The sequence below is a fragment of the Nyctibius grandis genome, chromosome Z (genome assembly GCF_013368605.1).
Source record: "Nyctibius grandis isolate bNycGra1 chromosome Z, bNycGra1.pri, whole genome shotgun sequence".
NCBI classification, from domain to species: domain Eukaryota; kingdom Metazoa; phylum Chordata; class Aves; order Nyctibiiformes; family Nyctibiidae; genus Nyctibius; species Nyctibius grandis.
Window position 1 is genome coordinate 53,048,508 of NC_090695.1, and position 60,948 is coordinate 53,109,455.

Below are 60,948 nucleotides of genomic sequence, written 5' to 3' on the forward strand. Positions count from 1 at the left end.
GGCCCATAAATAGGCCAAAGTCTGCTCTCCAGAAGTCCACCTTCTTACTTCTCCAAGAACTGAAAACTCTGTCATTTCATGATCGCTATGCCCAAGACAGCCTCCAACTGTCACATCAACGAAAAGTCCTCTGTTCACAAACAGGTCCAGTGGGGCACCTTCCCTAGTTGGCTCATTCATGAGCTGTGTCAGGAAGTTATCTCCCACACACTTCAGGAACCTCCTAGACCGTTTCCTCTCTGGTGTATTGTATTTCCAGCAGACATCTGATAAGTTGAAGTCCCCCATGAGAACAATGGCTAGTGATTATGAAGAAGCAGCTTCTCCCAGCTGCTTATACAATAATTCATCTGCCTCTTCATCCTGGTTGGGTGGTCTATAACAGACTACCACCATGATATCTGTCTTGTTGACCTTCCTCTTGATTCTTACCTATAAACACTCAACCTTATTGTCACCATCCTCAAGCTCTACACGATCAAAACACTCCCTAACATCCAGGGCCACCCCACCACCTCTCCTTCCTTGCCTATCCCTTCTGAAGAGTTTATAGCCATCTGTTGCAGCACTGCAGGTTTGCGAGTCATCCCACCACGTTCCCGTCATGGCAACTATATCATAGTTTTCCTGCTGCACAATGGCTTCCAGCTCCTCCTGTTTGTTGCCCATGCTGCGTGCATTGGTGTGGATGTACTTCAGCTGGTCTATTGATCCCGCCACCTTCTTGGAGAGAGAAGCCCTAATTCCTATGTGACCATTCTCAGGCGCTTCCATGGTTTCTAACACATCAATTACCCTTGCGTCTTTGCTGCCACATGGATCTTCATCCCCTCCCTCCACTGAGACAGCAGAATGAAGAACCTCGCTAGCACACCGTCCCACAAACATTGGCGTGCTGCCCCCAGGCTTGTCTCTAGTGATCCTGGTTTTATCCCTTTCCCACTTCAAATCTAGTTTAAAGCTCTTTCGATGAGCCCTGCTAACTCCTGTGCAAAGATCCTTTTCCCCCTTTGAGACAGGTGTACTCTGTCTGTCGTCAGCAGGCCTGGTGTCGTGTAGACTGACCTATGATCAAAAACCCCAAAATTCTACCTGTGACACCAGGCTTGGAGCCAAGTATTGTTCTGCTGGCTCTTCCCGTTTCTTCCCTCCATGCCCTGCAACTGCAGGGACAGAGGAGAACACAACTTGTGCTCCTGATCCCTTAACCATTGTCTCAAGGCCCTGAAGTCTCTTTTTATTTCCCTTGTATTTTTTCTTGCAACTTCATCACTGCCTACCTGAAAATCAATAATGGATAATGAACCATCATTAAGTATATAAATATCCAATATTAAATATATGCCTTTACATTTAATGGTATCAAATCAGGTTTTAATTCCTTGCATCATTATTAAGTGTACAAATTATCCAATAACAATTATCAATTATTAAGTATACAAATACCCGATGTTAAGTATATGTTTTTATATTTAATGGTATTAAAACAGATTTTAGTTCCTTGCACTCAGTTTATCTAATGATGCACACCATTCTGTAGCAGAGACCCCACCTCTCATTTTGAAGAGCATGGCATTTTGAAGAAGGTGGAGCATATGTGAGATAAAGGATAAGATGTTAACAGTGACAAAAAAAATGAAGTGAAATAACAAATTACATTAATGATTAAAAAGGAGAGCAAGAGTCAGAGAGCAAGAGCTAATGTTAGTCTCAGAAAAAGGAGTCTTGGAGACAAATTCACAAAGATGCAGGAGAAGAAGGGAAAAGCAGTTTTTCTTTGGTTTAAAAAGACCTTACTAGATAAGTTACCTGTTCAAAAAAACTGTATTTAGCAGTCATTTATAAGAAATTATTTGAACAACTGGAAAAACAGCTCACAAACAAGTGAGTGAGCACTGGCACTCTTTAAATACAGCCACATCACGGTATAAATGGAAAGTTGGTAGTGAAGATATGCTAACTGACACCAACCCTCCCTGCAGCAAAATCTAGGCAGATTTTTAGGGAAATTGCATGGGGTTTTTGAGACATTTATTCAAATCATAGTGTCGTTGTTGGATTCTACTAGGTGGTGCTGTCTTAATCTGTATCCAGCATATTATGGTACTGTTTTGGAATAATCCATCACACTTCATCTTGAGAAGTTTTCAGATATTTTTTATCCAAGCTGGGAGAGTGCTCTTTGTTGTCTTACCAGCAGTGGTTTATATTGGGAGCAGATGGAGTCACATTGCCTTTACAAGTGCTGTCTCCTGCTGCCAGGTAAGACATTTGCAACTTCCTTTTGTTCCTGGCTTCCTGACTGCAGAAGTGCGTGATGAACCCAGCGGGTAGCTAGCCTGAGAAAGTGACCCCATTGAGACAGATACCCTGCCCAGCTTCTTTTGCATGGAGCCAGAACAGACCACTGTCTGACTTTTCATTTAGAGCTCTATGTTTGACCATCGAGAGCTGACATTTTTTTCTTTTGGCAGTCAGTTTGTAATCCCTGTTAAAGTGGAGTATAATACCTACACAGCAGTGCACAGCTCCTCTTCCCAGTTGCTAACACTGGGATGTGAAAAGCACTCTATACACTTGTAACTGCTAGCTGGCTGACCAAACGGTAAGGCAGTTAGTTTATATATTTAAACAACATATTATTATGAAAATGCCTGCAAATTTTTTTAAAAGCCATGTATAATTTTCCATTTGTTATATAACTCCGCATTTGTTCACACAAAAAAAGGAAGGAGCTGAGAACTACAACATACAACAGCCCTCAGTACAGAGCAGTCAGTCATTTCTGTCTTATCTCAGAATATAGTGGTCCAAAAAACCATTCCTGTTAATTCTGAGACTAATAAACTCACTTGATCACTGACTAGCAATCTCCTTGGAACAACACGTGTCTCCTGAAAAAAAGCATTTTGGAGGAAAAAATAACTTAAACCAAATCATAAGCATATCTAGTTTTTCACTGAAATTTAACATTCTCCGAATCTGACATACTATAATTCATCTAGGTTGCTGCCTAGATAAAGTTCTCTTCTGGCTTGTGCAGTGTTGGCTGTTAACTTATGAAACTCTCCCACTTCAGAAATATTTTGTCTTCTGGTAAGTCATGGTTTGCCGGAAGAGGTAATATCCTGTTTTACATCAAAAATTATAGTTATAAAAAGGCAAGCTTTTAGGTTCTAGCCCTCCTTTGGGTTTGGAAAACAGTAAATGTTTAGTTTCCTTTTTATCTCTTCACTTCCTAGTTGAAATGAGGTGTTCAATGCACATGAGATAGGGACCTTGGAGAAGATGTCTTCCAAGAGTTCTTTTAAGAAGTGCTTATATCAAGTTCTTGAGTGGTTTTTCCAATTAGGTCTTTTCACAGTCCCAATTTGATTTAGATTGACATACTCTTGCAGTAAATTGTAGTTGATTTTCTAAATATCAGTGATCAAGGGACTTGCAATAGTCATACTACTGTTACATACCTACAGTAATACACTACTTGTGCAATTACTTCAGTAATATTATTACCTTGCTTATGTAATTACTTAAGTAATACCTTAATACATAGCACTGAGCAAATAGAAATACTCAGTTTTATGACTTCTGTATTACATGCATATGGTTTGAAATGCTTTCCATCTCTGTGCCTAGGACATGAGCTCAAGAAATTAAGTTTTTGTATTCCAGGAAATTTATGCAAATGAAATCCACCTCTGGGAAAGGAAGCACTCAGTCTATGCTTTGTGTAAGAACTCATTGCGCATATTAAATAAGTTCACGTGCTTGCTCACAGAGCGAAATTTCATGCACACCAAATGCTACTTACACAGACTGCACAATGATCCATTAATGACTGCTCAGATATATAGTTGCTAATTGCTATTCTGTTAAGAAAGTGCACCAAATTATTGCTGTGGGTCATACTGTACTATGCTCCATTTCTTCCTATGTTATGGAGTGCAGAATCAACTGGATTTAATGACAATGAGAAATGATATATATTCCCATGTAGTGGAAATGTAGTACTTTAAGCTTTCAAAAACCAGAGCACTGGATTGGTTTGAGTCACTGTCACGTAGTATCAGGAAATATACTGTGGAATAAATTTTGTTATTCCCTCAAAGGAAACTGTAGATTCAGACTGATTGTTGTAACTCAGAAAAATATTCAGGCTTGATTTTTATGTACTCTCCTTGAGTTCTGGTTTTCAGCTATCAAGTAATCTTGCTAACTACTTCAGTAATGTGATTGTACTTCCTTTTATTTTGTGCATTGCAGACTCTTTCCTTGCTCATTATATACCCTGAATGTACGTCAAGTAATGTTCACGTTAAAGGAAGTGACAGCATATATAATGTGATTATTTTAACAAGCCTGCTAAATCTAGGAATATTCTGATTGAGCTGCAGCAGGAAACAAAGCAAAACTGCCAACAGCATAAAAAGAAGTGCAGGAAATTGCCAGTCAAAGGGAGTATTACAAAATACACTGAAAGAAAACAGCAAATTCAGAACACATTTTTGCTGAGAGACAAATGCGAGACTGACACAGCTCAGAGATGCTTCTAATAGCAGTTTGATTTGGGTCGCTTTCTAAACCATTCGCTGAACATGGTCCTAAAAATGAAATTTAGCTGGGGAATACAGGGTGCATGTAGTCTCTCACAGAGGGAGACTACACGTCAGAGAGACAGCCAGAAGAAACAAATAGAGGAAAAAGCACTTCTTGCCCTACAAATGATTGTACGAAATATTAAAATATGTGTTGTAACTAGGTCTAACACAACTGAAACCTTTTATAACCAAGATGTTTTAAAACTCTTGTGGGAAGACCTAGCTTGAGACATTTCAAAGGGATCTGTGTCCAGAAGACAGACACTCAGCATGCTTTGTAGATTGGGACCCCTTCAGATTTGAAGCTGAAGCATCCAGATGACTTAATCACTGATGAGCTTTTGTGTAGCCATCTGGTTTTGATGAGATTCCTCACAGACTGACACAGGACTTGGGTTGATAGTCTCCATGCTTTGGCTCTCGTACTTCATATTTGGACTTTCCTCTCTGAAGAATTACTTGAATACAATTGCAAGTTGTTTGTAAAGATGAATTAACAGAAGATGATTACTTTTCTACTGAGCTGAAAAGGAAGGAGGTCTATTCCTATCTAATGATTACTCAAGAAAACACTATACAATGACTTTTTAGTTAGGCTTTTTCTTTAAACCATTTTAATTAAACTTTTCAGAACTAAGGCAAGACAGAATTATTGACATAATCTACTTTTATTTCTGGTTGTGAATTCAATCCATTTTTTAATTAATTAGAATTCTGTATGGCAAGACTTCAGAGATGTTTCCATGCTTACCAGCTAGCTTCAAAACTAGGATGTTGTTGCAAAATACCTAAACATTTACAGTAAGTCAGTAAAATAATCAGGTTTGCTTACTTGCTTACCTGTCCCGGAGAGGAAGTCATTTCTCTTAACCAGTGGAATTCTCTCAGCAGGGAATAAATCTTTAAACTGAGTAAATGTATAGACAGGCCCAAAAGCATAAAGAGTGATTTTCCACAGTCTGAAGAGTGAATCTCATGGATACTTCCATATTCAGATTACTTTCAAATTCTTACATCACAAAATTAGTAATGACAAAGAGTGAACAAAGGAGCTCTTCTGATTTTGCTTAAGACCTTGATTTTTCGTAACACATAAACAATAATAGAAATGAGATAAAAATTACTGTCTGCTTTGTGTCAATGATTTGACCTTTTTCCCACCATTCCTTCCAAGTGGCTAAATCTCTCTCTGCCCTAGAAGTGAAACATTGAACCAACAGTTTGTTTTGTTTAAAACGTCTTTCCTAGTAACTGACTGTATGCACATTTTATCCTCTGCTCAATGTAGTTGTGTCTGAGTGAATCGCATTCTAAGGGAAAAAAACATTTCAGTTGTCCTGTAGATTAGAAGACTTTTAGTTGTATGAAATGGGGCCTGTCAAGAGTACTGATTACATTAAAAAAAGTTTAGAGTAACTCAAACCCTCTAAAAAGCAAAGTACTTTATCTTTGCTTATAATACACTGTAAAATATAAACTGTACGAGACTGAAGGTGTTTCTCAAAGTTTGGGCAGTGCTACAAGCAATGATGCTCCTGTCTTACCATGGCTTCTTAATAAAATGTAACATGTCAAAGGCTCTTCTTATTTATTATTATCTCTGTTGCAAATAAATATTAGTAGTAGACTTATATGATAATTAGCATTATAGTATAGAGTACTTGTACTGCATTTCAGAGGTGTTTTATTTTCTTGTATAAGATGTTACTTGTTTTATATTCTGCCTCTCTTTTAATAAAGCCAAGCTTTTGCCTAGTTTTGCGTAGGATTTTAGAAATTTAGTGACTAAATTGGACTGTATATAATCTCCTGATTCCTGTGGAAGAATTACTCATTGTTTCCACCATAAACCCAACTCTCTGACGCCAGTTACATTCGTAAAATTAAAATGCCTGTTAGTCCAACTCAACGCAGCGGCCAAATAATAAAAGTATGAGTCGCATTGTGCATTTTTCAACTTGTTTCGACTTCTGTATAATCATGCATATTTTGTTTTTAAAGTCGGTTTTGTGCTGTTAAATTGATAACTTGGCTACTTTTTCCATTTGAATTGCCCAGTTCTTGTTCAGTTCCATGCTGTTTTCCTTTGAGGCTAATTACTCTTTACACAGTGAAGAGTACAAGAAATACAAACTGTATAGGAAACATGAGGGGTTCTGATAGCATGGAAACTGCTGTCAAGGTGCAGTGTTGGTGTATTCTCATGAAGATCCATTGAGGTACTGCAAGTGGGAAAGGAGAAGTTAAACTTCTAATAGCAGAATTCATTATTGTTATAAGCAAACCTTCCAAGCAGCTTGAGAAGTAAAGCCTTAATGTCATTTTGTGATAGTAAACTAAGGAAAAATTACAACTTTAGCATTTTGAAAGCTTCTCTCTTTTTTGCATATGTTGTCAGAAATTCTTTATGGCACAAGTCATTAAGTTTTCCTGGCAGCCCCTCAGTGAGCTGCTTGTTACTCTAAGTAGTTATTCTGTGTTTTCTGCATATCTGCAGCCATGTCTGTACTCTGATGCCAACATTGTGATCACTCTTGGCCTCACACAAGATGGTGCTTAGGCACCAAGTTGATCTCTGGCCACTGATGTGTCTTGCTGCACCTTTTAATCCTTTATTTTGGGTGTGTTCCTTTTTTTTTTTTTTGTATCCTGATCATCAGCGTCACTTTTACACAGACTCAAACCTCTGTCTTACTCGTATACTCTATGTTCCATCAGTTTAAATGTAAACATATGATCTTTGTTTACATGAACCCCAAAACTTAGTGTGCATCACACTCTGAAGCTAGGCACTACACCTTCCCCTCATCTTTGTTGGCTAGAAACCAAATGCTGATGCCAGTCCTGATTTCTGTTGAGAAGTGTGCTGAACACTCTTATTCCTTCCAGAAGTGGTAGTTTGCTAAAACACGTTGTACAGGCTGCCATAGCCCTTCTGAATTTATAACCTTGCATAAGGTTACCGATTAGATCAGGTGACATGAAAAAAACGGTATGGGCTTTTAAAATACTTTTTGGTATTTTGTAGATTTTGGTATTTATGGGCAAGATGAGAATTCTGGTTCCTCACTGTGCAGCAATGACCGCAGTTTAAACAAAGTCTTAGAGGGAGCTAAGCTGATCGTCACCACATAACATCACATTACACAGAAGAGGGATGTTCAAGAAATAGCTAGGACAGGGCTCTAATGAAGCTTAGGTTTGCAGGTTTGGTTTCATCTTATGCTGAGACATATTGCTAGACCATAGTAACAGAGGGGGGTCAGAGTTACAGAGCTACAGCCAAGGTTTTTCATCAGGTTACAGTTGTGCTGGGAATGAAAGGCGCTAATGGACCCCAATACTGCGAAACTCCTTTCTGACTCATTTGCATTATTACATTCAACTAATGAAGTTTCTGCTAAGCAATAGAGTAAGCCTAAACTTCAAATGAACTCCGCAGCCCACCAGGTACCTATGAACTTTTCTTTTACTGTAGCTTGTAATTTTCATACATCCCTGAGACGCTAAACTCAGTCCTACTTTGAGGTCTAGTTCAGTAATCCCCAAATATAAAAAGCAATCATAAGAAGGGCATAAATTCTGACATCTAGCCTTGGTTTAGTCTGGATGATTTCTTTAACCATTTTAGATAACTGCACTCATTTTCTTTTCCTATTTTTAACCCTAACCATAATGAGATTCCAAACCGTGTCTGAAGCCTATTGCATCAGCATTTGCCCTCCAAGTCTTGGTATCACTTCAGCACAAAATTGGCTCTAGAGTTTGACAAGCTCTAATTCTTATGGCTGTTAGGTCTCAACTGCATGTGTTATGCATCAAAATTATTGTATCACTGACTTAACTCACTTTTTTCCTGTTTGGTTTTGTTTTTTGAAATAACAAGTAGAATGGATAAATATTCCTGTTAAAACAGGTTCTTTAACACAAATGATCAAAGTCTGAAACATTTTCCATTTGAGATATCATAAGATTTTTCACTCTAAGTTACTACATATTTTAGAATAATCAAAAGTAATTTTAGCTAAAACAAAGTTAAAATTTACAATTCCAATATTTCTTTAAATACATATTAGAAAGCACCCAGCACTGGAAATAAGCTGGTTTAAACTCTGCTGAGGAGGTTTAACTAAAATTGTTTTTGAAATGCAGTTTTAACTAAATCTTCATGAACTAGGCTTTTTGAAAATATTAGGGAAATTTTACATATCAGGGGTTTTGGGTGCTCAGCACAGGCTACTCCAAGAAATCTGACTGATAAAAGTTTTTTATATTCTCTACATGGTGGGTACACTAGGATACTGGAAATAATGTACAAAACAGCAGATAATGTTTTACAATGCTTTTGAAAACTTAGACTGTCAGATGTAAGAATGGTAAGACTTACTTTCTGGTAGAAGGTAGTCTGATATACCATTCTTCTGAATCAAGCATTCCAATAGAAATAGATTGGCAGTATTGCAAATCTGTACCTCTAAGTTTTCACTTGCAATGAATTTTAAATGCAAAAATTTGTAATAAAAAATCAAACTTCAGCCTTTTATATTTATCTTAATTGCCTATGGCCACTGCTAGATACAGGAGACATAGCTACATGGATTTTTGATTTAGCATGGTGTGGTCATTTCCAGATTCACGTTATTGTGAATGAAATAGCTAGAGATCTAATTGCTAAATATTATTATTCTAGTACATTGCAGGTATTATTTGTGGAAGGGTCTGAGTTTATGTTTGGCAACAGGGCAAGACCTATAGGCATATACTGGCCATGCAGTTTATCTTTAATGTAATTCAGTTGAAAAGTTCAAGTTCTCTGTGTACATTTTCCTACCTACACTAGTGCAGAAAACTGAGGATTTTTATTCCTTATATATAAGGTCATCAGAAACTTGTATCCCTTTTAAAAGCTTATCAAAATAATCAGAAATCTTATATGGCTATTAGGATTCTACGTTCCCTCTTCATTGCCATTATTTCCTGAGTATGTTGTTCTTAACCTAAGAAGGAAGAGAGTGAAGACAGTCCCTTAAGTTTGTGTAAAATGTTGAAAATAATTTCTGAGCATATTTTTCAATCATTATATCACTTTTTGAAATTTTAAATTCTCCTATCATGCTGCTTTTAATCTGTAAAAAATTTGCAGTGATTGCTGAGTGTGTTTAAGTGTCCTTCATATGCTCAGCAGAGATGTGTGGGGATTTCAGATCAGTTTCTTTAAGGTAGCTGCCTAATTCCTCAGCACTGAAGTGCTGAGCAACACAGAAACAAAACTCCTTTGTGAGTCTCAGCTGTGATCCACTGTAAGGACTAAGCATGACAACTTCCAAACTTTGGATAATTTTCTTTTTAGCACAAGACATAAAACTGAGGCTGGAAGTTTCCTAAAACTGACATGCTTTTAATTTTGTCATAAACCAAAAATTGTTATGGGATTTTGCTTAATGATTCCCACCAAAAAGGTAAAGCACACCCTGCCCAGTCTGAAACCCAACAGATTGCTGTCTTACCATGTAATGACAAACAGTTATATGAAACCAGGTCTTACCCCACAAACAGCTTTACAGTATGGCAGTAGAGAGGAGAACAATATCTGCCACACAAGTGACTTGCCCCACCAATTGACTCATACCATAGAATCATAGAATCATAGAATGTCCTGTGTTGGAGGGGACCCACAAAGATCGTCGAGTCCAACTCCTGTCCCAGCCTAGGACAGCCCCAGAATTCACACCATGTGTCTGAGGGCATTGTCCAAATTCTTCTTGAATGCTGTCAGGCTTGGTGCCGTGACTGCTTCCCTGGGGAGCCAGTTCCAGTGCTCCACCACCCTCTGTGTGAAGAACCTTTTCCTAATATCCAACCTAAACTTCTCCTGGAATATCTTCCTGTCATTCCCTCGAGCTCTGTCATTGGTCACCAGGGTGAAGAGGTCAGCGCCTACTCCTCCACTTCCCCTTGTGAGGAAGTTGTAGACCACAATGAGGTCTCCCCTCAGTCTTCTCTTCTCCAAGCTGAACAGACCCAGTGACTTCAGCCGCTCCTCGTACGTCTTCCCCTCTAAATCCTTCACCATCTTTGTGGCTCTCTTCTGGACACTCTCTAGTATCTTCATATCCTTTTTATACTGTGGCACCCAAAACTGCACACAGTACCCAAGGTGAGGCCGCACCAGTGCAGAGCAGAGCAGGACAATCACCTCCCTTGACCGGCTAGTAATACTTTAAGTTGAACACCATTGTTAGGATAGAATCACAGAATCATAGAATGGTTTTGGTTACAAGGGACCTTAAAGACCATCTAGTTCCAACCCCCATCTAGTTCCAACCCAGACAGAGGGAAAACATAGAAAAGTATAAAGGAATATTCTAAGAAAGCAATAAATGTAATATTGCAGTATTGCATAGCTAGCAGTTCCTTACTGAATGGGATGCAGCTGCAAGAATCATTAATCCTCACTAATTCTTTGCCAATCTTGATGTTACAGAAGCAGTGGGAGTAGAACTAATAGAATATGAGTATGGATATTAATTCTTCTTTTCTAATTTCCTGTTTCATTTGTATTCAGTAGACCACTGTTGCATACAAAAGAGGAAATGAGCCTTCAACAAGATATAAAACAAACAAGGATGTTAAAAAAAGAGATTAAGTAGCTCATAAGAATGAAGAACCACCCAAACTTCAGTCATTTTTTATCTTTATTAGAAATGTCTCAGATGTACATCATTTCATGACAAAGAACTTTCTTTCCTTTACATATGTCCTTGCTGGTTCCCAAAATGCCAGAAAACCATCTACAGAATTTTTCCTCCTTTCTATTCTCCCTACTATTCTCCAATAAGCATAATAACCCTTATCAACACATACTCCAAATCTTCCTTCTCCATCAATTTACAGTTCCCTCTAGGACTCAATAGGCTTATTCTATATTTTCCACTATTTAAAAAGCTACCATGGAATACCTCAAATAGGAATGAGTAGTACTGTGATCTTTCTTGTAAGCTTTTGTCTCTAATGACTACATATTATTATGTTCATATGTTGAATTTAACTTTTTTCCTAGGAGCTAGCTCTGGTCTGAGTACATTTGCCTCATCCAACTAGTAGCTGGAAGTAGACAGTCGGGGGAAGAAGAACGAGCCAAGGGAGCGTCTGATCAGTGATGGCTTCACATTTCCTTTTCTTCTTACAATATCCAGGATCAGACAAACAGAATATATTGGACACAATAATGGGGGTCATCAGGGGACACATGGACTCTGTGGAGGCCTTGAACTGCTAGCAAGCAGAGAGACTGCAGATTTCAGGGACAGGTGCGCAGTTCCAGGAGCTGGAGATGACAGACCAGTAGGGGCACTAGCAGCTACTCTGGGTTTCTCAGCCCCATTCTATTTTTGGTGCTCCTGCTCCCAGATCCCAGTAGTCAGAGCCACACCAGCAAATTGTCCCCTTGGGTGCTGGCCCTTCTTGACAAACTGATCCAGGGCCAGAAATAGGTGGGCTAGAGCTAACTTCCCTGACACTGACACACTAAATCTAGGGTTGCAGCTAAACAAGATAAGTTTTTTCATGTAGATGTATTGGCATTTCAGGATATATGTTGCTGTTACTTAAAAAATACATTTCTGTGATAAAAAATGGGGGCTGAAATAAAAGGAATCGCATGGAGATTTGCAGGTCTTTATGATATCTAACCTCCTACCTGTCTCTTTTCCCAATTTCTGCTAATTAATGGGTGAACAGGCTCTCAATAGGTACAGCAGGCTGTCTGGGGGACCCTAGGCTGGGAATTAAATAGTGTGGGGTGGCAGCAGTGAGGCTGACTCATTGCCAGAGTGAGTTTTAGAGGCCACAATGATGAGCAGCAGTGTGCTTTTAGCCCATGGGCAGGTGACTCAAGGCAGGAGGTAGTGAGTGTTACTTGCCATTCAGATCCCTCTTCGGCTGAGTACCACAGGCAGGAGAAAAGTCCCAGACTGACTTAAATGGCAGAGAATGGAGTTGAAGAAGGCCCTGGTACAGCTAGTGTCATTGCTAATGGTGCCTATGTATCCTCCCCAGTGGCCCCATAGGGCTTGCAGGCCTGCAGAATGGTAGCACTTAGCAGATAAGAGTCACACCATGGGATGAGAATGCCAGCAACTGTCCCTATGCAGCAGAGGAGGTCCTGCTGTACATTCTTGATCAAGGGGATCTCTACCACAGTCAGGCTTTTTCTGGACTTACCTAGCTCATACTGGTTGCCTGGTGAGATCTGGGTATGATATGGCTTCACTGCACAGCAGCACAAACAATGACTCCTTCTCTGGTAAGGGATACTGGAAACTGACATGCTGATCCTTATTATCAAAGGCCATCTCTTTAGGAAGAGTCCTGAGGACTTCCCTCCACTTTAGAAAGTTCACTGTCCCTAGTTGATCATTCAGTATGTCCTGGTCCCAGTAGCGGGAACTGATCCTGTGACTGCAAGATCTCCTCTCCACAATGAGAACACTGGTCAGGGCAGTCATTGTCATCTTTTTATTGAATGGCAACATCAATGACATCATCGCGTTGTCCACAGTTCTCACAGCAGTCTGGTCCGAATTCTGGAGCTCCTGGACCAGCTGCTCGCAATGTGTTTGATGAGGGATGGTCCTATTGCCTGGACATGAGCCAGCAATGTGCACTTGCAGCTGAGAAAACTAACTGTATCCTGAGCTGCATAAAAAGAAATCTGACCAGCAAGTTGAGGGAGGTGATTCTGCCCCTCTACTCCATGCTGGTGAGATCCCATCTGGAGTACTGCATCCAGCTCTGGAGTCCTTAGTACAAGAAAGACATGGACTTGCTGGAGCAGATCCAGAGGAGGGCCACAAAAATGATCAGAGGGATGGAGCACCTCTCCTATAAGGAAAGGCTGAGAGAGTTCGTGTTGTTCAGCCTGGAGAAGAGAAGGCTCCGGGGAGACGTTATTGTGGCCTTTCAATTCTTAAAGGGTGCTTATAAGAAAGATGGGAACAGACTTTTTAGTAGGGCCTGTAGCAATAGGACAAGAGGTAATGGTTTTAAACTAAAAGAGGGTAGATTCAGACTAGACATAAGAAAGACATTTTTACCTTGAGGGTGGTGAAACACTGGAACAGGTTGCCCAGGGAGGTGGTAGATGCCCCATCCCTGGAAACAGTCAAGGTCAGGTTGGACGGGGCTCTGAGCAACATGATCGAGTTGAAGATGTCCCTCCTCACTGCAGGGGGGTTGCACTAGATGACCTTTAATGGTCCCTTCCAACACAAACCGTTCTATAATCCTATGATTCTGTGATTGTACACAAAGTCCTTAGAGCTGTATAGATGTAGCCAGGATTAAGCTGACTTTGGAAGATTCAGAACTTCATCTCAATACAAAAAAATGAACAATTCTGAATGTTTTTGCAAATTTCCAAGGCATTTGCCCTTGCTACTTCCTCTTTTTTTTTCTTTTCCCACCTGCATTTAGAACCTGGTTCCTTTGATGTGAGATTTCCAGGTGAGCTGTGTAGAAAAGACATGCTGGATGTCCTTAGTGGCAGGTTATTCATGCCTCTTATCCATAAAGTTGGCAACTCGCTTCAGTGTGCCCGGTCTCACAGACCCAGTTAAGTAGAAACCTCAACTTGATTCTAAATGCAGAACTCATAGATGCCACTTTTATTTGTAATAATCTTGCTCAATTGTTTTCCCTATTCTTTTTCTAATACACCTCTCCAATATACTTTATACAAATACCAATTATTGCTTTTACTTCACATGATGTGCTCATGCACATCAACTATATTTAAAATCTTCATGGGATATATTTTAGGATTCTTTAAAGTCTTGCTTGTGTCATAGCAAGCCTTCAGATTAAGGTTTTCAACCAGAAAATTGCTGTAAAAAGAACTGGAGGATTTTGGGAATGTCAGCTTAGGGCTGTGGAAGCGGAATACCAGCATAAAAAAGGTGAAATGCATTGTGTCCTGTAAAGCATCATTTCTTTCTCTCTGAGAAAGCAAGTAACAAAAGATGGTTAGACTTGAACACTAAAACAATTTAAAAATGCACTAAACACTGAAATAAAAGAAGAGTTGACACATCTCTCTCTGACAGTTCTATCATATCCTTTAGTTAGAGGTTTTAAATATGCTTTTGTTTGAGAAACAAGCCCAGGGCCATTACTCTACAAGGCATCCCTTTAATTAGATATTATCTGTGTGGGCATAATATACTGTAATGGCTGTGACAAGTGGATCTTTCTCAAATTCACATAAGTAGTAGAGATATTGACAGGTAACAGAGATAAGTAAGAATTAAAGAAGTTTTTACTTTAAATAAACCTGAAGAATTATTTGAAGAATCAGTTGCTTAAGCCCATTTCTTCTCATGTTTTGAAAGTGTTTGATAGAATATAATATTTTATACAATGGGCCCTATATCCTGAACTGGTATCAACGACCAAAAAAAGATTTCTTGATATGTATTTGACTAACAACCAAAAGAAGATATTTACCTTTATTTCATACTAGTTTAAAAAATCGGTAATAAGTTTACTCTTTGTTACATCTGTGTGCACAGTTTCAAGGACTGTATCGACACTATTCCACCAAAACAAATGTTATCAAATTATCAAATGCCAAGATCTTTTTGACCAAGATGTGAAACATTCAGTATAAAATAAAAAATAACACAGTTTAACTTGCTCTCAACGTTCAGCTGAAACATAAACCATCTAATTGTATTTGAAATCCCAAAGGCCTCAAAAACCATTCTCTGTTAAGATTTCTCACACTATTTTGCAGACTCATGAGATCTGAACATTTAATTGTTTTGTCTGCCCTGACTTTTGAATTTTCCCTTTCATTGATCCCTAAAATGCAGCTGTTTGTTTCACCAGATAATTCTACAGAAAGCAGGTAAGTGTGCCTAGGCCCATGCAATCAGTCAGAAAAGTCAGCAGAATGCTACTATGCTAGAAAATGAAGGGATACAAAAAAAACACCAACAAAAACTTTTCCAGCTTGAGACTGCCTTCGAACTAAGAGCACTTACATACATTGTAAAGGCCCTCATCCACAAAAAAAATGAAAGCAAGCTGGATTTAATAGTCTATGAGTGTCAACAGAACAGACAGACTAATTGGACTAAGCAGTGAAGCATTAGAAAGCTGAATGCAAAGTTACAGAAAAAAAATTAATTCTTAATAGTAAGGAGCTTAAATTTGAGCATGTTTAGTAATAGGCATATCTTCAAAAGTTTACATATTGTACATTTTCTGTAATGAAAGAAGTACTCATCTTTATGCAAAGTATTTTGGAAATTGTGGAACAACTTTTCTCTTTCCTTTACCTACTTAGGAATACCAGCCCATGTCAATAACCACTAAACCTTGCCCTCCTCCTCCCACTGCCATCAAGAGCAGCTCAGCAGGATTGTGCATTTTCATAAATGTTCTACTCTCCTTTCTATGAAAGAAAAGGGGAAATAAAGAAACTCTACAATTATTTTGTACCACCTGTAGCAACGCTGAAAATCTTTACAATCTAAAGCACTTTGTTCCATGTGTGAAAACGGTTAATAGCGACTCCCTGTAGCTAACAGCAGCAGTCTAAGCATTGGAGCAGAATACTAAACAGTGGTGTCTCTTTGTGGAATATGAAGCTCTTTCTTCAGTCCACAAAGCTGTCACTACTGTACCTGTCACCAGCTGTCTCCCATACACAGCATCTGAAACTGTAAGCATATGCACAGGTGTCAAAATGGACTTGCAGTTACAAACGGTGATTTATTTTTCTCTTAATGAAGAAAAGAACAAAATATCTCTTACAGAAGCCCAAGCTGGGGAGCACAAAAAGGAAACCCTGAGTTACCCTACGTTGTACATGAGCTGTGTTTTTCCATGATTGCACTCCACCTACTGCAGGGAAGCACCGTGCGGTGCCAGTATCCATGTTCCTTCGGAGGAGTCAGTGCTAGGGCTGGGAAATGTGTTGACTTCTTCTGCATCCTGGTATTTTCTAGGTTGTTCTAAGAAAGCAAGTCTTCACCACTGTCTGGACAGATGATAAACCAACTAACATAAAGACAACATGTTGATCATTTTTTCCTCTTTTTTCTTATTGATCACCTCTTGACTACTCTCTGTGGAAAGGAAGGTGAGGTGGTAAAGGCACCAAGTAAGTTAAAGTCAGTTTTAAAGACCTCTTGCCATCATGCTATGCAGGTAGAAGTATCAGACTTGGTAAATTTCTGGAACACCTACAACTACTTGTCAGCCAGGTGTCCCATTAGATCACCCTCTGAGTAACTGAGAGGCAAAAGTGGCATCCAGGAAAATGGTGAAAATACCCCTATGTTATACCCCAAATGAAGACTGGCTGAGTCAGGCTTCAGAGTCTGTCCTGTTATGGAAGGGAACAGCCAGCTGTGGCTCCTGAAATGCCTTTGAAATGTTTAATGAGCAGATTTAATCTAATGACAGGCGGTGTATACAAAGACAAAGTGTGATACTACTACCTTTGTTACTGCATGTGAAGATGTGACCTGTTTCACAATGGCCACAGTCAATGACTTGCAATGCTGCTTTGGAGCTTGCTTTGGTTTTGCTTCAAGCATGAATCTGATTGCCAAACTTACAAGTGTCACTAAGAAGAACTTCTTGCTATGAAAGCTAAGCTAAAAGGCATCAGAGCATCATCTACGTTTATCAGAAGAAATGATTATCGATAGTTTCTTTTCTTCTGTGAACTCAGCAAGAAAAGTGAAGGTTAATATAAAAAACTGCAGCGTTACCATTTTCTAGGAAGCAGAAAGAAGCATTGTGTATAACATGATAGAGAACAAAGTAAATAATTTCATTGTTGTTATTGAATTTAAAGGCGGAGTTAATTGCTTTACTGAGACAGTCAAACAAATCATAATGAGCAATATATTCATCTATTATATGTCATGTATTGTTCATGAATTATTTGGAAGGAGATTCTGAAATTCAACAATGCTGTTTTTTCTAAATAATTGACATGATAAATTTACCATAACTTCTTTTCCCATGATTTAGTATGAGCATTTTGTTACAGTGCAGAGTGAGACTTCATTACAATGCTGAATGTTCTTTAACAGTCTGGAATTTTTTTTTCCCTTGGTGAAATTTTTGACCAATTTTTTTTCATGATTTTGTTGCTTTCTTCCACCTAGGAGTAGAGATTAATTTTTCTCAGACAAAACTGACATGGCTCCAAGGAATAATATTACAAAGGAATATCAAAGATTGGGAGGGCATTTAAGAAGTGAGAAAAACTTATCTCTTATCATTAAAATAAATTATATTAAATGGATAGCCTATTGTTGCTAGGAGGCTGGAGATTATCCGTAGGGACAGGTAGGCTTGGACGTTATCAGTAGGGTCAGATATATCAAGTGAAAGATATCAGAAGGGAAGAATGCATCAACATGGCTGACAAAGAGGTCCAGGTGATGTGTTACGGCACTGGGTGCTGTGATTGTCCACAAAATTTCATTGTTAGTTCACTCCCTGGATCTGTCTTGAGCTGCTCAAATGGGGTCCCCCAAAGATAAATCTGTTCCAGGGGTGGCAAACACTAAAGCAGTGCCAACTGCAGCTTTAGCACTACCTGCAACTTGGCTTCAGCAAGTGGTCAGTGCTGATCAGTGGTTGTCCCTCTTTTATTTATCCGTATAGACATGAGACATAGAGCTGCCAAAGGTAAGCAGTCAGTGATCTTGATTTTCACTTAACCTTGGTGTTAGCCTTGATGTACAACCTTGCTCCTGCACCTTTTTCATAATGATTAGATGAAATGTAATTAGATGAAATGCTTTTAGATGTATGGGTGCGAAGTGCTGCGTAAGTGCTAAATGTTGATTGATTACTATTATTACAAACATTGCAAGGTTGGCTTGCTTGGGCTGTTCAGTGTGAGGACCCTAATCACAAGTAATGCGACATCAGTGGAAATGACATTGGTTCCTGTGGAGTGCCGTACTGCTGACCAGAAAATGCTTTATTTTTCCCCTCCTAAAAAAACTAATTGCTTTGTGCTATTGTTTAACATCCTGTAATTGCAGTAGGTGCAAAGAAGAAAAAATAAGTTGTTCTTTTTGGATTGGTTTGTAAGTGTGCATTTAGAAAGTGCCTAATGTGAAATTGTGATGACAGAAGAAAGTAGATGGAAACCCAAGGGTGGCTTATTCCCTTCTTAGAGAGCCTGAGCTTCCTATGTGTAAATTAGCACCATTAACAATAATAGAAGTTACACGTGCCTATACTGTGATGAGGCTAGCATCCCAACTACAGAATACTACAATGCAGATGCAATTAATGACTCTGCAGTGTGACATGTCAATACATTCCCATGTATTGAACTGGAATTGAATCCCAAATGGCAAACAAGAAGAAAGTTTAAGGTATGTCTTTGTATTTTACAAAGTTGCAATTCTAACATCATCTGGAGAAAGATGCAAAATAGAAGAGAGGCTTACAGGTGAAGCAGTTATATACGCATACAAATAGTTTGTTACAGAATCTTTTAATAAAACACGGAATTGTTCTAAATGTATTTATCGCGACTGTTTTTCCTGCTTTCCCTTTGCCTGCAGTCAGTTTTCTTATACATTGGTCTGATGGGGAACTGTTTTGCTTCAGATAATATCTAGACTGCCAGCGCCACAGCTGAAGGTGAGACCTTGCAGAAATTAGGATAATTAGCACTGCCGGTCTGTGTCAACATATCCTACAACATGATAATCTGTTGATGAAGAGCTCTCAGTACTAAATTTTGTCTAAAAGCATGAACATATTACAGAAAAAAAGTATATTTTAAAAGCTCCATTTTGAGTTTGAAAAGGCTAAGTGAAGAAATGCATATATGTAAGCACTCAGACAAAAGCACTACCAAGAAAACTCTTAAGGCTCATAACATACACCAAAAATACAACAAAATAAAGTATAATAGCACCTGATGATGTTAAAGAAAAAATTCTTTCCCTAGAGCAAAGTAGGCACAGATTATTTTTTTGTGCCAACTGAAAAAAAAATCTCTGAACTTATCTTTTGTTACTGTGCTCACTTCCCTGTAATTTTACATATTGAATTTAATGTTGTTAGACCTTGTATACTTGGCATAGAGAAGTCAAATAATGAATTAATGGGCATGCCTGTATGCATTTTGCAGGGGAGCATGTATGGAAATTCACAAATATGCATTCTCATTACCTCCAGTATTGCATGTTTGTAGGAAACTTTGTCTAACATCCCCGTCAAAAACAACCTGCATATTCTATTCCATATCCAATACTGCTTAAGAATGGCATCAGTGAAGCACTAGTTCTCAAAAGTTGTAAACTTTTATTAAAAAATATTTCTATCTTCAGAAGTGGGTGTTAGTGTCACTGGGAACTTTTACATGTAGAAAAAGACTGTAGAGACAGAACAACAAACTCAGGCTGATTTGTCATCCTGACAGCTGCTGTCAATTCATGAGAATCATGGTGTGCCTCCCACGTTCACGGAGAGCAGTGGTGTCCCCAGGACTAAACCTGTCCCCCTCTGACCTTGTCACACAGGTAGTCCATCACTTTCTGCGGTGGAGCAGGGAACTTGCTTAAAATGCCAAGCAGAAGGGAAATATCGTCCAAAAGCTGCTCTTTTTTTCTGTTTGTATTTTTTTTTTACCTTGAAAGACAGTTTATGGATAGCAGATGAGGGCTAAACCACAGGCTATAGTACAGCCTTACCTAGTACAGTAACTTACTTTTCCCAGATAATAGTGATCCCAATGCATCACAAAAGGGAAACACAGAAGTTTGTCTTACATCTGGGACACCCCAAAATAAAATTTAACAGTACTTGCTGCATAAGTAGGCAAATTGAAATGCTTTTAATGTTTGTTGATAGCTTTGAGTAGGAGAAGAAGACACTGGACATTATCCACTGGGCCTTTTGATTTCAGTAGCAATGCTCCTGTATTATGAATGAAAGGTGACAGGAGGTTCCATACAGGTGTCTGTAGGGACATATTAGAGATAAGTCAGTCTAACTTTCTCTTCTTTTACTGTGTTTCCTTTCGTTTCAAGTTTATTTGGTGGGAGGCTGGAGAGGTAGGAAGGGGGTTTGGTTAAGGAGACAAGAAGAAACCACATTTTTAGACCAATACAAATCTTCATCAAAAGAAATCATTACACAGTTGCTGCAACTGGAGTTTTCACCCCAGTTATATGGACTAACTTCTGTTATCCCAGACTTCTCTGCCCTGCAAATTGTGTTGCTTCTCCCAAGACTCTAGACATTATGACAATCCCATACTGAAACTACCAACTCATATGTTTCATTTTAGCTCCCTTTTTTCTTTGATAAGAAAATGAAACCTTTCACAAATGTGACGTACAGTTTTCATTTGATATTTGTGGTTCTTTCCCCAGTGTTTTTTTGTCATTGGACTGCTTCTACTGTGTTGTGCTGCCAGTTTCAATCTTCCTTACATCCTGGTTTATTCTTCTTAATCGTGGTCCATAGAGTGTTTTTTTCTGACTGGATTTCTGTCATCAGTATATCATCACTACAGGCTGCTATGATCATGTGTTTTGATTACAGAACTGCTTGCTGTTTGCCATGTGGCTGCTCTGAACATGGTTTCACGATACTATTTCACTTCAGAAATTAACATTTACTTGACGTGCACCCCATTTTCTTGTGTTATAAAGGGAGCTTCTTATACAATAGATGATTTACTCAGTGCTTCACTTTACACATTTCTGTTGGATTGTCCCCTTGTTAAACTTGTGGAGCCATCCCGCTATTGCTTAAATAGGTTTTTTTTTATTACAGGTAATTGATGCTTGTAGTGTCATGCTGATGCATAGTGTTGAAACATAATTTTAGCTGTGGCTTCTTAGAATTCTCATAAGGAATAAAAGAATTAATATTTATGATACTAAGAAACCAATTCTGAACAGTGAATTCAGAAATTTAATTCGGCCCAGTCTGTTTACTAGGGAATGGCCTGGGGCTACAGAGTTATTATCTGAAAATTTAATTTGGAGACATTGATAACAGTATGTTTAATCTCTGTGTAACTGCAAAGCTTTCTCACATAAAAATTGCTTTGATTTTATTAGGCAGATCATGACAATAGCTGAGGTCAGCAGAGGTAGCAACTGGATGTCTACAGCAAGAGAGTGTGATCTAATTCCTTCTCCAAGGAACAGTGGAAATACAGTCTGCAGGCAAATCATCTTGATTGGTGCGTGCACTCTTCTGAGCACAAGATGAATTTTGAAATATTAGGGGCTAGAGGCAAGGAGGCAGATGATTAGAAGATAAATGGTCTTTGCATGAGGTCAGGCAATTTTTCTGTAGGGGCCTTGTGTTCCTCTGGACGTGTTGAATTGATTTCATCCTGAAATGATACTGAACCCAGGTAAGTAGATGAAATGTGTTATGCAAACTCTTCCTTTTACTTTGCTCCTATTGACTCTCTAAGACATTTTGTCTATGGATGAAACAGCATAATATAGATGCAATAGGCCATCTAAATGCAGAGTCCTCTCCCTTGTATAGAAGTCAAGTTAAAACTCTGCTTATGGCTCAAAACCACAATAATTGCTTCCATTAGAAGGCAAAAGTACCAAAACAAAAGGGCTACTCAAAGCAAAGTTCTTGCAGACAGATAGCTTAGGAAGGAGATGCTATAGAACTCAAAGGAATTCAACTATGAGCCGAGGAAGTGTATGCTATTATCTAAAAGCTGAACACCACTGCACCTTTTCCTGGCTGCATTTGAAATGAAAAAATGGTGTGACCTGCTCATTCCTTTAAAAGCCTCTGTCCTCTTGGGAAGTGTGTATACAGCAGATCTGAAATGGATGGAGGTACCCAAGCTCCTGAGGGGGATGGAAGGCCAGCCCAATACCAGTTAGTGAGCACTTTCCGTTGCTTATCTATGGGAGACTCCTCGTATGTGGTCATTTTACCTTTCTCACTCTTAGTCAGACAGACTTGGACTGATGAGGGAACTTAGCCAGTCTGGATGTGGAAGTAATAAGAAGATCTGAGAGCTGCCCAGGATTAGACTTATGCATACAGAATCACAGAATCACAGAATCACAGAATCACAGAATGTTAGGGATTGGAAGGGACCTCGAAAGGTCATCTAGTCCAATCCCCCTGCCGGGGCAGGATTGCCTAGACCATATCACACAGGAACGCGTCCAGGCGGGTTTTGAATGTCTCCAGAGAAGGAGACTCCACAACTTCTCTGGGCAGCCTGTTCCAGTGTTTGGTCACCCTCACCGTAAAGAAGTTTTTCCTCAAATTTAAGTGGAACCTCCTGTGTTCCAGCTTGCACCCATTGCCCCTTGTCCTGTCAAGGGACGTCACTGAGAAGAGCCTGGCTCCATCCTCTTGACACTTGCCCTTTACATATTTATAAACATTAATGAGGTCACCCCTCAGTCTCCTCTTCTCTAAGCTAAAGAGACCCAGCTCCCTCAGCCTCTCCTCATAAGGGAGATGTTCCACTCCCTTAATCATCTTCGTGGCTCTGCGCTGGACTCTCTCTAGCAGTTCCCTGTCCTTCTTGAACTGAGGGGCCCAGAACTGGACACAATACTCCAGATGCGGCCTCACCAGGGCAGAGTAGAGGGGGAGGAGAACCTCTCTCGACCTGCTAACCACACCCCTTCTAATACAGCCCAGGATGCCATTGGCCTTCTTGGCCACAAGGGCACATTGCTGGCTCATGGTCATCCTGCTGTTCACTAGGACCCCCAGGTCCCTTTCCCCTACGCTGCTCTCCAACAGGTCTGCCCCCAACTTGTACTGGTACATGGGGTTGTTCTTGCCCAGATGCAGGACTCTACACTTGCCCTTGTTATATTTCATTAAATTTCTCCCCGCCCAACTCTCCAGCCTGTCCAGGTCTCTCTGAATGGCTGCGCAGCCTTCCGTTGTGTCAGCCACTCCTCCCAGTTTTGTGTCATCAGCGAACTTGCTGACAGTGCACTCTAATCCCTCATCCAAGTCATTAATGAATATGTTGAATAGAACTGGTCCCAGAACCGACCCTTGAGGGACTCCGCTAGACACAGACCTCCAACTGGACTCTGTCCCACTGACCACTACTCTCTGGCTTCTTTCCTTCAGCCAGTTCACAATCCACCTCACTACCCGATCATCCAGACCACACTTCCCCAGTTTAGCTGCGAGGATGCTGTGGGAGACCGTGTCAAATGCTTTACTGAAATCGAGATAGACCACATCCACAGCTTTACCATCATCTATCCACCAGGTAACATCCTCATAAAAGGCTATCAAGTTGGTTGAGCATGACTTCCCCTTGGTGAAGCCATGCTGAGTGCCCCTAATGATCCCCCTATCCTTGATGTGCCTAGAGACAGCACCAAGAACAAGTTGTTCCATCACTTTTCCGGGGATGGAGGTGAGGCTGACCGGTCTATAGTTACCCGGGTCCTCCTTCTTGCCCTTTTTGAAGACTGGAGTGACATTCGCTTTCCTCCAGTCCTCAGGCACCTCTCCCGTTGCCCACGACTTAGCAAAGATGATGGAGAGTGGCCTAGCAATGACTTCCGCCAGCTCCCTCAGCACCCGCGGGTGCATCCCATCAGGGCCCATGGATTTATGGATGTCCAGGTTGCTTAATTGGTCCCTGACCCAGCCCTCATCTACCAAGACAGATTCCTCCTCTATCCTGACTTCTTCTGGGGCCTCAGGGGTCCGGGGCTCCTCAGTACAGCCTCCAGCAGTATAGACAGAGGCAAAGAAGGCATTCAGTAACTCCACCTTCTTTTTATCCTCTGTCTCCAGGAACCCCACCTCATTCATCAGCGGGCCTACATTGCCTCTAGTGTTGGCTTTACCTGCAATGTATTTGAAGAAGCCCTTTCTGTTGTCCTCGACCTCCCTTGTAAGGTTTAATTCCAAGGAGGCCTTAGCTTTCCTAGTTGCCTCCCTACATCCTCTGACAACAGACTTATATCCCTCCCAAGTGGCCAGACCCTCCTTCCACGATTTGTACACCCTCTTCTTCCACTTGAGTTTGCCCAGCAGTTCCCTGTTCAACCATGCAGGTCTCCTGGTACCCTTCCTTGACTTCCTACCTGTTGGGATGCTCTGATCTTGAGCACGGAAGAAGCAGTCCTTGAATGCTAACCAACTATCTTGGGCCCCCTTACCTTCTAGTACCCTATCCCATGGGATTTCCCCTAGCAATTGCTTGAAAAGGCCAAAGTTGGCCCTCCTGAAGTTCAGGGTTGCGATTCTGCTAGCTATTCTGTTCCTGCCACATGAGATCCTGAACTCTACCATCTCATGGTCACTACAACCAATACGGCGGAGAAATGGCTAGTCTGAAGCCACAGCCAAAGCAGAAAGGTAGAGGAGCAGCCCACAGGCATGTGTGATAGTAGATTCCAACTGCTGTCAGCCCGATGCATGCGCAGCCTGGTTTGGAAGCTAGGTCGCTAGGCTTGCTGTGATACAGTGTGTCATGGTCACAGTATGTTAGCATAGATTCAGTCATTAACGTAGTTACACAGCTTCTGCACAAGAACTGGCTTCAACCTGGCCAGCCTGAGTGCAGGTGGAATAGAAGTTTCTCTGCCTGCACTTACTGTTACTAGACCTATTCCTAAACAGCTACATACAAGTGGAAGACAAAGGAATCTGAAAGGAGGGCAGGGAAGCAATGAAAATAACAGTAAGTATAAATAGCTTGTAAAATGGAAGAAGTAACCATAGCTCTCTAGTTATTTAATTTCCATTGTCTTTTGCTAGAGGTTACCTTTAACTTTTTTCTAAAATGATTAGCATACAAACTCTAAATGGCTGGGCTATTCCCATCTGGTGACTTCCATGAGAAATGCAGCTTGATTCATTATGAAGTTACCTGGTGAAAATATTTTGCCTTGGAAATTAACTATTTCCCTTCAGAACCCAGAAGAGTCTTTGACAATGGCAATATGAAAATAATGGTTCTTATAACTTTTGAAAGAAGAAAGTGAGGGATAAATGTTTCTTGAGCCTTGGATATGCATGTGGTTCTCAGACAGGGTCTAACCCGCCACATAAAGTGCAATCACTCAGAATTGGTACTACTGGCAAAAAGAAGTTTTGTACAATTAAATTTCTACTATCACAAAGCAGTTGGAAAGCAGCCAGGTTTGATCACTGATCATTTGGTAAAAGTTCTTTTATTATTCACCGTCTTTCTCCTGCATCTCTGTAGCTGAATGTGCTGACATGCAGTTGGCAGATCTGTACTGTTTTACCACATCACTTCTTAGTCTTAGACTTGATTTCCATATGTCACAGCACAATCCAGCAATTATTCATTGTTATTTATATGTTAAGATGTTGCATTACTTGCTAACACCCACATATTGGAAATAAATATACCTCTCTGTACAGTTTAGAGTATGCTGTTAATGGCAACCCACATTTTCATTCGGAAGTTTAAGAATCTGGGGATTTCAGAAGTAATTTTCTTGATTCCCTAGCTTCTTTATAACACTCTATATTTTTCCCATCATCAGACCTACACATCTGTCATCAGGCCCTTCTTTAAATAAATTCTTAAAAATGATATAGCTGCAGAGACCATTAGAGTAGACCTCCTCATTTAAAGCTAAGTGGATATCTTCCAAAGTTGTTTGATGTTTCTACCATGCACATCATGATAGGTATCTTAACTGCATGAATTGGATTTATGAAGCAGCAGTAGCAGCCTGTGTTAAATATTACTCTCTGCTTCCAGTGGAATGGCAAAAGAGTCCATAAGTTCACAAAAACAGTAGATTTACCCTGATGTGACCCAAATACCATCAACATAACAATAGCTCTAGAGATCCTTATAATTAGACTTACTGAAGCAAAACACTGAAGTCTAACATTGCCTAGGCTACTTAATTGCCCAAATTATGTTTCTGGTCTTCTTTCCTTCAGTGGAATAAACTTAGTATGACACCTAGCATAGGACTTCCCCAGATTTCTCATGACATCTCCATGGTGTTTTGCTTTGTTATATTCAGTTTCTGACTTTACAAAGTTCAGGTGCTGCCTACTTGTCTTTCTATAAAAAGGCCCAAGGAATTTAATTAACTTATTTAAATATGCTTGTAATCTAGATTGAGAAAGGTCTCCTTATTGTTGGCAATACTAGGTAATCAATAAGGCTTTACCCTCCATGTTGTCATGCTGTGGCCGGGCACCCTACAACTGCAGAAATCAGCAGCTTTCATAAAGACTTCAGTCAGAATAATTCATGCATGCCATATGCTGTCTTTGCTCAGAAGTGCAATTTTTGGCACTGGGTACTTTGTTTTCTTTCTTTAATGTCAGCTTCCCCTCCCCATACACATCCAAATCCCAGGATGTCTGAAGGCATCCATGCCTGTGTGACATTTAGAGGAAAAAATGGAAGAACTATAACATGTGACTGATTCACAGAATATTGTAATATTTTAAATACGTATGTGCTTATTCCATGTGTGTGATAGTTACTTACACTTCTTGAGCTGAATAAAATTCTCAGCTGAATAAAATTCTGTCTTTCATGTATTCTTTAATTTAGAAAGTTATTCAGACTATAACCAAATAGTTATGCAACAGCCCTGCAACAACCATTATAAAAACATTACTTATGAATATATACTAATTTTTTAGTAACTAAATAAACAATTATTTAGTTTCAGACTGTTGCTTATTACAGCAACTCTTTTAATTTGCGTGCAGTGATGATAGAATAATCTCACAAAAGTCTAGATCTAGTCACAAAAATGTACTGTCCTGCTCAGCTACCTGCATAATTCATTTACTGCTGTTTCCTTCCTACAGAACATGTTTGTGCTGGCTGGAAACTGGAGACATGAGCTCCAGAAACACCTGTTTCCTTTCACTATCTCCATTTACTTAAAATGAGTCAGGGTCTAGTCTCCTCTCCCCTGGATATATTTTGTCACAAAATCCTGCTCACTGGAGGCCTCTGCAAAATTCCACCGGTGTGATATATGTGCAAGGGGAGACACAGGCTGAGATTTCACAATCCATATGAGTCAGTCTAAGAAATGGTCCATCTGTCTGTCCCCACCTCAACTCCAAAGCTAAGATCTTGCTCCTGGGTGCTGTCTTCTGCTCAGAAGGCTGGAAATATTACAAGCCTGATGGGTGCCCTGATGAAATTTGATGACTATATTGCAGCCAATGGGATCAGATGTCAGCCCTGATCATAGAATATGATTGTTGGTGTTAGGTTCATAAATGTTTTAAGTACCTTCACCATATTAACCTGGAATTTTGCCAGTTTTTTTTCTTAAGCCTTCCTCACTGAAAAGGGAATCAGAGGGTAAATCATCTCGAGAGGGAAAGAAAGGAAATTTGTTTTTTTCTGGTGCAAATAAACCCAAAAGGTTACAATTATGTGCAATTAAGAATATTAAGCTGTACATAGTATGTGTAAAAGTTATAAAGTAAGGGATTTATGTTGCCATACAGAGGAAAACCCACAAGAATAAATTAGCTGACAAGGGTACGTGATACACGTTTTCCTCTATTCTCCCACATCACCTTGTCTTAGGTTGTATTTTCTGAGGGAAGCATGTACAGAGTGGATGATTGTATTTTGCATTAAATAATTGCTTTAAAGTAATTTGCACACTGTAGAGTTGGTTAACATATTTTAAAAAACCCTCCACCAACCAACAGGAGTTAATAATGAAATAGCGATACAAACCATACTTTGGAAATTAAGAAAGCAGCTCCATCAGGACATTTGTCATAGTCAGAGTCTGAAAGAGAAGGAAAAAATTAAACATCAAAAAGGTTCTAAAATTCAAGTGCTTTTTGGTGTAACATAAAACCCCTCCCACAAACTCACAGCAAGAAAAGTATCACAATTTCTGCCAACCTCACCTCTTTATTTTCTCCTTGCTTGGAAGGCATCTATTCATACTGAGTATTATAACCCACTGAATGCTTGGATCACACTTTCTAAATGTTTTGTAATAGCTTGAAGCCACCATCAGATGAAGGGCAGTGTATAATATTTCGGGGTAATGTTAGGCAGCTAACCTTCCTCGCATGCAAGCAGTAGAGATAGATTATGGACAGATCTGACTTCTTTTATTTAGAGCAGCATACGACCTGCAGAAAGATTTCTGAACATGCTAATCATTATTTCTGACAAAATGGTTTTCAGCTACATTAAACAATGTTAGAAACTACCATTCCCCCAACAACCCTCTTCGAATTCACTGCCTGCTTAGAAAACACAGATGAGGGTTTCACAAAACCATCTAAGAAATAAAACTTTTGTTTACAGAAATTGTTTGGTTGCCCTGGACACTCAGTATTCTGCACTCCCAAGAAAGATACACGTTCACATCTTATACCCATCCACCACCACCCATAAAATATGGGCCTATGCACAACATGATCACTGATTTCTTACACTCTGAACACAATAGTCCCTTGCTAGGTGATCAATATTAATTTCTTCTAAATAAAATCCTCTGTCTTTTGTGTTCTCCTGAAAAAAAATTGTGAGAAACTTCCTTCTGTATGGCCCTAAGCTTTGAAGCATCCTACTCAGAATGTGAAATGGGTTGTTAACAGGAGTTTCTTTCAAAATCAGAAGTTAGGACACAGGCATGAGGAAGTTGTTTATCTTACAGTTCTAATTTGGTGTTAATAATGGTGCACAAACAAGCCTGAAACATTATCAAAATGAGTGCAGCTAGCCTTGTGAAAAACTGAAAATGTCATTGCTTGAGCATACCTGATCGAAAAGCTCCTGGTAAATACCCAAGCATGGCATTAACAGGAGATCTTCTTCTGATCCTTAAGTGAGAGATCTGGCACAAATAAAGTAAATTTTGATCCTATTTTTCCTAAAGTTGGCATCTGCAGTATCGGTGAAAGGGTTATGTTCTTTTTTCTATTTTACTTTAGCTTCCTGTTGGTGAAAGTGTGACCAAAAAAGAACATTTTGCTTTTGAGTTCTTCTGTCACAGATTTCTGCCAATGATAGTCCCTCTGCCCTTGCTGATCTTTGTAAGATGTCTGGCCTACTGAGACAATACAGCAAGAGCAGTTGTGCTGGACCTGTCTCATGTCAAAGCTTTTAAATCCCAAACCTTTTGCCACAGTGACCACTGATGAGTAAGGATTCCTTGTGAAAATTGTTCTGATGAAGTCCTTTTTCCAACGGCAGAGAAAAAATATGCATAGGGTATGGATTTAATCTCAGAGAATTTAATTTGGTCCCATAACTGGATGAGGAAGAAAAGACCAAAAACATCCTTCATCAAAAAACGTGCTGACAGATCTGTGGTTAATGTGCTTAAATCTATAATGCAACTTGAGTTTTGATTTCTGTTTTTTTTCTGTACTATGATTATTTTGCATGGTTGGACAGTAAGTCTAATAACCTCAATTTTTAAACCTTAGCATTAGCCACCATCTTTAATGGGAATATCAGCATGAATGACAAATAAGGAAGACTTATTTTACTTTGAAAGGATCCTATAAATGTTCATTTATAGTTTATATTCCAAATTAAAGGTAAACAAAGAATGGTTTATGGGGCAAAGGAATGGCAAAATAAATCGTAGAAACTGGTAAAAATATTCAAAGTACCTATAAGAATTTAAAATTTAAAGTAGACCAAGATTTTACCTCACATTTTTTATCTAAAATCAAAAGAAAATAGTATTCCATGGTATTTTATATGCCTTTTGGAGAACAGAAGATACCTATTGTCAAACCCTTTTCTCCTTGCAAACTCCCTTGAAAAATTGTGTACTTTACATATTTCATAACTCATATTGATCATAAACATTCCTGCATACCTGGGAAACAAGACATGTATTTTTCATTTTAATATATGAACAGGTTTTATTTTGATTTGAGGAAAGCCAACAAAGAATAATTCTCTGGTTTCCATGAAAGAGAACATACTCTTTATTCTACCAAACATACTTCAGCAGCCTGTCTCTGAAACTAGATCCTCTGTATATAAAGGAGCCATTTTCAAGAAATAGATGGGCATTTTCTTTTGGTTATACGACTATTTCAATAGCCGTACAAAATGCCTCCAATTTCAGGAGCCAAAGTGAAGATACAATTTCTGAAATAGACTTTGAAAAAGACACAACAGGGGTTATACCATACTCACAGAAGTTACTAGTAAATATTTAACTAGGGAAAAATCTGGTTCTATTCCCTGCCTTGTATTAAACGTCCTTATGCTAACAAAGGTACCAAGCTAATTCTGAGTAAACAGCAATAGAGAAAATTTCCAAAGCAGTAAGAAAGATATTAGCAGGTTGATATGATTTTTTTCTCTTACATGGTATGTCCACCAGCATATCTCAAAACTGGCTTTGTAAAAGCAGCTTCCTCGATGAGCAAGCTGTGGCAAATTGACCGTGCCCAGAGAGGCCACCAAAGCCCTGTGAAGCTGGAAATGGTACATGGGCCTGTGGCATCCCCAGACAACACCCTGATTACTAAGCAGCCCTGTTTGCTTAATCAGCTATTAGTGAAATAGAACACTATCGAGTATGTCGTACACCCTTTGAAATTTTCTTGAGAATCCAATGAAATATGTAGAAGTAACTTAAACCAATGTTTGTATCATAGTGCTTTACAAGTGTGAGACCTGAAACAAAACTTTCACTGGGAGTTATGGGTACAATGTTAGTTGCTACCGACTTATTTTACCAGATGAAGCCTTAGGCAACAGTTGCAAATCTTGTGGAGGCTGAACAGCAACAGCAAGCATGTCACAACACAGAGTAGCCTCTCTAGTAGGATGTGAGACTGGGCCCGTCTCTCAGTGACATTCATAAGAATAGATATAGACTGGACTAATGCTTAAAAATTATAACATAAACATTGCTGTCCTTATTTCTACCTGTTTTTCAGATCATCTCGAAGCTGTACAATCTGGCCAATGCTTTGAATCAAAAACCATGATAAAGTCTTGCTAAAGAACTCTTTATAAAGAGCCAAACCAAAGTCTGGCACCTATACATTACTAATATTTAGGTTGTTACATGCCAGATTTTTCAGCTTAAGCTCATTTCTATTTTTAATGCAATCTAATGACCTCATGCTCACTGTAGTTCCATTTCTTGTATAATAAATATTACATCTGCTAATACTAATAAATATTGTATTCTGTTACAACAATAAATGCATCTAAGTTGGCTAATTTTCTCTCTATTGGGGTATTTCCAAATCGATGATTCTTACTAACGTTAATAAAATTGATAGATGTCAATGTCAATGGAGGCCTTGGCAAAAATGACAGCCTGTAGTAGCATGCCACTCCATCATATATGTATGTAGTTAAATTTAAAAATGCAGCTTGAAGAGCTAACTAAATTAATTATGGCATCTGCAAAAGTAAAAAGTTTTACAAGCCTCTTGACTTCTTTTCAACACAGTCATCACACAAAACTCGTCTTTGTAGTTTTTCTTTGTTCATCATGTTTTCACATTATAAACGTTATGAAATTAATCTGCCTCTAGTTGCTGAAGACAAATTTTAGCAATTGTGAAACACACAAAATAGTCTTTTGTATAGAGATAATGCATAACAACTATATATGTAGGCATTAAGGCATGAGATTTCCTAGAGAATTATATTTAAGTTACTTTGCAATAAAATTTTTTCCTGTACATTGTGTTGTTCATTTTTTTAAAAATTTCTCAGTCTTCTGTTGTCCAAATCTGGCACATAAACTCTGTAGATGTCACCACAGAACTGCACTCAGACCAGCAGAAATTGCGACCTGTGCAAGGTAGGTGTTCCTGTGGGTCTAAACATCTCCTTTTAATCATTCTTTGCTTCTGTATCTCCATCTGTAATTTACAGAAGTTCTTAACCCTCACAGACAGGTCTGGGAGCAGCAGTACTTTAGCTTTTGCTGAATTTTTGGATGCCTTCAGTTGTAGAAAATGAAGAGTTTAAAAAGGTACTTGTATCTATTGTATAAAATGAATATGGAAATATCTTCAGAGTCATGACAAAGATAATATATATATACTAATGACCTAATAGTCATATTCCTGCTTTTTTTCAGCAGTAAACAAGGACAGGCTTTAATTTCTAAATACCTTTTAAAGATGTTTATAATCTGAGGTTCATAACTAAACAGAACTACCTGGTGAAAGGTTTTGATCTAAGAATCCTTGTTCTCTTTCATTTTACTTCCCTGAGAACTACTATCTGACAGACCCAAGAAATGATCATGCCCTGACATTTGAGTACAGTCTCAGAGCATCAAGCTATGTCTCTGAAATCCTTAGCTTTATTTAAGCAATGTGTTAGTTGTATGACTTGTCACTATACATAGTTTAGAGCCTCTTCTTCTATATGTCGTTGTTTAGTTGTAGGGTGAGTCATATTTAAGCATTTATAATTTCACTACAATGTTGATATCTTTCTTTTGGAAAGAGTCCACAGAAGCCCCACAGTCTGAATGCGTGTAATTGCACCACTTTGAATTTACTGGCTAATGTGCACTGCCTATTTTTGCTGATGAACAGAAATGTATTAAAATAAAAAAAATCAGAGACTCCAGAGATGGAAATGACCTACAATATTAGAGTACCCCTTTTGCCTCTGAACCTGTGCCGTACCTGACTCTGCACAGAGTTTTGTTTAGTTTTGAAGTTCTACCATTTTCCTTGGGACCATGACAATGAATTGTCATGAACTATCCCTTGTATGTCTCATACTCTTTTCCCCATTTCAGCTGAGCTAATATCTTGTAAATACATTCCTCCGTACTGTTCTAACTTCATGTCCTTTTTCACAGCCTAAGCAATTCTCAGACGAGTAGATCTGGGGAATAACTGTCAAGTTTGCCCATCAGAATAGTGAAAAAAAAAGCTTATCTTTTGAATTCTTTGAGGTAGAGTTTCCTTTTACATGTGCAGTTTACAGTGGCAAGCATGGTAGGATGTAGTTCACCACTAAGTTCCTATACAATGCTGGAGTGCTGTCCTGGTTTGGCCCAAACCAGGCCAATTAGTCTTAGAGAAACCAAGGTCACTGCTAAATTCCTCACTGCTTACGAGTGAAGAGCCGAAGGGGGTCGTACCTGCAGGCAGGAGCAGTCAGGGCAGGTGGCCCAGAATTGACCAACAAGATATTCCATCCCATACATGTCATTCTCACTTTCCTATTTATCACTAACCCACTGCCTCCTGGAGGTGGGGCCCAGGAGGGAGGGGCCCTCCTGTCTCCCACTGATTGGTACCAGCTTTGCCAATTTTCCAGTTAAAAGCCTGCAGGTGTGATGGCAGGGAGAGCTATTGCATTTTGCCTTCTGCCTGTGCTGGGTGGAGCTATTGCATTTTCCCCTCTGCTTGTGCTGGGTGGAGCTACTGCATTTTCCCCTCTGCTTGTGCTGGGGGGAGCAACTCTGCCTGAGGAGGATTTCCAAGCTCTCGATCTTGGTTTTGTATATATTTGTATATATTTGATTATTTCTATTATTGTTATTATACTCTTTTTTCATTACTATAGTTTATTAAAACTGTTTTAACTTTCCAACCCATAAGTCTCTCTCCCTTTTCCCTTTCCCTTAGCGGGGGGGAGAGGGTTAACAGTGAGCATCTGCCACCTGGTTAATAGCTGGCCCAGCTTTAAACCGTGACAAGTGCAAATGACAATTACTTAATAAAAGTGGCAGTGGGTAAGGACAAATTTCAAGGTGGATAGGTGTGTTATGTAAGGTAGGAATTTTCCACCAAATTTTTTTTACATTTCTCCAAGGAAGTTTGATGTTAGCGAGTGGTACTTAATCCTACAGTATGCATAGCAGGATTATAGCAGAGGGTTTGTATGTTTTAATGTTATTATCCTGAGCATTCAGCTGCAGTGCACAAAAGCCTACTCAGTGGTGTTCGATTGCTGAAGAAAAAAAATGGTCATAGAGAATTACCAAAGTTCTAACCTCTTAATTATAAAACCTTGAAAATTTTATGTTAAACCAAACCTCTTACCCAGTTCTTTGATAATGCCTATAAATTACTTATAAATATAAATTCACTATTTTCATGTTCTTTTATAAAACTGTAATAGTTTTAACCATAAGTGATTGTCCTAGATATGACCTGCTTGAATACTTTTGTATTGTTACAGTTAATAGTTATGCTTTGACACAGCAATGACTCAACTAAATTATTCCTTTGAAGTAACAATGAACCGACATATCAGGCACGTTTAATGTGCTATTCTTTATGATACTGTTCTATTTAAAAAGAGATAACTATATCCTGTGGATAAATGTATTGCATTCTATCATTTCTGGATAAGATGAAATATTATTCCTATTTGATCCCTGAGAAAATTACAGAGCATTATTCTTTTTCTGATTTTTTTTTTTCACAATTCATATGCAGAAAAGCATATAGTTATGGTAGTATCTAGCTATTCATATTGCAAAGCTTGATTTACTGCAAAATTTGTACAGTAAATGCACTGCAACCAGGGTTGGACAGAATCAAACAGTGAATTGATCTTAAAGGTCTTTTCCAACCAAAATGATTCTATGATTCTATGATTATAAGATAAAACATATGGGTAATATATCCCTTTATGTATCTTCTTAGGATCTTCTACAGGAACTATTAAAATAATATCTGAGCACTTGCAAAAAAGTACAGTATCATAATACAGCAATGGAAGTGCACCAGACTCAGCCAGACTCAGGAGGAGACAACATGACTCCAGGCATGATTACCTAATCATATAAAGAGGTTCCATTCACTGTCATATCTGTCCCTTATAGTCACAATGTGCCTGAGACCAAAAGCAGTCAGGCACCAGAAGCCCCTTCCACAATACTCCCCTAAGAAAAAGGCTAACTGGTGAAAGAAGCAGAAAGGTCAAATCCTCTGACAGTGCAGACCAACATTGCTCTACAGGTAACAACAGCCTAATGTTGACTTGTGCCACCTGACAACCCAGCCTATTAGACACGCAAATAACATGATTTGCTGTGAGTGTAGCAGTTACAGGCAAAGGGAATCCCTTCCTTTTAGGAGAAGCAAAGTGGTTTGTATCTTTGTCAAGTTTTGCACTTGATTTAATAGGATTGCAGGTGTGGTTTTCATACCTTGCACAGTGCAAAACACCGATGTTACATCGCCTTTTCAGCCCAGGTCTGGCTTGCTGTGGCTACTGCTGCTCTCTGACTTTCTGAATCCTATCACCCCATCTTCGCAGCACGGCCTGCATCAGCAGCCTGGGAATCCCACTGATGCCAGCAGTGGGTTTGAGTGTCCCCTACAAAGGAAGGCTTAGCTTTTGGGTTGATGATGCCTGAAGGGCCTGAGGGGAGGAAGATGGGCTTGTTTTGTAACAGAAAGGAGTTATTAGGGTCTCTGAGATGAGAGAGAGAGAGAGAGAGAGAAAGTGCAAAAAAGATGCAAGTCAGATAGATGTCTCATATCACGGAGAAAAGGAGGCTCAGGGGAAACTTATTGCTCTCTACAACTACCTGAGAGGAGGCCGTAGTGAGGTGGCTGTCGGTCTCTCTTCCCAGGTAACAAGCGATAGGACGAGAGGAAATGGGCTCAGATTGCACCAGGAGGGGTTTAGATTGCGTATTAGGAAAAATTTCTTCAACGAAAGCGTTGTCAAGCATTGGAACAGGCTGCACGAGGAAGTGGTGGAGTCACCATCCCTGGAGGTATTTAAAAGACGTGTAGACATGGTGCTTAGGGACATGGTTTAGTGGCAGACTTGGCTGTGTTAGGTTTATGGTTGGACTCGATCTTAAAGGTCTTTTCCAACCTAAATGATTCTATGATTCTATAGTCACTGCATGTAGAATAATTCACTGTCCTTGACGTGAAAAACAGTGATGTGAGACTTATGGTATCCAAAGTCCAAGTGAAACATCAACGAACAAGTGAAACACTGTGAACCGTATCTCCCTCAAAGAAATTGTCCACATTTGGAAGCCTGGCCTTTTTAACCTCCCTCAGCTGACAATTTTTGAAAATGAATGACCAGTGGTTCTGTGAAGAACAGTGGGGTATGTCCCATGTCAGAAGTATAACCTTTAAAATATGATTCACTTGTGAAATACCTTGAAGTCTTTCTCCTTTGGGAACAATTAGAGCAAAAACAGAGCAAAATGTCCTGCAGATGCTGGCTGTCTGATAGAAACCATTCAGTAACATCAGCAAGGACAGTATTGCATGGTCCGCAGACTTTTTCTCACATCTCGTTCAGCCAAAGGAGAATGCTACACGCTCACGCTGCAGCGTGTCACCAGCAAGGCAGCAGCAGAGTGGAGCACCATATCTCTCTGCTACCAGCTATGACTTGGCAGAATACAAGCATACATTAAAGCACTTCCTCTCATCAAGTGCATAGCTAAGGTGAAATTGTATTTTTGAATAATATAAAAATAAAATCTTTGCAAAGCAAGATTTTGTGAATATCTGGCTCATCCTTTATTTCTTCTCCCCTCTCAATGATAAATGAAGGTGGCAGTATTTTTCTGCCTTAAATATTTTCTTAACATTCAGGTGATTTTTAAAGAAAGCTTTTATTATGAAAATAGCAATTTGGACAATCATTCATTTTCTTTAAAACTGAATTTAACTTCGTGACTATCATCCACAATATTGCTTTTTAAATTTGCTGAACAGGCAGTAATAGGATTATTCTCAAGACCTTTTTTTAATCACAATGAATTATTGGTTAAAAGGAGTACAAAATGTGCAGTTTGATTTCATTTTATGCACGTACAGTACAATCTTAGATTTTACTTCAGTATCAGATCAGTGACTGCTTTTCAGTGAATTCAGATATAAAGTTCGTATCAGCTTCTACATGGACACTTGTACACTTTGCATACCTATAATATTACCAGAAATATATGTATCACCTGCTGTACTCTGCTCTGATGAACAAGGTGCCAAGAAATTCTCCCAGTTTATCATATATAAATATCTATATATGTAAAGAACACAAAAGATATCTCCCTCTCACAGACGTTGTCTTAATGGTATGTTCCTTGGCAAAAGGGATGACAGTTAAGCCTCTATGTAATCTAGTAATCTTTCGCAACCAGAAGAGGCTGGAAGGGCCAAGATACAACTGCGTATGAGTGAAAACAATGCTGAGAGTGCTCTAATTAATCATAGAAACTAGACTTTGCTTTAGTCCTCATCCCATTCTCCTTTCCATATCTATGAGGCAAAATCAGGGGCAAATGAAAGGATTAGTCTGTGACAGCAATTCTCAGCAATGCATGAATATCTAGAATTCTATGAAAGTACAAACACACTTCTGTTTCAGTGAATGGCTAAAAATTATAATTAATGCCCTTTATTTTACCATTATAAGTGCAAAGCATATTTTTACAGCTAGAGATATAAAATTGTTTGGCACAGCTGTATCACAATAGAGTCTTCTGGACAAAGAACCGGCCTCATACACTTCTGTTATTTTACTTCTGGGTCCCTATTATGATGCTGTTCAAAAAAGGAGACATTCTTGCTTTCTTATGGAAAGGATGTAAATTTGAGCTCCAGAAGCTTACCTGGGTTATGCCTATTTAAAATAATTCTTAACTTCTAGCTGCTGTGGTTAATTGATGTACTCAATACTACAGCCACCTGGTTAAACATGATTACCCTCCACAGTTTTCAGCTTTTCAGTCTCTGAGTTAGACACTTCTGAAGCGTTCAGGAAGATTTTGTTCTTTTTCTCAGGTGGGTGAAAGCAATTTATTCTGAGTCTAAAATAGCTATATAATACTGTTCTCTTGATATATTGAATTACTGTTTGTAAAATAAGCAGCAAAATTCTGACAGATGGGATCTTGATTTACAGTCATAATTCCTGAAAGCAAAGCAGTAGAGAAACAGATGACTTTTATTTTCCTGTTGCTTTGAATTTAGGAGATGGAAAATACCTAATTTATTAATCTGTTGTCTGAGTAGGAGGTTATGGTTTACTCCATAAATACAAGTGTTAGTGAAGATTTTTGAAAAACATATTTCTCTGACCTAACAGAGAACAGAATAAAGAATTTGTGCTTTGTCCTAGTTACTAACTCTTATTTATAGGATAATAAAAATATTATGTGTTGTAAGGACAGGAGACATTTAATGCCTGCCTGCACAAAAAATTCTATTAAGAGAATGTTTAATAATTGAGGTTTCTCGATATTCCCACATCCCTCCCTGAAAGTTTGCTATGAGAAGTCTGCATGACTTCTTAAGTGGAGAAACTCTGGTTTTAAAGTGACTGTTTCTCTTCAGTAAGGAGTCTTTTAAAAAAATTCTCCTTTTCCTTTCATTTATTTCAGTCTAGACCTTCCTGAACTTTATGTTTAGATTGTCTATTTACTGGTTCTTGTTCCCTTCCAACGTGTAATATAAAAAGTATGAATTAGTAAACACAAGATGTTATAAACACAAAACTATTCCTTCACTGCTGTTCAGTAGTCATGCAACAAAAATTACCATTTTGGAGATAAAACTTTCTGAACTTATGCCTGATTTGTTTTTTCAACTGTTTAGTCTTTTTAATGTTTGTCCACTTTATTATAGCTATTTGAGCACTAAGATCTTTAAGTATTTTAAAATGGTATCTAGACTTCTTGCAAAAAGTTTAGACAAAAAAAGAAGATTAATTTCCATCCTAATTCTGTGCAGAGGCTAGCAATGCAAACTGGCTAGGAATCAAAGAATGCCTGAGGTTGGAAGGATCCCTTGGATGTTACCTGGTCCAAATCCCTGCTTAAGCAGGGCCACCTAGAGACAGTTTCCCAGGACCATGTCCAGGATGGCTTTTGAACATCTCCAAGAATGGAGACTTCCCAACCTCCCTGGGCAACCTGTGCCAGTGCTCGGTCACCCTCAGAGTAAAAAAGTATTTCGTGATGTTCAAAGGGAACCTCCTGTGTTTCAGGGTGTGCCCATGGCCTCTGGTCCTGTCACTGGGCACCACTGAAAAGAACCTGTCTCTGTTTTCTTTGCACCCTCCCTTCAGGTATTCATATACATTGGTGAGATCCCCCTGAGCATTCTCTTCTGCAGGCTGAACTGTCCCAGCTCTCTCAGCCTTTTCTCCTAGGAGAGATGCTCCAGGCCCTTCATCATCTTTATGGCCCTCCGTTGAACTCTCTCCAATACGTTCATGTCTTTGTCATACAAGGGAGCCCAGCACTGGACCCAGCACTCCAGGTGTGGCCTCACCAATGCTGAGCAGAGGGAAAGGATCACCTCCCTTGGCCTGCTGGCAAACACTCCTCCTAATGCAGCCTAGGATACCGTTCCCCTTCTCTGCAGCAAGGGGACGTCGCTGGCCCATGTTCAACTTGGTGTCCACCAGGAGCCCCAGGGCCTTTTCTGCCAAGCTGCTTTCCAGCTGGGTGGCCCCCAGTATGTACTGGTGCCTGGGGCTGTTCCTCCCCAGCTGTAGGACTTTGCACTTCTACTTGTTGAACTGCATGAGGTTCCTGTCAGCCCATTTCTCTAGCCTGTTGAGGTCTCAAATCTTACTTCTTCTGCTAAGGGGTCAGGTCTTGCTTGTCAAGGTTTGTTTGGATTCTTCTTCAGAGGATCTAAATCCTGGCTGCTGACACCCTGTTAAAGTCATTCACATTGGCTACATTTTAGTGGCTCTTTAAGGGAGAATTAAAAATACAAATGAACTGAATTGTCAATTTAAATATAGTGGTTTTATGTGAAGAGTGTTGAACTTGATTTGAAAGGAGCAATACAACTACTCAGTGAAGTGCATGGCTGCCCAGTGTTTTAAATAAAGATTCAAAAGCCTGCTCTTCCTTCTCTATTCCTTCCTCTGTTCAGCACATATTTAAACTTCTCTTTCCTATGTGAGTGTCCATTTGACATTGTAATGAATTAAGTTAAACTGGTATCTTTTGACTACATAAAGCTTGTGGTATTCTTTCTAGCATTTAGAAATCTATGACTCGTTGTTTACAACAGTTATCTTGTATAATCTCTGTACGAGATGGAGGTCTGTGGCTTTCTCGTTCGTGTGCAGAGAATACTGGATCAGTCCCTCTGTAGATAGTCATCTGAAAATCTTGAGGCACTGTGACTGCAGGCCTGGGCCCTGCAGTCCAAGTGCCACGTATCGCTGTGCAGTACAGCAGTGAGTTCCCACATCAGCCTGTGCCACGCAGCCTGCTGAGATAATGAAGCTCACTACAGCAGACAGAGCACAGCTGGTGGGTGGCAGAGTTCTTGATTTCCTTTAAGTAACAAGTAATATGCCAGTAACTATGGCTGTGTACTGGAAATTGTTCTTAAATGTAGTAAATATAAGATCTTGGGTTTTTCTTTCCAAAAATAGTTATAGATGCGATGTAGTCTTGAAGGAAGAGAAAATGAAGAAGCTACGCTGTGAACTGCTATTAAGTACAAAGATAAGCATTAATGGCAGATTGCTAAAATGCTCTTAACCGGCACAGAGGTTTCCAGTAAGAAGGTGACATAGTTGTTTTCCCAGTAAAAAAAACCTCAGAAACATAATGCTGAGAAGTTCTTAACAGCAGTTAGGCTGCTGTGGAAAATGCATGTACAATATAACTATAGACTGGTCAGCCTCACCTCCATCCCTGGAAAGGTAATGGAATAACTTGTCCTTGGTGCTGTCTCTAGGCATATGAAGGATAAGAGGATCATTAGGGGCAGTCAACATGGCTTCACCAAGGGGAAGTCATGATTAACCAACCTGATAGCCTTTTATGAGGACATAACCTGGTGGATAGATAATGGTAAAGCAGTGGATGTGGTCTATTTTGATTTCAGTAAAGCATTTGGCACAGTCTCCCACAGCATCCTTGCAGCTAAACTGGGGAAGTGTGGTCTGGATGATCGGGTAGTGAGGTGGATTGTGAACTGGCTGAAGGAAAGAAGCCAGAGAGTGGTGGTCAATGGGACTGAGTCCAGTTGGAGGCCTGTATCTAGTGGAGTCCCTCAAGGGTCAGTACTGTGACCAGTACTATTCAATATATTCATTAATGACTTGGATGAGGGATTAGAGTGCACTGTCAGCAAGTTCGCTGATGACACAAAACTGGGAGCAGTGGCTGACGCACCAGAAGGCTGTGCTGCCATTCAGAGAGACCTAGACAGGCTGGAGAGTTGGGCGGGGAGAAACTTAATGAAATATAACAAGGGCAAGTGTAGAGTCCTGCATCTGGGCAAGAACAACCCCATGTACCAATACAAGTTGGGGACAGACCTGTTGGAGAGCAACGTAGAGGAAAGGGACCTGGGGGTCTTAGTGGACAGCAGGATGACCATGAGCCAGCAATGTGCCCTTGTGGCCAAGAAGGCCAATGGCATCCTGGGCTGTATTAGAAGGGGTGTGGTTAGTAGGTCAAGAGAGGTTCTCCTCCCCCTCTACTCTGCCCTGGTGAGGCCGCATCTGGAATATTGTGTCCAGTTCTGGGCCCCTCAGTTCAGGACAGGGAACTGCTAGAGAGAGTCCAGCGCAGAGCCACGAAGATGATTAAGGGAGTGGAACATCTCCCTTATGAGGAGAAGCTAAGGGAGCTGGGTCTCTTTAGCTTAGAGAAGAGGAGACTGAGGGGCGACCTCATTAATGTTTATAAATATGTAAAGGGCAAGTGTCATGAGGATGGAGCCAGGCTCTTCTCAGTGACATCCATTGACAGGACAAGGGGCAATGGGTGCAAGCTGGAACACAGGAGGTTCCACATAAATATGAGGAAAAACATCTTTACAGGGAGGGTAACTGAACACTGGAACAGGCTGCCCAGAGAGGTTGTGGAGTCTCCTTCTCTGGAGACATTCAAAACCCACCTGGATGCGTTCCCGTGTGACGTGATCTAGGTAATCCTGCTCCGGCAGGGGGATTGGACTAGATGATCTTTCGAGGTCCCCTCCAATCCCTAACATTCTGTGAATAAGTGAATATTTATTTTAGTGCCAGGCTTGCTAGGCAAATCTTGCTGGATGTCCAAGAGGGTGAAAGTTTGGTCTTGCTGAGACTGGTGCTAGCTCACTCATTGACTCCTAGGATAACTATCCCTTTCAGTCTTCCCTTTAAAACTGTTGAGGGTATGACTCTCATAAACTATTTATTCCCTTTCTATCATACAAAGCTAAAGCTTCAAATTCACTTATTTTCTTCAGGATGTTAGTTTTTAATAAAATTATTGGTCCTCTGGCTATTTTGTCATGAAACTTAGAACATAAAAGATAATGACCTTCGGATTTTCCTCTAATGACTTCCTCCTACATTAAGAATTTCTTTGAATTCCCTGGTGACATGAAGCACATCAAAACAGCAACAGGATACTGGTTATGTAGTAATAGGTTTGCTAAGCCTATTCAATTTTGTTTCCAGTTTGTTATATAACCTGTTGAGCACACCAAGGAATAGGTCCTTGAAAAAAGATCAAAAGATCCAGCAACCTCAGAAGAAAGATTTTAGGGGTAATTTAGTTTATTACCCTGGCAGTACAAAGGTTTTTTTTGTAGTGTATAAGTACCGCACTGTACAATCTGATTTTAAATTCCCAAGCACAGGATCCCACATTCCTGTTTTATTGCTGTATGACTTGTGATATTCACTTCTTCTCTTGTCACTCCTGTGGTCCAATGCTTCATTGTACAAAGAATAATAATAAACAAGAGAAACTTTTTTCTCTCCCAAAGACGCCTGGAATCATGCTAATTTTTACATAGAACACATTATGCTAGAAGTCAGCTTTGGTCTAATCAGCTTCTCAAAATTAGTAAGAGTAACAAGGTGTGTCCTGAGGAAGAGCCACAGTAGTGGGTGTTGTGGGCTGTGGTTTAGGCCATCCTTTCAGAGACGCTGAACTTTGCAGCAGCACAGAACCTGGCTCCATCCTGAATCTTGGAGCCTCTCTGCAGCTTTCAGACCTCCCTTGAGGTATCTGTATGTGCATTTCCACAGGTTCCCTACTCCAAGCAGATGGATGCTCATCTTGCTCCTCAGCTCCATCCTAGTTCATCCCAGACCTGAGCTCTACCTGGCTGCTGCCACTGGAGGGGCTCGGTCTGTTAGCTGTGTCACCTTGCACACAACTGGCATGAAGGGACAGGGAGAAGCAGGCTGTTCTGTGGACAGTTTGAGCATTTGTAGCAAACAAGGGGAGCATGAGAAGGAGATGGAAGGTGTTAGCCAAGTATGGATGTTTGATACATAGCACTCTACCTGCAATGTGAGACGAAGTGGGAAGAAAATCGAAATGCTGAGGAAGATGCTGATAGCAACTAGATTTAAGAGAAGAAGCAGTCTGCACAAATAAGAGAGGATATGGAGGAGGAGAGCACAGAGGAACAGATGACTCAGGCCTGGACATGTGACTTAACCTGAAGGACAACAGAGACAAACCTTGTGTGTTTCCTCCTTTCTGCCTCCCTGTCTGAGTGCTGTGCTCTTCACCACAGCACCTGCCATGGAAATGATAGCGGAGAACTGAAACCTGGGGTGTTTCTCAGTTTTGTTGCAATAAGACTTCTTAGAGGAGAGTGGAAAGAAAGTGTTAGAGGAATGTGCTTTTTCAGTAGTATGCCTGATTCCGCACTCCCCCCCTGCCCCGGCCCTGGCCCTCCCTTTATATCTATGTTATCAGACATACATATTTCTGGACTAGCAATTCTTTCTTATATTTCTGTTAGACCAATTTTCCTTAAAGTTCTTGTTAAACCTGTGCTTTTAAGTCACTGATTTTGTTTCTGCATAGGCAGTGTAGTTTTCTTTCTTAATTGCTCCAGTTTGCCTCTATTTTCCTATAAGGGAACATTCTAGAGATAAATGCTTTATTTCACATACAACCACAGCAAAGCTGCTTAGCTGTTTCCTCTGTATGAAACCAAAACTGTGCAACTCCTTTTATAATACCCTGCGGCCTTACACACGCATACATTTGCAATTCACCATTGCTGCCACAATAAATCTTACAGCTGCTTTACTGCCTCACTTTTTCAACATCATCTTCCTTGAGCCTTGTTGAGAAAAGAATTCTTGTTATGGGTAGCAAGAAAAACAATTTCATGCCTGTACTCTTTTCAATTTACAGCATTCCTTCTTTTCTTACATTGGCTTCAGCTTGTTAAGTCTTCCAGAAATAGCCAAGTAGCATTACTATTTTAAAATGCATAATTTTCTGCCTTCCCAGCTTCTACGGGTATGTGATTTGACCAATAAATTTTAAAAAATTCAGATAATCATCTAAACATTTTCTTCATTGATCACCTGTCTCTAGAACTTCCAGTAGTCTTTATGTGAGGATGAACACCCTATTGTTTAAAAAAAAAAAAAGCAGCTTTGTGATGTCACACCTGCCTTTGTACTCATGGTTTCTATATGGTGAAGACCTCCTAGCTCAGTAATTTTTGTGCGTTTCCCTTTTCTTAGATGTTTGTATGCTCTTAGAGTTTCATCTGCTTTTTGTGTAACCAAAGGCAAGTATACTGAAGATCTTCAGGGATACTCACGAGCATTTCCTATTGCTTATGGATTTAAGAAAAGCCTCAAAGAAATCTCCTCCCACAGTAACACCAAAAATTTGAATTTTTTGTTGCATCTGTGATCTGTTTCTCTACAGTGTTGTCCGACACATCGCTCAAGAAAAGACACAGAGTCTTTATCAATCCAGCTCCACAGTTCCAGGTAGAAAGAAAATAACACAAGTTATTTATAGCAAAACTATGAGATATGATTAGGAATAAGATCAGGATTTGAGCTGATGTCTAAAGGGACAAGGTAAGTGTTACAGAGTTCTGCAATGGGACCTTGTGATGGTTTTGGGGTCTGGAATCATGTTCATAGCAAGATGAATGAGCAAAGGAAATACTGGCTTACTAGGGGAACTATGCACCATGACTGAGGTCACCAGTTCAGCCTATTTACAGCCCTCAAAGTGAAATTCTGAATCATATTACTGAGAAAGGTTGAAATCTTTACACCTGAGGAAAAATACTACAAGAGCTGTGATAGCCCCCAGTCCTGCTAGAATCTAGGTCTTGCAATTTTGAATTGCAAGATAACTTTTTCCTCAGATTTGTGAAATCCATGCTGCAGAGCTGTGGCATGAATGGGGTGGGAAGAATCATGTATGAATAAAAGTAGGTGCAGATATGGAAGTATGGCCTTAATGTAATCACTTCAACGAGATGACGTATCGGATCAGGGAAAAAACATTTTTCATCACACGTGCCCTTCTGAAACAGCAACTTTAAAGTGAAGTAAAATTTAAGTTACTCTGTTATTCAGCTAGACAATGTCAGGGATAGGAGTTTGTTGGTGCATGGGGCAGAAGAGAAGGTCAGCAAAGAAAAAAGTTACTTACAATCAGCTGCAGCTTGAGGAACTGTCATCTCCAGCTGGCTGCAGCTTGTGGCCAATATGAGTCCCATCAGGCAAGTGTCCAATTCAAAAGGACGGCCAAGGCCCAGAAGGAACACATGGGAGTAGTTTTCAAGACCTTAACTCATGGATGGAGAGTCAGCTTGCACAAGGGAAGATCTGAATGAGAGATGAAGACCCTGAAGCTTACGAGAGTAGGTGTTCAGAAGGCACCAGTATAACTATTGAATAAATGACCTGGTCTATGGGATAATGTAGCTCCTTTTGTACTTCCCTTGTACCTTTGAAGATGTAAATGTAAAAAGGATTTTATTTTGGTCTTGGGTGCTGGCATATTTCTGATATATTTGTTTTATTGTTACTGGCAAATGTCACGACGCCGTTTCTCAGATCTTCCTACAATCCTTGTATGACTGTTGAGCCATAAAGTGAGGATGAACTATGCAATTGTAGCACTTAAGTGCTGGGCCTTAAATTTCAGTGTTGCGGTTTCTTATCTCTTCTGTATCTCTATGGTGAACTTAAAAGAACTTCATCTCCCATGTGGATTAAAATAATATTGTGGTACAAGCCAAATAAAAGAAAAAGGAAGAATGTCTTTTGCTCTGGAGAGTTCTCCTGCATCATCCATCTAGCCTCCCTCTAGAAGAGAATCACAGAATCACAGAATCAATCAGGTTGGAAGAGACCTCTGGGATCATCAAGTCCAACCGTTGCCCTGACACCACCATGTCAACTAGACCACGGCACTAAGTGCCATGTCCAGTCTTTTCTTAAACACATCCAGAGATGGTGACTCCACCACCTCCCTGGGCAGCCCATTCCAATGTCTAATGACCCTTTCTGAAAAGAAATTCTTCCTAATGTCTAACCTGAACCTTCCCTGGCGAAGCTTGAGGCTATGTCCTCTTGTCCTATCACTAGTTGCCTGGGAGAAGAGGCCAACTCCCACTTCACTACAACCTCCCTTCAGGTAGTTGTAGACTGCAATAAGGTCACCTCGGAGCCTCCTCTTCTCCAGGCTAAACAACCCCAGCTCCCTCAGCTGTTCCTCGTAGGTCAGACCCTCCAGACCCTTCACCAGCTTGGTCACCCTCCTCTGGACTCGCTCCAACACCTCAACATCTTTCTTGAAGTGTGGGGCCCACAACTGGACACAGGATTCAAGGTGCGGCCTCACCAGTGCCAAGTACAGAGGGACGATCACTTCCCTAGACCGGCTGGCTACACTATTCCTAAGAGAGGCCAGGATGCCGCTGGCCTTCTTGGCCACCTGGGCACACTGCTGGCTCATGTTTAGCTGGCTGTTGATCAGCACCCTCAGGTCTCTTTCCACCGGGCCGCTTTCTAACCACTCTTCCCCCAGCCTGTAGCGCTGCCTGAGGTTGTTGTGGCCGAAGTGTAAGACCCGGCAGTTGTTCTTGTTGAACCTCATGCCATTGGTCTCGGCCCATCTGTCTAACCTGTCCAGATCCCTCTGTAGGGCCTTCCTACCTTCCAGCAGATCGACACTCCTACCCAGCTTGGTGTCATCTGCAAATTTACTGCGGGTGCACTCAATCCCTACGTCTAGATCATCTATAAAGATATTGAACAGCACCGGCCCCAGAACTGAGCCCTGGGGAACACCGCTAGTGACCGGCCGCCAGTTGGACTTTGCCCCATTCACCACCACTCTCTGGTCTTGGCCATCCAGCCAGTTTTTAACCCATTGAAGAGTCCACCCATCCAAGCCCCAGGCAGCAAGCAAAGATAATTCTCTTCACTCCATGTCCATTACAGTATCAAAATGCTACTGTATCATAGCCATTTCTCACAAAATAATGCACTGTATAGATACACAATAATTTTAATAACTTAATGAATAAACAAAAAGTAAAAGCTGGCTCATAGCAGAGTTCAAGAGAAGAATTTACATAATTGACTTGTTCACTGTGATGTAAAGCAGGATAGAAGTCATAGAGCTGTAATCAATTCTATGCTGAATTCTTTTGGAAAAGCTGGTCAGTATAATGGTCTGCAGCTCTTAGCTCTTTCTTTAAGTACTGACTAGTACTGTGGCTACTGAGTACGCAAAGTCCAACTGGCGGCCGGTCACTAGCGGTGTTCCCCAGGGCTCAGTTCTGGGGCCGGTGCTGTTCAATATCTTTGTAGATTATCTAGACGTAAGGATTGAGTGCACCCTCAGCAAATTTGCAGATGACACCAAGCTGGGTGGCAGTGTCGATCTGCTGGAGGGTAGGAAGGCCCTACAGAGGGATCTGGACAGGTTAGATAGATGAGCCGAGACCAATGGCATGAGGTTCAACAAGAACAAGTGCTGGGTCTTACACTTCGGCCACAACAACCCCATGCAGCTCTACAGGCTGGGGGAAGAGTGGTTAGAAAGCGGCCTGGTGGAAAGAGACCTGGGGGTGCTGATCGACAGCTGGCTAAACATGAGCGAGCAGTGTGCCCAGGTGGCCAAGAAGGCCAGCGGCATCCTGGCCTCTCTTAGGAATAGTGTAGCCAGCCGGTCTAGGGAAGTGATCGTCCCTCTGTACTTGGCACTGGTGAGGCCGCATCTTGAGTACTGTGTTCAGTTCTGGACCCCACACTTCAAGAAAGATGTTGAGGTGTTGGAGCGAGTCCAGAGGAGGGTGACCAAGCTGGTGAAGGGTCTGGAGGGTCTGACCTACGAGGAACAGCTGAGGGAGCTGGGGTTGTTTAGCCTGGAGAAGAGGAGGCTCCGAGGTGACCTTATTGCAGTCTACACCTACCTGAAGGGAGGTTGTAGTGAAGTGGGAGTTGGCCTCTTCTCCCAGGCAACTAGTGATAGGACAAGAGGACATAGCCTCAAGCTTCGCCAGGGGAAGTTCAGGTTAGACATTAGGAAGAATTTCTTTACAGAAAGGGTCATTAGACATTGGAATGGGCTGCCCAGGGAGGTGGTGGAGTCACCATCTCTGGATGTGTTTAAGAAAAGACTGGACATGGCACTTAGTGCCGTGGTCTAGTTGACAGGGTGGTGTCAGGGCAACGGTTGGACTCGATGATCCCTGAGGTCTCTTCCAACCTGGTTGATTCTGTTATTCTGTGATTCTGTGATACTCTAGAGGACAAGACCAATGGTAGTGGTGAATTGGTTGCCATGGAATGAGCAGTAACCCTGTAACAGATGATGATGAAACATTAGAAAACAATGAAAAAATATTTAAGCGTTGTGAGAAAATTACTAGAAGCACTAAGTAAAACTTATAACCGAAGAGACCTACCTAATGCTCAAAATATGCTGTGGGATTTGAATGGTGCTTGTTGCCAGGCTGTAACATTGGAAAAACAGAGACATTTCAGATTCTTGAGATTAATATTTGTCTTCATGATATCTGAATTTAAGATATGCTAAGAGTCATAACATCCAAAGGCAAATTGTCATCAGTGAAGCTAAAAACTGTCATAAATCATTCTGTGTGGTGCAGAAAAAATCCAGGAACCCAGTGTCCAATATGAACAAAATTGACTGGGAGGCACCTGGTTTTGCTTGTCTCTGGATGACTGTCAGTGTTCAGTTAGACGGGGAAAAGTTTTCGTGCAAATGTATTTTGTTACTTTATGTCCCTAACTAGAAAAACCTAACTTGACAAAGTCTACTACTACTGTTTTAAGTAGTGCAAAATGCTAATTTACTGAGAACTACAAATAAAAAAAGACAACCTCCCCTAAGACTCCTGGAAAGTAGATTAGAAAGGGCAACAGAAGAACACAATCTAAAAGCTGAAAATAGCTAAAATAAAACCAGAAGCACTGGTTAACTCTGGGGTAGAAAAGGAGATTGACAAGTCTAAGATATTGTCAGGGAGCAAACACACTGCAAGAGCTGGGAGCAAGACCTGAGGGTGGTAGGGAGGCTGGCAGGACTATGCCTGCATCTGCTCGGATATGGTCGCACTGCACCCCAACAAGGAGAGCAGTGCAGGGCTGGGACAGTGACCAGGAGCGGCCAAGGGATCTGCAGCCACCACACCAGCCCCACTGACGAGGCAGGTCCAGGGTCAGCCAGAAAGCCAAGTCAGCAGGTCAGAGACAGCAAGGGGCAAGGGTCTGAGTTGCCATGCAGCTTCCAAGCCAGGGAGCAAGAGGCACTCAGTGAGTCATCTCACAGCTTCTTCTCACAACACAGCGGCTTTCGCAGCAGTTTCATCCAAAGCTGTACCTTGGCAGAGCTGACCTTGAACGCAGGCAGCTGGACACTTGTGGCACAGGGGGAAGCCATTTGAGCCTGTTGGTGCACTGAATGCCTGACAGATACTGACTTTGAAAATGTCAGGGAATGGAGCTGTTGTCAGTTTCCTGTAAGTATAAATAATACAGTCTTGTGTTAGCTAACGTTAATGCAGAAGACCCAAGAGAAAAGAACCGTAGAGTTACAAAGAAAAAACCCCATAGAGATACTTAATGAAGATGATGAAATTGTTCATGTCTCAGTACCTTTTAACTTGCTACACATGGAACAGCATTTATTCAGAAGTGTAAGGTTTGTTGTCTTCTAAACCTCTTTACTGTTTTTGGCTGCTGCTTCCACAATCACAAAACTGGATCAACACAGTACCAAGTCACTCAGTGATAAAAATCTGAGCTGAAGGAGGCACGGCATATGATGACACTTCTGTAGAACTTGCCAAAGGATGTGGTAAAGAAAACAGATACGACAAAATCTTGTCTGTCTTTCATTAGCCAGCACAAAACTAGCCTGAAGCCTGCTTATGCAAAATTGATAAAACCAACCCAAGTTGGTTTATACCACAGCAGGGCTGTGCACTACATGGCTGCAGCATCTTCTGATCCACCACTGGAACTCCAAGAACTCAAGACACTGTGCTCCTAGCAGTGCAGCATTAACCCCTTTGTTAACAATGGATTTGATGCCACTAGAATCACATCTAGATCTTCTCAGTCAAGCCTGACGTTTACCCACATACTTTACTCTGCCTTGAAAGAGATAAAGCAGTTACTCTTGTGCGAATGTGAAATGTATTTAGAACAGTGGTCAAAGTTTGTTCTTTCATGGGGTTAGAAAGTGAACTGCCTCTAGTTCATTAGTGTGAATATGTTTTTTAAAGAATGTGTTCCTTTCATTCATATCTTTTTCGGTTTGTTTTTTTTTTTTTAATTTTCTCTGAGTTAAGTGTAAGATTTCCAACTTTTTGTGAACCATTAATCTAAAAGGATGATGGAGGATGATTTCATGCTGGAAACCTTGAACCTAACATATCATGTGTGGTCTCCAGAATGATGAATGCATCCCAGTGTAAAAAACACCTTCTATTTGAACTATTCTTACATTTTATGTAGGCTGCAAGCTATGTAGTATGCTATAGTGAAGACATTGTTCAGAGTGTGGTGGAAAGCTGTACTCATAAAATAAGTAGCCTTCAAGCACAGCAGAAGTCCAGGCCCAGAAAAGGCCTGTTAATGTTCATACTTCTGAAGGCGTGGAGCAGGAAATATCCTGAAATGCTGAGTTCTCCTATATTGGCATTTATATTTCAGACCTTAGTTCTGGAGGTATGCAGGCTAGTATGGGAAAATACAAAGGTTTCAAGTTCAAGGCACCTCAGTTTTAACATCTGGGAGGGCTATAAGCAATTCTAAACAATTTTTCAGCACAGACTAGAAACTGAACTGGGAAAAGATCTGTGCTAATCTCTGCAAAGAGTGAATTCATACAAGACAGTGCATTCCAAGAAGCTGTTTATATAGAGGTGGATGATAATAACCCAAGACCTGGGGTTGTTTCCTGCTGAGTTGATGAAACTCAGCACAGGGGTTGCTATTACCAAGTGTTAAGGAAGAATTGCCTCCTTGAGGCATAAGCCTGTGCATCTCTGCAAAAAGCAGAAAACTGAAAAGAACTCTACATGCATACACAGACTTAGTCTTTGGGCTTCTGTGCTGGCTTTCCATCACTGGTTTGCTATTGTATCAAATTCAGCGTACATATGCTACTTTTATCTTTTACTGGTGTCAGGTGTTGAAGTACAGAGGCAGATTTGTTGTTGCACAGCAAGGTAATTGGAAGTGAACACAAACAGAAATTAAATCAGTCTTACGTGCTAGTGAGTAGGAAGAAAGTAAGTAGGTCCTTACTATCAAAGTTCCAAAGAAAACTGCCTTGGTTGAAATTTCTCAGAGGTAGAGTAAGGAAGTTGCTTAAACAATATCAAATCATTGCATGCTTTCCTTGTACAATGGGATAAAGGGGGTTGCCTGTACCTTCCCACTCTGTTGGGTGCCTTGCTTGTAACTTCCATGGAGGACTGCAGACATATGGATCACAAAAAATGTCAGGCGAAAATCATCAGCTAATTGTTACTTTCCCTCAGTTATTGTCTGAGCCTCTCCCAGTCTCCCTTCTTATATCTGTCTCTCTTTTCATTTTGGTAATGCTGAAAGGAGATGAAACACCCTAGTAGCTTAACCAAATCAGGAAATGAATGTGGAGTCCTACTGATGTGCCTCAGACTTCTGGCACCTTCAGAATTGCGTTATCTTTATTCATTTCAACTCACAGCTTTTATAATCAAATGTTCCCTTCTCCAACAATAAATGTTAAGGGCAGAAAAAATGTATTTATTATCTGTTGGAATTAGAGAGAGAATGGAGACAAGTAGTGCCTGAGTAAGTTACTGTTGCAGGTATTTTCATCTCCTGAAAAATAAAACCAACCTTCCATTGTTAGCGTTAAAGTTTGTGACCATATCAGATAATTGCTCTTCCATTTTCTCATTCCCTGTCTCCTTGGGAATTCTGTTCTCAAGAGGCAATAGTAGCTTCTGATGGAAATTTCTGATAGTACAGTATGAGTACAGAAGAGAAGAGTAGCGAATATCTCAAACAACTAGTAGAAACTATATAGCTCTGGAGAAAAGTGCTCCTGAGTTTTTTGTTTTGTTTGTTTTTCTGTTGGGGAAGAAGTTTGATGGTGACAGATCTCAAAGTTAAAGGATATGTCTTAAAGAAACAGTTTTGCTAAAGAATAGATGTCCTCCTAATTTGCAGGCAGAAATCCATTCCTGACTCTAAGCTTCCAGGTGCCTGACTTTTTCTGGCATGTATCCCACAGGGCGTCTGACTAGGAAAGCAGACTCTCAGTGGTTCTGAGGCTCTGCATAATCCAGAGTAACTCATGAAACTTCTGAAAAAAATGCCCCACTGCTGCCCCGAGCAGTAGTTTGCTCTCTGCAACCACATTCTGCATGCAGTACTTGACCAAAAAAAAAAATTCCTTGGCTCTGATTTGCCTCCTTTTTTTTTTTTTTTTTTAAGCATAGGGTGAGGCATGGGAGAGAAGAGTCTTAAATGCTTGTTTATTTCCTTCAGACCTTTCATGCTGTATTCAACTCTGCTTTATTTGTGTGTTGAATAAACTTTTTCAGCAGTTTTAATTCCACTTATGTTATTTATTTTGCCTTACTATGAAAGCTTTTGGGCTAATTAAAGTGAGAAAAGGCATGCCTCAATGTAATAAAGGGATAATATATGGTTGAGTTCTGCAGGCACTCAGTTGACCTTAGATTGCAATAAAGATTTTCAGAATGGGTTTGAGAAGACTATGTAATAACAGTGCTCAGCAATATTAACGAACATGAGAATTTGCTGGCGTTGTTGTCTTGGATTTTCAGGAAGGAGGGCTGTTAGATCTGATCTTATCTATACGAATTTGTATGAGGCTGAACTATGCAGTCCTGCAAAGTCCTCACAGTGACTTGGACGCTCATTCAGGAAGATAATTTTTTATCTACAAAGGTTTGGGGCAGGACCAATGCTCTGTAATCACTGTGGTGATTTCAAAAAACCTGGAGAATAACTCCTGCTTAGCCTGCTAGGTAACCTGACAAAGAAAAACATAACTAGTATCCAGTCTGTGGTCAATACAGCATGTGGAAAAGTTGATGGCAGTGGTGAGGAAAGTCACTTTTGTGTGTTTTCTGCAGCTTTTCCGGGCTTAATTTTTCTCAGTCATGCTCAAAGCTGCAATTGTTCATATATATTCATAGGTTGCACCTCTGTTCCAGGAGAAAGATAGATTCGAGCTCTCCAGATCAGCAAACTGCAAACATTATCAGAAACTCTCTTTATGTGAGAAAGATCACACAAAATAGAATCAGGTAAGCAATAAATATGAAGTACATAAATGAACTTGAGAAGGGTCATCCTCTGTCTGCTCTTCCAAAAGCAGCAAGGGACCACTCTTTCACCTAGGAAGCAAGCCAAGCATATGGGGAACAATGTCTGGTCACGTATGTCAAGACATACAAAGCACAAGCCACTTCCGTGTACTTCATACGAGTGTTGCATTACCTTCTGAAGTCCTTAATGCCTTATAGTAATGTCTAGAGCCTGTGCTGCACTGTGTCAAATGTAACGGACTTTCACCAAATGAGCATAGACAAGTCCTGATAATAGAAAACTTGTGTTCTACTGGAAAAAAAGGTGGGAAGTCTTTCTTAAAACAGGGAAAAAAAATGACATGCTTCTGTGGTTTACTGTGATCCTTTCCGAACACAGAGAGTATTCCTCTGGCAGTTACAGGCCACAGTATGTGGTGTGTGTAGAGAGATGTCAATAAGTACAGAGCAATGGCTTTTTTGCAGTGTAGTTGATGTCATAAGTATGCAAAGGAAGTCAAGAGATGCAATGGAATAACTGCAATAAGGCAGAGACTTCTACGGAAGCACAGCTGTTCTCAGGTGTAGAAAACAATATTTGGAAGATGTTGAAAAGCTCTGGAAGTATATTCCCCTCCCTTCTGCACCATCTGGTGGGTACTTTCTAAAGTAATTTGCTGAGAATGAAGGTCAGCTGGGACAGAGTACAAGAGCAGACGAGGTGATTTTGTTAATGAAAATTGATGTGATGGGGTGGGGAAGAGTAAAGAGACCACCAGACTAAGAACTCCATTTAGTAACACCAAGTGACTTCTAGATAAGGAGCAGTAGCAACAGGCCTTAGGGTCCAGTGCTGCTGCCAGGTGGGCTCCTGTAAATGTACAGCAGTTGTTGCTGAAAACAGAATCTTGCCCAAAACATGTGAAAAAGTTTATATATATGACAGAAGAGGACTGTAATGTGTGTGCTATTAAACTAGTATAATCCTACCAGTTGGATGGCTAAATCATCTTAAACTGTTTTCATTTGGAAAGCAAGTGTGAGTGGAGTGTGGGCAACTCAATGCTTATACATAAACAACTTTTTATTGTTTTAAAATTCAGTGTTGCATGGTAAATATTTCTGTTCCTGAATGAAATTTGATTAAACAATAAGGTTGAATTTGAGAGATGAGATAGCTCAGAGTAGAAGTATTTATATGTCAGCAATTTGCAGAAGTTTCTGTGATTATGGAATAGGGTGCTGCATTTTTAAAAAGCAAAAAACTGCATGCGTACCATAGCAACCTTTTTGCTACAGAGTTCACATACTAAAAAAATACATGGCAACTTGTGCAAGAAACTCCCACACATGCCTTGGCAATGTGACATTACATTTTTGTAAAGATTTTGTGGAACTTTTTTAAAGAAACAATTCCCAGAATCTAAATACAGCTGCTAGGTGAGAGAAGACGAAGGAGAGTGTTTTCTATCCTTTCTGTTCAGCAAAAAATTGTTTCTTAGGATGACAAAAAATGCAAAGATTTGGTGACCTGGATAGCATTTGATATTTCTGTTGTGCTGTATGAAAGTGAATAGCAAAGTAGTAAGTGCCTGCTCTACTGGAGTTGATCAAAACCAACAGCACTTTGAAAGTGCTCTAGATAAAACTAACTCTTCTGCATAGAAAATCCTCACAAGTTAAAGAAATGAAAGTCCCCTAATGGGCACTTAATTCACTGGAATGATTGCAACCAGTTGTCAGCGAGTGTCTTCAGAGATTTCTGACACATTCTGAGAACAGAACCAAAATTACTAGTTGATTTGATGCCTAGGGGCTGCAGTGCAGTAGAGCTCAATATGTGAGAGGGAATATCCTGTCCCTGAAGCAGATATAATTTGAGAATTCATCCTGATTTCTGTTTTTGAAAACTCCTGGGATCCCACACAGGCTGCACAGGGTGATTGGCATGTGGTTTTACGGGGAGGGTGAGAAGAAAGATCTGCTCTTCATGGGTTTCCCCACCTGTCGCCCCCCACTTAAACATGAACAAATTGTGAAGGAATCCACCAGGCTGTCCTGCTTTCTGCCCCTGGCAGGCTGGCTGCTTGTAGCCTTGCGAAAGAATGTAGGCAGGGGAGGGCAGGACAGCAGCTGCTCAGAACATTTCAGGGAGGGCATCCCTGAAAGAAGGTGCAAAAGCCACTGTGGAAGTGGTAGCCTGGTGCATCCTCCAGATAAGCTTGTGATGCTGATACATGATATGTCTGTCTCTGGTTCAAAAGTTGTTTTTGTTTTTAAGATACCCTTTGTCAGGGACCAGATGCTCCACAAGTGCTGGGAGCCAAGGGTGACGGAGAGGCAGGCCGAGCCATGCCTTCGCTGAAAAGGACACAGGACCACAGCACCCCAACAAGGAGAGCTGCACAGGGCTGGGACAGTGAGGAGGGACAGCCAGGGGACCTGTGGCCACCATACCAGCCCCACCAATGAGGCTAGTAGGAGGTCAAGCCAGGAAGCCAAGTCAGCGGACCAGGGTCAGCAAGGTGCAATGCCAAGATGCGCATATCTGCAAGATGGCTCAGGCAAGGATCAAGGAGCCTGAGATTAAATGCAATTACTGAGCCAAGGAGGAAGAGGTGCTCCACGAGGCATATCACAGCTCTTTCTCACAACATATCTATTTTCACAGGAGTTTCATTCAAGGCTGCATGGATGCACCACAGCAAAGCCAAGCTTGAACAAAGGCAGCTAAACCCTGAGGAGCAGAGTGGAAATATGCAGTCTCCCCTCCTCACACAGGGCCTTGACAACCTGCATCATTTTTAAGACCTTCTTCTCACTTAATTTTTAAATTTAAACACCTCCAGCCTCATGGTAATATGATATTTCATGGGTTCTCTGTTATACTCACCTTTCAATCCATTGCACTACAGATTATGAACTTGGAAAACATGCTGCAAATAGCAACATAACAGGCATGCTAATAAAGTTGATTTCCTCCAAATGCTCAGTTGCCAATAAGCAGAATAAACATGCATTATGAAGTTAGATTCTTCTGACTTGCTCCTCTCAATAGGGAATTGCAACTGCAGAAATTATTAGAAATGGAAAATTCTTAGCCATGTCTTGTCTGACTGCCTTACCTTCAGCACAATGTGCTGCCAATGGAGATCTGTGATTCCCTGCTCCCACTCCTGCTGAGTCTGCTCTCCAGTGTCAAGACTGAACATGGCTGAAGAAAAGGGGGAGTCGAGCGCGCGGCTCTTGGGTGCTGGGCGACGGTCCCAGAGTAACGACACAATCCCAATATGAGTATGGAAGTTCTCCGTTTACTGATTATACGTACAGGATATATATACACTCTAAGCAGAGAGCATGCTGATCACGCACCAAAGCCCGCGTTTCCATTGGTAAAGCCTTGCTGTCCACGCGTACTAGTAGCATACACGATTGGTCTATAATTTTAGATACACGGAGCGATGAGCACCCCCTCCCCTGTTTCTGTTCCTCTTATCTGTTTACAACAGCTGCCACGTTCTTGTTTCTGTTCCTCTTTTGCAGCGTTCAAGGAGAGTCCAAGGTGACTCGCTCTGGGCCTAACTCTTGCTCAGAGCCTGGATTGCTCAGACTGCTCAGAAGCATGTAATCATGCCCCCTCTCACTTAACCAAGCCTCCACACATGGCAGCCTCCTCTGAACTTTTCCCTTCCAAACCTCCTTCTGGCACTACTTCTTCTAGCAAACCAAGTGGCAGAAAGGGATATGACAGAGCAGCCACAGTGATGGGGATGGAGGCCTTCTGCAGGCATGTGAAGGAGGCAAGGCTTTGCTCAGCCTTGATCCTAATGCTGTGTTATCGTGTTAACTCTGTTTGTCACCATGTGAGCTTGAGATGCCCACGTTGGCAGATACGTGCAATGTTTTGAGAACTGAGCGTGAAATGCTGCGAAGTGTTCAAATGGAACATGTTATAAATGGGGAAATCATCACTTAAGTTATGGGGGGCAAGGACTACTTATACTTAAATGAGCTTCACAGTTCCCAAGGATGAACTCCCATCTTTCCGTTTCCCCTCTCGTCCTCTCTCCTTTTGACCTGATATAGTACTGAGATGACCAAGGAAGTAGACAGGTCAGATTTGGGAGCACACTACACCAACAGCTCTGTATTTGTGAAGATAAAATAAGATTTGGTTTGAATTGGTCAGGAAAAAATCTCTCATTTTACTTTGTAAATGTGCCACCTATTATTATTTGATGTTGAATTTTTTTTAGCTTTGGGTGCTATGACGAACCAAGGCTGGGTTCTGACAGACCTGTCTAAATGCCATCTTCCTGTAAATTCACCCAGGAGCAGATGCAGCCCTCATGTTGGTGAGTTAACCCTTGTCTTCACTCATCTTGTTGCAATTGACAGGCGTGAGACTGCGAAGAGGGGCTGCAGACAGCAAGCCAACCTCTTCTCTGAGGAGCACTGCAGATCCAGTTGAGTGTGCCCTTTCTGGCTGATGGGATGAGAGGGCTGGGGAGCTTGGGACTAATGCAGGGAGAGAGTTGAGCAGCCTCACTGTGTTTCTTTGCTCCCTTACACCATCCTCAAGATGCTGTTTTGAGTTCAGAGCTGGAAAAGTGTAGAGGGAGGACTAATTCTAGAGTCCTGGAGGCTGTCACTGTGCAGAACTGCTGCGGTTTGCTCAAATCCGTTTCAAGTGCTACACCTCTCAAACACCCTGAATCAGGATTGGGCTCCAGACTGCCAATTTGCCCTACCCATGCATAGCTGACCTCACTTATTGCAAATATTGCAAAATTTGTGCAGCCCTTGTATACCCTTGTGGTTTCTAATATCTGTGCAAATAATTGTTGTTTGGACTCTTAAATGGCTTTATAGTCTCTGTTTTTTTTTTTAAACTGGGTATGCACCCCCTCTTGCCCTGTATGTACCAGCGTTACAGAAGAGAGAAGCTGTGGCAGGTGAGCTAGATACCGTGCCGAGTGCAACTGCTGCTCTCGGGCGGCTCTTCCTGGGATTTGGGTGTGTTGTGCCTCTGCAGATATCTCATCAACAAGTTCTCACCTCCTTTCCTCATTCCCCCTGGCTTGGTGATTTTGCACAAGTTTTTAAAGAAGTGAATTGCTTGCCAGTACTACAAAGCCAATATTATGGTCTATGCATAACAAAGCCTCTTATTTGTATTATTTGAATATCTGGAAACTTCTGTAAAGATATGTGTGCTGCTATTCTGCATAAATATGTAGTGGCAACACCCAGAAAAACAGCTCAGAATTTTGCAGTCCTTTTACAATGCTTGTAATTGTCTATTTTCTACCTCATTAAGGAAAAGTAACATTTAGGAGACTCCTGCACTCTGTCCTCTGCAGCAGAGCAGATGGAATATAAGGTGGTTTATCTTGCATTGTAAGTAATCCTAGATTTTTTTTTTTTTTTAAAATATACAAGGTCAAGTGTTGTCTTCTTGGTAGTTAGTTGGGTGCTTCAGTCACTTACAAGTGAGAGGATCGCTATCAGTTCTTGAAAGTCCAGTGGGTTAGTTTTAGCAAGAAATCCACACAGATAAATGAGTTTTCTGACCTAGGGAGGTTTTAAAAATTTCTGTGACCCTTGTATCCAGAGAATTCTTTCCTGAGGCTGGAAAAAACTCTCTGCAAGGAGCTTGCAGTCTAAAAGCACTGAAGCTGAACTCCTCAGACACAGCTGCTCTTTCCAGGCTATTTTGTTTCATCGTCTTCCCTCCAGCGTGGTTCAGGTTTCATGGTGATTTCCACAAGCCCTTACAAACAGCTGCTGCATTTTGACAGAAAAGACTCCTGGATTCTGACACTGCTGAGCTTTCCCTCTGAGCTACTGACAGAATGGCTAATTTAAAAAAAAAACATGGTGTTTCGTCATTATCTCATTTTCAGAATATTATTTTTGGGACCAGTCTTGGGCTAATTGAACTTCCCTCTTATGACACTGGGATTGACGGTATTTATAGCAACCTAATTTAAGTTTTCACTTCCCCAAACGAATATGCTGTTAACACTAAGTTTCAATAAGTACTTGGATCTCCCAGCAGGCTCAGTTTTCTGGTCTAGAAGGCTATTGTAAGTGGTATTTAGCCAGCTGCTGGAAGACAGCCTTGTGCTCTCAACAGTTCAGTTAGTGAACTGACAGTAGTGTTTGCTTTTCTCCTTTCTTAATCAATTTGCTCGTGTTAAACTGCTCTGTAATTTCAGCCTATTGGCAGAAATGAATGGGTCCTATAGGGCTATGGATTTGTGAAGCTAAAAAACAATTTTTAGGTGCTATAACATTCAAATGACAGGTTACTTCTCTTTGGCGTGCTGTGAGTAGCAGGGGAAGTTTTTGCACCTCATGATTATGAGCATCCTCTCACTATCCATCTCCACCTCCCCCCTCCCTAAACCTCTTTAAAAATGAGTTAAGCTTCTTTGATATAGGTGCTGATTTGAGATACCATGTTTGTGTTCTCATGTTTTTAATTGTACTCAACACTTGCCCGTAGGTAAAAGAAAAGCTAACGTAATACTTGGTCAACAGGATTCCGTCACAGATTGAAGACAGTTGAGAGTTGGTCACATCACCTGCATTTTGTTAATGAGTCTTTGCACCTCCCTTATGTCACACCTTGCCTTTTCAACAACTGGTTACCTTACAGCTGCAAACACAGTTTCAGAAAAATAAGTCCTGTTGACATTTGATGATCTCAATCATAAAACAGGACACTTTTGCAAACTCTTCACAACTTATAAAAGAACTTTTGAGGTGAGAAAACAAAATAATTCCAGCTTGT

At 40.6% G+C, this 60,948-nt stretch overlaps 1 long non-coding RNA gene across 2 annotated transcripts; it reads right to left on the reverse strand.

Moving 5' to 3' along the window:
- Positions 1-20,620: 20,620 nt before the first annotated feature.
- Positions 20,621-57,442, reverse strand: LOC137676735 (uncharacterized). Of its 2 annotated transcripts, XR_011050125.1 has the most exons (6): positions 57,275-57,442; positions 50,195-50,331; positions 49,257-49,304; positions 45,986-46,161; positions 28,351-28,405; positions 20,621-22,002 (listed from the first exon to the last, which is right to left on the reverse strand). It is a non-coding gene; the product is annotated as an uncharacterized lncRNA (long non-coding RNA). The 2 variants fall into 2 exon arrangements; XR_011050126.1 differs by lacking the exon at positions 49,257-49,304.
- Positions 57,443-60,948: the final 3,506 nt, after the last annotated feature.